The sequence below is a fragment of the Anoplopoma fimbria genome, chromosome 8, assembly GCF_027596085.1.
Source record: "Anoplopoma fimbria isolate UVic2021 breed Golden Eagle Sablefish chromosome 8, Afim_UVic_2022, whole genome shotgun sequence".
NCBI classification, from domain to species: Eukaryota; Metazoa; Chordata; class Actinopteri; order Perciformes; family Anoplopomatidae; genus Anoplopoma; species Anoplopoma fimbria.
Genome location: NC_072456.1, coordinates 4,823,244 through 4,884,191, shown reverse-complemented (window position 1 = coordinate 4,884,191; position 60,948 = coordinate 4,823,244). Strand labels below are relative to the sequence as shown.

Here is a 60,948-nt window from a genome sequence, read left to right as displayed (position 1 = left end):
TCAGAGATGCTGAGTCAGGCTTTAAAACAGCAGCTTAAAAACAACATTACACACACACATGCACACACAAACACACAAGCTCATCACTCAGAGACTTTAGCCGCCTCAAAGTTGACCGCCAGCTTTCTGTGCTTCTTCTTGGAGGAGGAGCCAGGGGTGTGGCCTGTCGCTGGGACGTTTTGCCGAGGTGGCGTGTGCGGGGCTGCCGTCGAGGTAACGGCGTCCGCCAGACCGGGACTCGCCGAGGAGTGGTTGCTGTTGGCGGCGTACTGGTGCGGCTGGTCGAATTTACCGCCCTGGTGTTCGCCCTGAGGATGGCTGAAGGGCTGGCTCTGGGCTTTCTGGGATTGGTTTCTGGACACCGTGTGGGCGGCGCTGTAGAACTCCCGAGTATCCTGGTTCTTTTTGTTGGCCGAGACTCTCTTCTTTGTCACCTGATTAAGGTCAGAGGACAGGCGGAAAGGGTGGGTTACCATGACTGAAGCATCATGGGCTTTTCACACCGAGATGCAGCGCTTCAATGACTTAGCTTCCTCAAAGCCCAACGGCTAACAGCTAGCTAGCTCTACCTAATACACCGATTGGCTGCCTGGACCAAACATGACATTGACAAGAGGTCAATCTGCACCTAGCGCTGAAAAAAGTTGAGAATAAAAATGTTTTATGCACATCTAAAAAAACTTGACACACCGTGACAGGAGCGCACTACCTCGGTGTGATCAGCCCCTTACTTCAGAAGGAATAACGCACAAGTAATAGAAATACAGGAAGATATTCATACGTGTAAATCTACCAACCTGTAACGGAATAAACTGGTTGTGTGAGCCGATGGGCAGTGCTGATGCATGCTGGGGGCGGGCGGCGCCGGGAAGGTTCCAGGTGGTCCATAGAACTGCTGGTTCTGGAGGTGTTGAGGGGGCAGCGGCATCCCCCACATCTGGGCAGGGCCGTAACCCTGGGGGGGCAGCAGCATACCACCTGGAGGAACAAAATAAAAATAAAAATAATAAACAGACTTGTGAGAGAACAGCACACAAAAAAGATTGAATTTTTTCATCTCTTCATTTCGAGAAACTCTCAAATGACAAAAAAAAGGAAATACAAAGGAGTACAGAAAAACCAACAAAGTGAGAAATGACTTTAATTAAAATGTTCCACAAAATTGTACACACCAAATTTTCAACATTCTGCTAAAAATATGTTTTTTGTAAAAAGCTGTGATGTATGATTATGACTTTAAGGAGATTCTTAAAACAATGGCCAAGAAATTGTATATATGAGGAATCACTTTTCTTCTGAAATGTAAGGAGAGGCGGACTGACCTTGCTGGCTGAAGACGGGGGTCATGGGTCCTAAGGGTGGGGGTCGTATCTGACCCATTCCTGGGAATAGAGGAGGTGGGAGTGGGAAGCCAGATCCCACTGAGTTCTACAGAGGAGCAGGAGGACACAGACAGAGAAGCATTAATTAAAGATCCATTCATCCATCCATCCATCCATCTCCTTCCGCTTATCCGGGGCCGGGTCGCGGGGGCAGCAAGCTAAGGAGGGTCCTCCAGACGTCCTTCTCCCCAGCAACACTTTCCAGCTCCTCCTGGGGAACCCTGAGGCGTTCCCAGGCCAGACGAGATATATAATCTCTCCAGCGTGTTCTGGGTCTACCCCGGGGCCTCTTACCGGTTGGACGTGCCTGGAAAACCTCTAAAGGGAGGCGTCCAGGAGGCATCCTGATCAGATGCCCGAGCCACCTCAGCTGGCCCCTTTCGACGCGAAGGAGCAGCGGCTCTACTCCGAGCTCCCTCTGGATGTCTGAGCTCCTCACCCTATCTCTAAGGCTGAGCCCAGCCACCCTACGAAGGAAGCTCATTTCGGCCGCTTGTATTCGCGATCTCATTCTTTCGGTCACTACCCAAAGCTCATGACCATAGGTGAGGGTTGGAACGTAGATGGACTGGTAAATCGAGAGCTTTGCCTTTCGGCTCAGCTCCTTCTTCACCAAAACGGTCTGGTACAACGCCCGCATCACTGCTGACGCTGCACCGAACCGCCTGTCCATCTCCCGCTCCATTTTACCCTCACTCGTGAAGCGGTTGGGATGAGAGTCAGTACCTCCAAGTCTGAGGCCATGGTTCTCTTCCGAAAAACGGTGGATTGCACCCTCTGGGTTGGGAGTGAGTCACTGCCCCAAGCGAGGGAGTTCAAGTATCTCGGGATCTAATTAAAGATCCGAACAATAATACTTTATTATGAACATTCACAATTCCTACAGTTTAAACACCCAAAAAATGAGTTTAACAGCTGCTCTGTGGAAACCTTGTCTAAAGCAATAGCTAAATGGTATTAAGAGTGATTTGTTTCATTCTTTCTTTCTTTTCTTTGAGTTTCCACAGACAGGATGAGAGGTAGGTGAGAAAAAAAGGCTTGTGTTTAGATAAAAAAAAAAATATATAAAAGTTTTTTTCCAGGATAATCAGATAATAGCTTACACATTCCACTAACCATTCCCAGCACACATTCTCACACTCTCTCACACACATTAACACTTATGTGTGTGTGCGTGCGTTTGTGTGTCGTACCAGTCTTTGGAGGGCAAAGAAGGCAGCTTTCTCCTTGGCATCATTTTCTGACTGGCACTGTGGACCGTGAACCATCAACCCATTGGACAGCTTCACCTGGCACACTACAGCCCGACCCTGTAGAGGCAGAGGAACGTTAGTGCAACCATCTGATGTACATCTGCACCCTTCAGGTAAATAAAGCAATGCAAAACATTTAAAAACTAGAAGATTTTTCAGGAGAGTGCAGTTCTCTGCCAGGTGTGCCTGCAACGGCCGCTGCTGTAATGTTTGATTGAATGAATACAACCCACAATTGGCTAAACCACACTTCAGATACACTCATTTTAAATCTATGTAGATGTCTGCACTGGCTCCTTGCAGGCGTGCTTCTCAGCGTCGCCCCACGGACATATTTATTTAGGCTTCAAGTCGAAAATACTTGTTAAATATGAGGTTGATGCCTAATGAATTAAAGTACAGAATAACTGTTTCTGGCCTCAGAGCAGCAACAGTGCAGCGGAGATGCACTATGCTGTGTGTAGTTCTGTTAGCTAATAGCCACATTCTCCTTCCCAAACAATAAAAATGAGCAAACTGTTTCTCCCGCTGTGTCTCACCTGCAGCCCCAACTGATCGAGGGAAGGTTTAGAGTATTTAGTAAAGAGTCAGCAGTCAATCAATAACAATATCAAACTGACAATTAAGAGAGTGTTGAGAAAGTGTGAGTCAATGCAACCATGGAAAGATCCTTGAGAAGTAAGCCATAAAGAAGTACCCAAAATATTATGTAGTTTGTTGCAGTGGTATGCGAGATTAGCCGTGGACAGACACATAGATGCACTCACGACCAACCTCATTATCTCCTGGCTGAGATAATAATAAATTCTACATGTGTGTTGCAAAAGACAAACATGCATTGCACTGTGTTACCTGTCTACTGCCTATGTAGCTGAAATCAGGTGGAGCCATTCCTAACCCCACGCAGACACACGCCAGCTCCGACACCTTACTGGTCAGCACGGCGTTGGAGAGGTTGGCAGAGCCGGCCAATGAGGGAGAAGCTATTACAGCTGTGTCACCATGGGGGGCGTTCATATTTGCTGCTGGAAGGAGAGAAAAGGGGATGAAAGGGAGTTAAAAAAGCATGGCTAAAGTTGCAAACCGACACCCTCTTCCTTGGTTTGTAAATCTGGTTGTAGTACATTTACCTGTGGTGTGGTACATGGTGTGGTAATTGGTTACTAACCTAGTTTCTTGGACGACCGTCGCCTGTTGTGCTGCTGGCCGCCGGTGTCACCTGCCTCCTGGGTAGAGGGACTTCCTGTTCCAGCGCCGTCAATCTTTAGCATCTCCTTCAGCATCAGGGTTCCCTTCTGCAAAAACAGACAACAAACAAACCCAGTTCAATTATCATGACCTGTCCTAGTGAACAGGGATGTCCCAATACCAGAAATTTAGTAAGGAATACCAATACCAGTGAAATGCCATGAGTTATGAGCTCCAAGCTAGTGTTAAGGTCATCATTTTCCATCTCTAATATCGATTTTATATTGCTGTGAAAACATCTTCAAACAACTGTATTCATTTACATTTCGCACCAAAACCTACATTTTACGAGATCACCTTTGAACACATCGCAATAACGTGATGCTATAAAACTGACTGTGCTGTCAAATACCAATACTACTATACTATTCAGTATGCTACAAGATTTAGTATGTCACAATACAGAGTATGTCGAATGCAGTATTCCAAAAATACCAGGATGTTCTACTTAATCCAGTCACATCTTGCAGTATGCTAGCTAGCATGTTTTTCTGGCTATTTCTGGCCCACAATCTTCTGCAGAGCGGATACATGAGGGTCAAAGTTCAAGTAGCCATGTTCAGAGGAAGTAGAGCGTCCCAATTGAATGCATACTGCATTAAACAGTATATACACTTTATAAGGGCAGCTGCAGTATGTACTAAAAATAAGAAGTATGCAATTTGGAATGCAGCTTCAATGCAACCTTTACATTAACCTTAACATTAGCTGTAAGAAAAAGATCTTCAAAGTTGCCTGGTTTATTTCCCCCCACTCTGCATGCCTTTGTTTGTAAATTGTAAATTAGGCTTGGCTGAAGATTATTTTATGGAGGAAGAAAAGCCATTATCATTTCTGATATTTTATGACCAAAAGGAAGAGTGGGAAGTCTTTTTTTGCAATTAGATATTTTCCTCAAGCAGTTCAGCTTGAGTTATTATTTTTTTATTTTCATGACAGGTAATCATAAAAGTTTGCAAAGGTTTTAGCTCATCCCAAATATCTTCTTTGTGCATCCTAATTGTGTGTAACAAGAAGACCACTGTCATCATATGCAACTTTTGTCTGTAATACTCACCATGGCAAAGGACTGAGGAGACAACGGGCCGTCTGACTGGCTGGTGGGTGCTTGTGGAGGAGCAGGAGGGGGAGGGGTCTGCTGGTTACCCTTGGAGATCTTAAGACTGGCTATCAGATCCTCAAACTCAGTCGAAGCCTAAGCGAGAGTAATATGTGGAGGCAGACCCGTGGAAGTGGGGAGCCATTAGATTACACCATAGATATAAAACAGTAGATGCGACATTACGTCATAAGTCAGTAATACGTTTAAATGTGAGCAATTCAGATCAAGCTAGCAATTTCATAATTAGGACTTTAAAGTCTGAATCATTACGTTGCAATTAGAATGAAAGAGAATTGTGACGAGTCCATCGGGAGTTCTGCTGCTACTACCTTTCCGAGCAAAACTAACTTTAGCAGATAAAACAACTCCTAGGTTACAGTTAGCTAGGCTCTTTAACCTCCCCTCTCATCAAACAAAAAAAACCCAGACAGTTGATCGCAAAACAAACAAACAAACAAACAGGAAAACAGTAAGTGGCTCATTTATGACATCCATATAATAATAAATCACAGTAGGTGTGTTTGTGTCACATAGCAATTGCCTGCCTATGTCTCATAATATTGAATATTTATAAATACAATATATTGCTTAATGAAGTAAATCAGCCAGAATACCATGACATGCATATTAAGTTCATGCTTAATTTAAACCATTGTCTGCAATATAAATGCACAATTATGAGATTATCATCATGATTGAAAGCAGAAGTTGTTGTCTTTGAGCTAAAAAAAAAACCAGACTCAGTTGTAATACCCTCATAACCTTAAATAAAAAGCAGTATTGGTAGAGTATTGTAGTCTCGTTGCATCACAGACTACATTCACTTCTGTGAGGACACCATTGTGCCAACAAAGAAGGTCCGCTGCTACCACAACAACAAGCCGTGGATCAGCAAAGAGTTGAAGGGCCTTCTCAACAGGAAGAAGAGGGCCTTCATGGCTAAGGACAGAGGGGAACTTCGGGCTGTGCAGAAGGAGCTGAAGAGAAAGCTGAGAGAGGCTAAGAACAGCTACAGGGAGAAGATCAAGGCCACAGAACAACACTAAAGAGGTGTGGAATGTACAGGGTGACCTCACTCGCATCGGAGCTCAACCTATTCTTCAATAGGTTCGACACTCTGAGAAAGCTGAGAGAGGCTAAGAACAGCTACAGGCAGCCCCACCTTCACCACCATCCAGGTACAGCATCAGCTCTCCAGGCTTCAGATGAGTAAAGCCAGTGGACCTGATGACATCAGCCCTAGGTTGCTGAAGGTGTGTGCTGGACAGCTGGCAGCTCCTCTCAGGCACCTCTTCAATCTCTCCCTGAGGTTGAAGAAGGTGCCCACAATCTGGAAGACGTCCTGCATTGTCCCGGTGCCGAAGAAGAGTCGTCCCAGCGGTCTTAATGACTACAGACCTGTGGCCCTGACATCACATGTCATGAAGACCCTGGAGAGACTGGTTCTGCGGCACCTGAGGACCCAGCTTACAGCTTTCCTGGACCCACTACAGTTCGCCTATCTGCCACACATCGGGGTGGAGGACTCCATCATCTACCTGACACACAAGGCCCTCTCTCACCTGGAGAAGCTGGGAAGCACTGTGAGAGTCATGTTCTTTGACTTCTCCAGTGCTTTCAACACCATCCAGCCCTCCCTACTGAGAAGCTGCTGGAGATGAACCTGCACCCCGACACCACTTCCTGGATCACAGACTACCTCACAGGCCGGCCACAGTACGTCAGGGTGGATGGCTGTGTCTCTGAGTCTGTGATCAGCAACACCGGCGCACCCCAAGGAACTGTACTGGCACCGTTCCTCTTCACTCTCTACACCTCGGACTTCCGCTTCAACTCTGGTTCCTGCCACCTCCAAAAGTTTTCCGATGACTCCTCCATTGTTGGATGTATCACCAGGGACAACGAGGAGGAGTACAGAGGACTGATTGAGAGCTTCATCACATGGTGCAGCAACAACCACCTGAAGCTCAACATCAGCAAGACCAAGGAGCTTGTGGTGGACTACAGAGGAACAGAAGCCCCCTGTCCCTGTTTTCATTCAGGGAGGGGAAGTGGAGAGGGTTGAGTCCTACAAGTACCTTGGGTGCAGATAAACAATAAACTGGACTGGACACACAACACTGATGCCCTCTACAGGAAAGGACAGAGCAGGCTGTTCTTCCTGAGGAGGCTGAGGTCCTTCAATGTGTGCAATAAACTGCTCAAGGCATTCTACCAGTCTGTGGTAGCCAGCGCCCTCTTCTTTGCTGTGGTGTGCTGGGGTGGTGGCATCAGGACTGGAGATGCCAACAAACTTAATAAGCTGGTGAGGAAAGCCAGCTCTGTGGTGGGTCTGGAGCTGGACAGTCTGGAGTCAGTGGGTGAGAGGAGGATGAAGGCCAAACTCGGAGCCATCCTGGACAATCCCTCTCACCCTCTCCATGAGGAACTGTGGCAGCTGGGCAGCTCATTCAGCCATCGGCTGATTCTGCAAAGAGCAGGACGGAGCGCTGACGCTCATTTGTGCCCACTGCCATCAGACTGTACAACAACAGCAGACACCACAGTCTGTCATCATGCTGACCAGAATGTGTATTTATTGTCTGTGTAGTTGTATAGTATGTGTATTTATTGTCTGTGTCTGTGTAGTTGTATAGTATGTGTATGTGTAGTTGTATGTGTCTGTGTCTGTGTTGTATAGTATGTGTATTTATTGTCTGTGTAGTTGTATAGAATGTGTATTTATTGTCTGTGTAGTTGTATAGTATGTGTATTTATTGTCTGTGTAGTTGTATAGTATGTGTATTTATTGTCTGTGTAGTTGTATAGAATGTGTATTTATTGTCTGTGTAGTTGTATAGAATGTGTATTTATTGTCTGTGTACAAGTATGTGTATTTATTGTCTGTGTAGTTGTATAGATGTGTATTTATTGTCTGTGTAGTTGTATAGTATGTGTATTTATTGTCTGTGTAGTTGTATAGTATGTGTATTTATTGTCTGTGTAGTTGTATAGTATGTGTATTTATTGTCTGTGTAGTTGTATAGTATGTGTATTTATTGTCTGTGTAGTTGTAGTGTATTTATTGTCTGTATAGTATGTGGGTCTGTGTAGTTGTATAGTATGTGTATTTATTGTCTGTGTAGTTGTATAGTATGTGTATTTATTGTCTGTGTAGTTGTATAGTATGTGTATTTATTGTCTGTGTAGTTGTATAGTGTGTATTTATTGTCTGTGTAGTTGTATAGAATGTGTATTTATTGTCTGTGTAGTTGTATAGAATGTGTATTTATTGTCTGTGTAGTTGTATAGTATGTGTATTTATTGTCTGTGTAGTTATAGTATGTGTATACTGTCTGTGTAGTTGTATGTGTATTTATTGTCTGTGTAGTTGTATAGTATGTGTATTTATTGTCTGTGTAGTTGAGCTGCTGCAACACTTGAATTTCCCCCATGGGGATCAATAAAGGAATATAATTATAATAATAATAAAAATAAAGTATTATAAAGACAAAATAAGCCACTTTCACCATAGGTTACAATTTTAAAACTGGACCCAGGTAAGATGGCCGCCATATGGAACATGTCACAGCCACTGTTTTATATTTATTGTTTACATATACATAGAGACCATTGTGTTAACAAGCTACTCGCTGACCTTGTAAACCTTACTCCCTTCACTGTCCTGTAAATGTCAATTATGTACAGAAAACGATCAAAAGAAATATGGGCTTGGAAAGATTGATTATAGGTGTGTGTGTGTGTACCTTATTGGCTGTGTTCTGTGGGGGAAAAGGGAGTTGGCGTCTTCATTTTTCTTCAACAGTCTGATGCCGGAAACTGGGGCCTGCAAAGTACACACACCAACATTATTCTAGCTACATATTCACACACACACATAAATATAACATAAAGCACACTCTTAAACATTACACTTCACTTTAATCTGCTTCCAATCCAATCATACCAATACAGCTCACTTTATAAACAAGCCCACGTAGATACACATAAACCATCTGTGGATCTTTTGAGAGCCCAGAGCATGTGTATATATGCACAACTGAAACGTACAGGTATATATATATATATATATATATATATATATTATTCTACACATCAAGGGTAATAAACAGCTTTTAATCTGGGACCTGACATGTTGCCGTGTTGTGCTTTGAGCATTAATGTGTGTTCTGAGCACATGTGTACTTACGGCTTTGTTGGACTGCTGGTTCATCCCCTGTTGGGAAAGTCCATCCTAGAGTTGGAAACACACAAGGTGGTTTTATTCATTTTTTTTCTCTAAGACACACAGTAACATCTTTATGTGTGTTTTAAAAAGTGAGTGGAAGAAGGTCCATACACTTAAAATCCCACAGAGACGGAAATGCTTTGTATAATTTGTATTGCCAAGTATCAGCAAAACTTTACTTTGGCCATGTGTTACTAGCTGCGTATGTCTCATCTGCACCTCAGGTGATGCCATATGTAACTTCTCCTTCCTCTGTGTTGTGCTGGTGTGTGCACTTATGTGTCAGGCTACATAGCTAATACAGACTGAAAACATGCTGCTACCAAAACTGATCATTTTAAGGTAAATAATGGTTGGCCTTGTTGGTGTGCAGCATTGAGTTGGATTTGATTAATATTTTGACACGATAAAAGTCCTGCTCACAAGTTGCAAACCTTGAACCACAACAAATATGCAAACTCACTTGAGAGCTTTAGGTTAAAAAAAACCCAAAACGTATATAAAAAAGGTATAACAAGTTATAGAGAGGGCCAGCACAATGGTTCTATATTGGTCTTTTCTCATTATCATTATTTTAAATATGCCTCCATACAAACACTATCACACACACAGACATACATTCTGCCAGTGAGCAGGAGGCTTGAGAGGAGGGCCAGAGTTCTGCAGAGACTGCCACACATTACTGTACTCCTGGGGAAGTGGAGAGATGGACACAGAATTAGAAAATGCTTATTAGTAAGATCATATGGTTAAAAGGGGATATACACACAGAAGACCCTACGCTTACCTTGGCCTGTTGTTTCTGGATAGGACCCTTAGAAGGAGAGTTCCTGTTGCCCTGGGAGGCTGCTTTCACCCCACTGTGTTTATCGTTTTGCTACAAGAATGGAGATGTGAATGAGAGACAGAAATTGTTATATTATAAAAAAAATAATAATCTCAACCAGGAATAAATAACTGTGTTTGGTGGCAGAGCTCCACCCTTACCTGTGTGGGTATGAAGGGTGACCGTGGCGAGTGGTTGAGGCCGGACATCTGACGTTGTGAGTTGAAGTTGGCGGCTGTGGCCGGCTGAGGTTTGACGATGGCGGTGAGTTTGTGGGAGCTGTGATCCATTCGCACTCCGTGGGAAAGGTTAATGAGAGCGCAGGGGGGGACGCGGTAACCACGGGGGACGTACACCTGAGGGGGAGGAGTTATACGTCTGGGTCAGAAATCATTCTAGTGTAGAGTGGGAGGCTTTCACTTATACTAATATATTAACTATATATACAGCGGGTAAAATAGGTATTGAACACGTCACCATTTTTCTCAGTAAATATTTTTCTAAAGGTGCTATTGACATGACATTTTTACCAGATGTCGGTAACAACCCAAATAATCCATACATACAAAGAAAACCAAACAAATAAGTTCAGAAATTAAGTTATGTGTAATAAAATGGAATGACACAGGGAAAAAGTATTGAACAAATGAAGAAAGGGAGGTGCAAAAAGCATGGAAAGCCAAGACACCAGCTGAAATCTATCAGTAATTAGAAAGCAATCCTGCCCCTTGTCAGTGCAAATTAATATCAGCTGGTTCAGTCCCAACTGATGGCCTATAAAAAGGTGTCTCATTACCAAGGTGTCACACAAGAAACATCTCATGATGGGTAAAAGCAAAGAGCTCTCTTAAGACCTTCGCAACCTTATTTTTGCAAAACATACTGATGGCATTGGTTACAGAAGGATTTCTAAACTTCTGAATGTTCCAGTGAGCACTGTTGGGGCCATAATCCGGAAGTGGAAAGAACATAATTTCACCATAAACCGGCCATGACCAGGTGCTCCTCGCAAGATTTCTGACAGAGGAGTGAAAATAATAAGTAATGCACTCAACCGCCGTGGCCTGTATGCACGCTCACCACGCAAGACTCCATTGCTGAAGAAAAAGCATGTTGAAGCTCGTTTAAAGTTTGCTGCACAATATTTAGACAAGCCTGTGAAATACTGGGAGAATATAGTCTGGTCAGATGAGACCAAAATTGAACTCTTTGGATGCCATAATACACACCATGTTTGGAGGTCAAATGGCACTGCACATCACCCCAAAAACACCATACCAACAGTGAAGTTTGGAGGTGGGAACATCATGGTGTGGGGCTGTTTTTTCAGAGTTCATAGAAGAGGCCCACGGAACCTTCAAGATTTGAAGACTGTTTGTGTGGAAGAATGGGCCAAAAATCACACCTGAGCAATGCATGCGACTAGTTTCTCCATACAGGAGGCGTCTTGAAGCTGTCATTACCAACAAAGGCTTTTGTACAAAGTATCAAATAAATTTCAGTAAGCGTGTTCAATACTTTTTCCCTGCGTCATTCCATTTTATTACACTAAGGGTTTTTCTTAAGCAAGACTCTCAATAATCACACTGCAGATGAGATTACCTGATGTTGAGACCTCCGGCAAATTCTTCATCAAAGAGCACTTCGTAGAGAACCTCTGCCTCACGCTCCGCTGAAGGCACACACAATATAAAAGTGTGGGGATTATACCTATTTTCTCCTATATGTAACAGACATTTTAACAGTATGAAGAAGTCAGGATGAGAGAAATGAAACGGTGTCCTCACCTCCTTTGATGCCGATGATGGTTCCTCTGAGTCCCAGTGGGACGCTGAAGCTCTCCCTGGTGTTGATGACTCTGTCGAACAGGCGGTACTCTGAATCCGGGTCTGGAACCACTCCCTGCTGCTGCTCCAGGGGCTACACACAAACACAGGCATTTATAAACACATGTTCAATACTTTGTAAGAATCATCAGGCACCTATTTTCCTTACAATTCATTATTATTATTATTATTATTATTATTAATAATAATAATAATAATAATAATAATAATAATAATATTATTATTATGGCCTTTGACAACTGGGACAAAATGGAAAAACAAAACCAAAATACACAATATAAATTGATGATTTTCCCATTCGCAACTTTCACATTCAGGAAGACACAAATATCCGCGTTCCGTGCATTCCACCAAAATGTTGGCTTTACTTCGTCACACAATCATCAATTGATTGATGTCATTGTTGCCAACAATGACAATACACAGTGTTATTACGATTGTGTAATACTGAGTGTAAAACTTACGATGTAACTGCATTTGCTCTAGGTGCCCCAAAGAGGCATGTTATTGTAAATGCTTCTCTAGATCTAGATGTGTTTATAATATGTGATACATGGCCTTCAATACAAGGTCATTGGTACTAATAATAACAACAACAACAATAATAATAGTAGTATTAGTGGTAATAATAATAAAAAGGAAACACTATCGCTTATCCTGTATGATCAGGTTTTACTGTATACCTAACAATGACATGTCATTTCTGACACGTATAATGACACATATGAAGCATTCATGCAAAAAGCACTCACCCTGAAGAGGAGATGAGGCTTGACTGTCACACGGACTTTCTTGGTGCTCTTCTTCACCTGAGAGAGGAATAGAACAAAACAAAGAGAGGGGTGTGAATTGGACGATTGTGAGTTCACGCCTCTGGTAGAGTAACTGGAGGAGGCGTGCTGTGGTTTGAGTCTTTTGAATGTGTGTTAACATTACCTTGGCTTTCTCCACCGCGTCCTCGATCCTCTCCACGATGGCAGAGTCCAGCACCTGTAGGTCACACGACGTCCTGCCGATGGAGCTCACTGGGTGACTTTTCAACCATGAGGTGATCTCAGCAACCTTCTCTGCACTGTTGGGTGTCCGTCAATATCAAGAGATAATTAATAAGTACACCATCGGTTCAGTGAATTCAGAAGTTAGATTTGTTCAAACTGCAAGTGCTGAAAATAGTTCGATAGAGGTACAGCGAGAAGAAATGCTCCTGAGCTTTTTGAGATGGCATATTATGAAATATTTAGGTTTTTCCTCATTTCAATCACAGTAATGCAGCACTTTACGTCTTTACATCATAATGTACCCCAAATCAGGAGAAATAATATAATACTATCTATGTACGTGTGTGTGTGTGTGTGTGTGTGTGTGTGTGTGTGTGTGTGTTTTTCTTTTACCCATTCTGGCCCTCTTCAGGCCAGATGTCATCTTCATAGAAAACATCATCGTGACTGTTTCTGGACACTAAGTTGAATACTTCAGAAAATCTAGAAAAGTAAAAAAAAAAACATCATTACAAAATGTTGATATAGTGCATCTTTTTACTAAACATTTTTCACCTGTATGCTGTTGAAGACTGTAGGAAGTAAAAGAAAAAAACTTCAGTACAACCAGCCTTTCAGTGCGATAACGCACTCATCCAACTCAAGACTACATTTTGCTGCTGCCCATCCACAGCAGTACATTACTATGCTCCTGTGCCCGTCCTCCTGTCCGTTTCTCCAAACTAAAGACGTGCCGACCGCAATCTACTGTAGGTAATACACTGACTATGAATAAGTACCTCATACAAATCCACTTCCAAATAATTACTATCCATTTAATGTTCAGTTTTTTGTTTTTTTACCTGTCCAGGTATTCCGCCAGCAGTTCCTCCACAGCAGACGAGTAGAGCCACTCCTTCTCAGTCCTCTTGGTGTATCCAGGAACCTCCTCGTTCTTCTTGTTGAACTTCAGGTTCAGGCCAACGTTAGCTTTTTGCTCCCCACAGGGGCTGGGCAACAAAGGGGAAAACATTGGTGCACAGATGGACGGCAGGGAAAATCAAGTTCTGATCAATGGCGCTAACAAAACCCTTTACTACAATCCTTTACTACAATGCAAAATGCATACAACTGCCTCACAGTTTTATGCCTCTCTATGCCAGTCATGTTGATGTTAACAGTCATGTCCGCCCAAAATGTCCTCTATTCATAATATTATCCTATTAGGCATTTGTCAAAAATGATATCTCTCAAGGTTTCTGCCCGGGAGAGAGACAGTAGCAATCTTCAATGTAGAATGGTCTAGTTTGATTTTATTCGCTTCAAATGTAAGCAGGCCATTCAAGTGTAAATTCTTCAATATTTATAAAAAAAAAATAAAAAATAGAAGATGTTAATCTCCGAATAGCAAAAATAAATAAATCCTGTGTATCTTATCTTGAATCCACTCACTTCTTCTTACAGCCTCTGCCGATGAAGATGCTCCCTGAGAAGCGGGACACGAGATAGCTGGTGACGCCGAGACGAGATGCCAGAACGTATCCGGGACTGTACTTCACACAGTACTTCTACAAAATAAAAACATGTGCAGGAGCATAGTATGTGAGGCACAAATGGGAGAGAAGTGCAAGGAAAATCTTCTCCGAATCAACACTATTTCTAAAGTGAATCACATGACGGTGTGTCTCTTACATGCTGATTCTGGATCAAGGGCTCCAGCTGTGGCTCGTGCGGCACGTTGAAGACCACACGTACCCGGCCGTCTTTAATGACATCACTCGAGTCCTGCACCTGTTGAGCAAGTAAGAAGAGAGATGGCGATTCAGGAGGAGACATTTCAATAAGCAAACGTGTCGCTCTCCACAAATGACACACAATAACCAAAAGAACACTTGCCATGATTAGAGGAGCTCATCACACTGCAATAATCTTATAGGTGAAAGAGTACCTTCAATTTACTTGTTTCTAGATTACGTCAGCATTCTACGACAGCGTATTATCGTATTCATTCAAATGTCTCTTTACATCACAATACAGCACATAAGACTATGTTATATTTAAAGCAAGCTTCGTTTGCCTTTAAGCAAGTAATAAATAAAATAATAACTTTCCATTACTTTAAAAATTGCTATGATCCTCTAACCGAAGCAGGACAGTGGTCACTTACCTCGCCCACGGCCCCGTAGTAAGGGTTCCCCACCATGAACACAGTGGTTGCTGGAGGAAAGAGCTCGTCTAAGCTCTTGAAGCAGGTCAGAGACGAGTAAAAGGCCTTGATGTTCTGAAGAGACAACAAAAAACATATCTTATATAATATATTATAAAATAATAAGTTTTAAATAAAATCCGTCATTCTACTGTGTCTCTATAATAAACACAATATATAATTAGCTTTTATAAACACAATAAGTAGGACGTTTGTATATGCTAAGCCTCACTGATTGCTTATTTACAGATTTAATAGATAGAAAACCTTGAAATAACTAACTAGAAAATAAAACAATATCTGCATTGAATATTAACAATTGGCCATTAAAACATTGAGGAAATTAAAATAACCCTCCTTGGGATAATATATAGTAAAAAATAAAAGTCCTGCTTCTTTCAAATAAGAACTCCAAAATCAGACCAATCATTTGACACGCTGACCTTGACAAAGTCGTTCTTGCTTTCATCTTCTCAAGACTGGACTACTGTAACTCCCTTCTCTCTGGCATCGACCAAAAGTCACTCTCTTGCCTCCAACTAGTTCAGAACACAGCAGCTACAGATTCTTAAGCCAGTCCTTGCTTCTTTTCATTGGCTCCTTGTATGTTTCAGATTTTACTGATCACTTTTAAAGCACTTCTAGGTCTGTCCCCAGGCTATGTAGCAGAAATGTTGACCCCATATGACCCACTTTGCAGCCTAAGACCCCCAAGCGGGGCCCTTCTGGCTGTTCTAGAGTTGTGGCTCAGAACTAAAGGTCAGCTTGCTTCAGCCATCAGAGCACCTCGGCTTTGGAACAACCTGTCGGTAGAATCAGCAATCTCTTTCAAATCACTCTTTATACGCATATTTTTTAAGACTGGCTTTTATGTGATGTCGTTTTTTTACTGCTTCTATTCTTTCTAATGTTTCTTTTATGCAGGACTAAATTACTTCTAGATGTGATAGAACTATATTTATAACACAGAATCAAAAATTGCTGCTAGAAAGTGAAAACTAGTGGAAGTTTACATTTTTGAAAATTAAAGATTCTTCGTTCAGGTAAAAAAAAGAAAAAAGGACTTTTTTTCTATTCATTTGACTTCTGCAAAACACTCAGCTACAACTTTTTACTAGAATAGACGATGCAAATTATTATCAGGGTTTCGTGGACGTCAACCGAGTCAAGTGAAAAATAAGCAATTAGTAACGCATAAAATCCTGACTGAAAAAAGTTTATTGGAGCAGATCTGTTGGATTTCATAAGGTTCTCGTGATTTTTATTTATTTTCATTCATTGCATGAACTGGGAGCTCCCGGTGGGTTGTTATGGAACCACACTGCTGCCTGGTGGCCCCGCTGGAAAACACCACAGCTTAGCATAAAAATCTAAGGCTGACTAGAACTGCAAGTGTGTCAGGTGGAGAATGAGACCACACCCTTATCCAGGTGTTTTTTCTGTTGTAAACATACTGCATTCATGGGGCTTAATTAGTCACAGGCTTCAATGACTTTTATCTGTGTATTTATTTCTTGTATGCATGTGTGTGCGTGTACCTTAACCACAGTCTGGTAGGCGAAAGGGAGGACCTGCTTGGACCACTGTTTCTCAAGTTCCACCACCCCGTTGGCTTTGGGGATGTATTTCCTTCCCGTCAGCAACTGGCCGTACAAAACCACCGATGTTTCATTCACCATGATGCCTTTCCTCTTCACGAAACTGGGAGCAAGAAAAATCACTTTAAAGAAAGGAATCATACACACGTGAAATAAGACCAAAGAGGTCATGCTTTATCTTAATTTTAGGAAAAAAGAGGTCTTATGATTTCGATAGAAAGATGATGTTGTTGTTGGGTTTAACTTAAACCTTCTAGTGTACAATGTTACAATGACTTTAAAAAAGGTATTTTAGCCACTTTGACGGCCGTGATGTGTTTTCTAATTAATATTACGTAGAAAAATGTTTTAAAAACAGCTGTTTCCATAGAGACTTACTGTTCAGTGACTCCCTGCACGTCCTTCACCCAGTCCTTCTGCTCCTTGTCAGACAGACGGATGACTCTGGTGGGGGGAGGAGTGGAGGGCCTGTCGTACACTCTTTGGACACCAGGTGGTTCCTCAAGACAGAACCTGCACGGGGCAAAATATCTCACTAAGCTCACTCATGCTTTACACAGACACAAAGACACAAGTCAATGCTAGCTTAAGCCAAACATGGCAAACAGACATGCGCTCTAAATTTGGTCATTGTAGCGTATTTATGTTTTTTGCCGGCTGATAATTTAAAGACACTTTGCGTAGAATTTGGCTCCACCTGGTGGCAGTGACTAAGAGGATCTCTTTTTCAGCGTTATCCTGGGGTTGCGTCTTTTTCCATCAACATACTCTTTTCATTTCAGTTATTGACAGAAAAAAAAAAAATGCTTTTCATAAAATCACAGGGACTCTACCAAAAGATATGGCAAATACTTCCTACATTGATAATTGATACATGTGTAGACTCTCTCCAGATTGTAAAAAATGTAATTCTTACTTGACGTCTCCATCTGACACTGCGATGATGCGAGCTTCCTCTAGATGCGGCCAGTTGACGAACACCGACTTCCCCAGTACTTGTCCAGCAACATCATCACACACCTGAAGAGACAGAGAGGAAATTATTTTTCCATAAAAAACAACACTAGCATTATGTACTACCCTGAGCCTTCCTCGTAGCACTTATTGCATTCGTATTAGTTTGTTGCACTAATTGTATTCGTATCGGTTCATAGCACTTATTGTATTTGTATTAGTTGTTGCACTTATTGTATTCGTATTAGTTGTAGCACTTATTGTATTCGTATTAGTTATTGTTTAGTTGTTGCACTTATTGTATTCGTATTAGTTGTTGCACTTATTGTATTCGTATTAGTTTGTTTCTGCACTGTACTTTTGCTCTGGTTTATGCTCTTGGATGCTTGTTTAAGAAAGGAGAGGCACTTATCGCTTCTGGTGACTAGTAGTTCTCTTGAATACCTATGTTGAATACACTTATTGTAAGTCGCTTTGGATAAAAGCGTCTGCTAAATGACTGTAATGTAATGTTAAATGCCACTCTTACAAACCAGTGATGTCCATGTATACTCCCGGAGTAAGGAGGATCCTTAATTGTCCAATTTCATTTCAAGAATGGATAGTTACATGGCCGGAATATTTCTAAGAGAGAATGCCAAACTGGTAAGTAAGTTAAAGTAACAGTGGAATGATTTATTTTTCCTCCCTGTCTGCCTGTCTATCGTGGACAAAGAGCTGACAGTGTTGTGCGAGATATCTTGAGAGATAACTTTTTGTTGGTTCAGACCATATTTTCTTACCCTTTCACCAGAAAGGATAAGAGGAATAATGTGTTTAAGGTTTTTGGAATTTGTGGGGAGAAAGTGGAGTGGAGAAGTATCTCAGATGTACTCTACATTGAAAAACAATTCAAAACGCTATGAGCAATTATGATAGGAGCGGACCGGTGGCAGCTGCTCAGCCATCGGTCGCCATCGTATCCCAGTTCCTCTGATAAGGATTGTTTTTTGAAGCATCCCATCTGCGAAAAAAGATCTGTAAATGAAACAAAAGCTCACCGGCTCTCCTTCTTGGCTGGGGAGGATATCCAGCATCATGTTCTCCCCTCTGCTGCTCTGCTGGAACACAACCACTCCACTCTTCTTCTTGAAGAACTAGAAGTGATGGAGCCCATGGAAAAAAGACAGTGACAAGGAAACAAAGACAGGAAAGGAGAGAGAAATAAAGACGACTTTCTTTTTTTTTTTTTTCTACCAAGTAGTCTACAATAAATAAAAACTATTGAGGGAACTCCATTAGACCCCGTATAATCATACAGACACGCAAACAAACCTTGTGTTTGATGTGTTGCAGTGTGGGGAAGCCACAGAAGTACAGAGATGAGCGGTCGAAGCGTCTGCTGACGTGGTCCAGCAGTACGTGCCAGGCGTCCATAGGGATGTCTATTTTCCTGTAACACACAAACGATACAGTCAACCCACAGTGTACATCAGGCTGCATGTGCACTAACTGGGTTTACTGGCTGAATTGGTTTTTTCTTGGTTGTGTTTATGTGTGAAAGCACGCGCAAATATAGCTACTTCCTGAATGCAGCGAAAATTAATGCCCCAGTGCTTTTACAGTAGCTGGGTTCCTCCCGCTAAAATCTCATTGGTCATGTTTTAGCTTTGAACCACAGAGCAGGTGTGTGTGTGTGCGTGTGCGTGTGCGTGTGTGTGTGTGTGTGTGTGTGTGTGTGTGTGTGTGTGTGTGTGCGTGTGTGTGTGTGCGTGTGCGTGTGTGTACCTGACGTGGCAGTGGACGATGTCGGGGAACAGCTGAGGCAGGTTGGAGGCGTATGCAAAGTCTTTTTCCTGGTCGTACGAGTAGACTGCACACTCTGTGTGACGATTCCTGGCCTTCTCTTCTTTTGTCATCTTGTCGTTAAAGGGCTCCATGGCTGCTAGTAGGCACCTCTGTTAAATAAACACACCACACACACATACATACATACATGAGTATACCTTTTTACCATTACTGTGTCAGGATATTTCCTCCGTGTGTGCGTGTGTACCTCATCTATGAATGGAATAAGAACCACAGCCTCCCATTCCTGCTGCTTCCCATTGAGGTCCGTTTTGAAGTCAACAGGGTAGTACTCAATGATAGGTGAGTTTTCACTGTTCATCAGGTGCTGTGACATAAAAAAAACCAATTAATTATCATAAACTTTAATATTTGCTCCATTTAACGATACTTGTATCAAGTGGAATCCACAAATTAAGTCATAAATACCCTGTAACTCTCAGGCAGCAGCTCCATGCTGGCAGCAGGCAGGACTGCCAACAGCTGCTGGAAGGGCATGAAGGGTTTCTCAAGGTCAAAGGTCAACTTTAACCCTGATATGTTCCTGATATCGGACAGGAAGGGGGCATAGTGGTAGGGGTAGTACCTGGAGAAACATGCACACGGTATTTAAATACAGAACAAACTAAAGAGAGCAGATGGAAGGAAAGCGAGCAAAGGGGGAAAACATCTAACTAATGTCCTCAACTTTAAATTAATGGGGTTACACATTCATTTCCATAATTGAGGGCTGAAATGACTCATAGCATTTTATTTTTCTGACTTAAGGACTGTAGCTTTCACTAAAGCTGGGCTTGCTGTACAGAAACTTATAAACATTTCTGTACCCACCCAGTTACCCACCCAAAACCCTATAGAGACTGTGTCTGCCCCACGGCCACTTCAATTATTTAAAGTCAACAGAAGAGGAGTTATACAAAATAACTTAATAAAAGTTAAGGCAACCAATGCAACAGTGCATCAAAACAGGACAGTTAAATGTGGACTCTTAAATATTAGATCTCTGTCATCTAAGGGTGTACTTGTAAATGATTTAATATCAGATAATCATATTGATTTATTTTGTCTTACTGAAACCTGGCTGTGTCATGAAGAGTACGTTAGCCTTAATGAATCAACTCCTCCAAGTTATATTAATACTCATATTCCTCGAGGAACAGGCCGAGGAGGTGGAGTAGCAGCTATCTTTGACTCAAGCCTATTAATAAACCCTGAACCTAAATTAAATTACAACTCATTTGAAAGCCTTGTTCTTAGTCTTTCAAACCCGAGCGGGAAAGCATTAAAGTCAATTTTATTTGTTATAGTGTATCGTGCACCAGGTGCGTATTCTGAATTCCTATCTGAATTCTCAGAGTTTTTATCTAGTTTAGTCCTTAAGACAGATAAAGTTATTATTGTAGGGGATTTTAATATTCATGTGGATGTGTATAATGATAGCCTTAGTACTGCGTTTAGTTCATTATTAGATTCTATTGGCTTCTGTCAGTGTGTACATAAACCGACTCACTGTTTTAACCATACCCTCGACCTTGTTCTGGTTTATGGTATTGAAATAGAAAATGTAATTGTCTCTCAACAGAACTCTCTTTTATCGGACCATTATCTAATAACCTTTGAATTTTTTCTACCAGAGTGTACGCCATTAGGCAAAAGTTTCTACACTAGATGTCTATCTGATAATGCTGTAGCTAAATTTAAAGAAGCGATTTCTTCAGGGTTTTATTCAGTACCATTGCTCAATATAACAGAGGACTCCTACGCTAGCTTTAGTCCATCTCAGATTGACCATCTTGTTGATAGTGCTGCATGCTTCACTGCGAATGACACTAGACTCTATAGCTCCTCTAAAAAAGAAGCTAATAAAAGAAAGGAGGTTTGCTCCATGTTATAATTCTCAAACCCGCAATTTAAAGCAAATATCGCGAAAACTTGAAAGGATATGGCATTCCACCAATGTGGATGAAGCTGTTCATTCTGGACATTAGTCTGGCGAGACAGTCTTAAAATATATAAGAAGGCACTCCGTAATGCTAGAGCAGCCTATTACTCAGCATTAATAGTTATCTGATAGTCCCTCTGTTCTCAAGAGCGTTCAATACATTATCTGAATTTACCCTAACCCCTGGAATGAGAAGAAACAAAGAGTAGAGGGGAAGGCTGCTTTCACATCACGGTCCCATAGATGATGACGCAAGCATAACCCCTATTCTGAGATTTCTGAGCGGTGATTGGGGTGGCATTGGTACTCGGGCAAGGTACGAATGACTCATAGCGAATATCATTTTTTTTATAAAAAAGTGACGTGTGAAGAATGTCGTTCTCACCAGCTCCAGGACTGAACCCCGTGGTAATAGTAGTGGAGGATCCACTGGATACCCTCCACGTAGCACTTGGCCTGCTTGGCTAGAAAATCACTGCAAATGAGAGACTATTTTAGGGTCACATGCTAGTTACAAGTTGAAGTATGGGCATGAATATTCTAAAAAGGTACATACTGTTCGACAAATATGTTTGACCTTACATGTCCATTCATTTCTCATACTCTTTTTCTGAACTGAAGTACCTGCCGTTACTTATTTTAACATTAAAAACTGAAATCTTAATCTAACAATATGACTCTACCAAGGTATACACTGAAGACCAGAGAGGGAAGTGAGAAAGTCTAAGTCAAATTTCTCTTCTGTGTTTATGACGGGAAAAAAAAACTGGTGAAAAAAGTTTTGCCACGATTATTTGTGTAATTTTTTTTTTTTTTATCTGTAAGAACAGGTGTCTTGATTTATCCATGCACTCTGATCACAAGTTACATATATTGTGTGTTAGCAAGTTATGTCAATTAGAAGTCACCTGGAGGAACATGGGGTAGTGGCCCTATTTAGAACATGGGGTAGTGGCACATTACAGCCTCTAGTGGCCAAAATGAGTATTACAACAACAAACACTACTTTCACATTCTACTAACATGAAAAAAAAGAAAGTAACTACAAAAACCTTAAAAACATGTAAGGAACTTTGAAAGGTTACCCTGGAAAAAAACTTTTTCACCTGTCCTATAAACACAGGAGTAAAACTATTGTAGATAAGACTTTTTTCTTACTTCCCTCTCAGGGCTTCTGAATATTTAATATTATTGTGCTAAATAAATGGGACTGGCTTACTCGGATACACTCTGTAGAGACCACCACAACCAAATGTATTACATATTTTGGGTCAGTGTGGTGGTTGACACTTTGTGTGCGTTACTTTTGGACATTGCAGGTACCTCCACTTGTGATGTGAGGATGAGACTTTTCCTGTAAATTCCTATGAACTTTAGTGTTTGCCTCTAAACAGCGAGTCCTAGATGTGATAATCTTTGACATCAGGGAGCCCTGCCTCCTGTAGTGACTCTGTATGTGTGTTTGTCTATACACTCACTCAGACACCACATCCACGCCCATCTTGGTCATATAGTAGGTGCGCTTGTACTGTCTGAACTCTGTTTCAAACATATCATCCTCCTCTTCCTCATCGTCGCCTACTCCTCCTTTTCCTTCTCCAATCAATCTTTCTGACGAGGTAGAATCCTACACACACAAGTAGTTACTTACAAGGATACGTGACTGAAACTGCACATGACAACAATGAATGAATGTTGGGGGTTTTCATTTCTGTTGCTGCATCCCTGTGTGAGTATATACATCGATGTAGAAACATTTTGACATAACAGCAGACCTTGTTCTTGTTGCTTTCTCTGCTGGCTGCTTCCTTTTCTGCTGCCAGTCCGGCCGCCTCGTTCAGATACTTGTTTCCAACTTTGCTCTCAAACCATTTCAGGTCCACAAAGATCTCACTGAAATGTTCCCGGTCAAACTGGAGAAAAGAGGGGGAGCAGAAAAGAAGGAACAGATATAAAACAATCATTCGTAGTGGTTGCTCCAATATATAATGTACAGTTCATTAAGAAAATGTATTCAATTTCACACTAACTTTGTGACAAACATCTCTGCAGACTGAACTTCTCAAACTAAATGCAACAATTCTCTAAGTTGTATGAGACAACTTTTTGCATTAACTTATCAATATGAAGTAAATGCTCAATGATATAATAATGACACCATCTGGATTTAGGTTCCCTATAAGCTTCTAGTTCATTATGCAATTCTGTCTGCAACCGAGTACGATCTCCCGGGAAATGAAAACTCCATTAACGGTCCAAAGCTGTGGAAAACAAAATGCAGTGGCCGTGTTGCCAACTCTTTTCCCAACAAAAAAGTAGCAAGAGCTAGCCCAAAAAGTCGCTAAGACTTCATCCTGTCATTTGCATATTTGCGACATCACCGGGCATTTGTTTGCATAAAACTTAGCGATTCTGTGCGTTGCAGTGAGGAAGAGCTGTGGGCTGCAATTACTTTAAGCACATTATGAATGAAATAAAATTGCAATATATGTTGAATATTTCTCACCCCGGTGGTCTGAATAAGTTGCTAAGTTGGTCGCTAGTTCAATTCAATTCAATTCAGTTTATTTTGTATAGCCCAGAATCACAAATTACAAATTTGCCTCAGAGGGCTTTACAATCTGTGCACATGCGACATCCTCTGTCCTTCCCTCACATCGGCACAGGAAAAACTCCCCTAAAAAAACCTTTAACAGGGAGAAAAAAGGAAGAAACCTATGGGAGAACGACAGAGGAGGGATCCTTCTCCCAGGATGGACAGAATGCAATAGATGTCATGTGTACAGAATGAGCAGCATAACAGAGATACAACACATTCAATGTATATGACATAAATGATTCATATAATAAGACTACTTATAATAACAGCAGCAATTATTACAGTAGAATTATAGCCATATATAGTTGTTGGCTATGAGGAAAAGACAATCCAGATTGGATCCCAAATCGGGTTGTCTATGCAACATCGGCCAACATTCTGGGTTGTTAGTATTTTACAGCTTTCTAATATAATAATGTTTATCATGTGTCTTTTTATATTGTTGACCTCACTTAGTAAAGACATTATTCAGGATCATGCAGAGCCAAATTAAATGAATATTAATTCTTCTGTGAAGCTAAAGTTAAAAATAATTAATTTCAAACTGTAAAATGACCTACTTGTCTACTAATCATAACAAGAAGTGAATCAGTGTACAGTGTCGCCTCACCTCAGCCAGCTTCTCAATGTATTTCTCAAAGTTTCTCAGGTTTAGGTGGCCGTTCTCATTCAGATAACCTAAGGCAGAAAAACAGGATTCAGTTTGGGTTTCTTTATGTGTACAATACACATTATATATATTACCACGTACGTGTACAAACGATTTAACCAGCATTAACACTTGAAACTACTCACTTCTAAATTATAAACACAAAGATCATGATAAACGTCTTTCACATGCTTGTGGATATTTACACTCAACATATTAACTTTCATTTAAAATAAGTAGGATGGTATGATGTGCGTCTCTCACCCCCCATTGTGGGCAGAGCCCTGATGTAGGTCTTGTACAGCAACGGCAGGGCATCGTGGCTGATATGAAGGTGGGGGAGGTGAGGGATGAAATCGTTCCCCACTAGGAAGCCCATTAGGATCCAGTCGTCTATTATTCGCTCCAAATCATAATCAGAACCGATCTGATTCTGTAAAAAACACCCATAAACATTATCAGAATACGGAGTTGATATAATACCGTAATGTGGAATATATTAAAGACACACAAACTTCTATTAAAACCTTTCAGATATGGAAAAAAAAAATCATGATAATACTTATAGTGTAAATGTGTGTGTGTGCGTCTCTCTCACCCTGAGCTCAGAGAACTCATAGTCAATGTACTCCCTCATCAGAGACAAGTGAAGCAAGTGAAAAGTAGTCTCCTCTGGAGCCGTTATCCTAAAAGAGAAGAGGGTCCAGAGAAAGAAATGAAATTGATAGCACAACAAAATAGTCACGTGAATAAAACTGGAAAAACCACATGAATTAAAACAATTCAAAAAATTAGACGGAAGAGAACCTTTTCTGGTTTTTCTTTCCTCCGAAGCGGACCTCTTCTCTGAGCAGGGAGAAATTTGGCTCGTGGCTGGTCAAACCCAACATGATCTAGGACACAGAGAGGGAGACGGCGTCAGCATCCATATGAGGGTTTGAGCAATGATGCACACCTTCATCTAAAAGGCAAACAAAACCCTACCAGGTCAGCATCCAGGCCATATAGGCAGTGTCGGGTGTTTGGGTCATGACCCGGCTTGGTGTTCTCGGAACGAATGAACTCCATGATCTTGTGTTCTCCCTCCCCTGGAGTCTGTAAGGAAGAGAGATGCAAACTTAGTACGAGAGATATCGGAAGCTGTAACAGAATCACCTTAACTGATCGGCTGTAAACGCACCTCATGACCAGACAGGTAGACTTTGACGTTCTGCCACAGTTTGTCCGTGGAGAGCTTGTTGTGGACAAAATACTTGAGCTGATCCTGGAGTCGAGCCATGAAGTCAGTGCCTGGAAGAAGGATGTGTGATTTAAAAGAAAACCTCCGGTTGACAGCTGAATCACATATATCTGGATTTTTTGATGTGGCGCAATTCATTTTGGATTTTATTTTACTTTTATTTAGAGAGAGTGAGAGAAAATACAAGTTATTAAATAGTCAATGTTTTATATTTGGACATACAATTTAATTCAAAATGTTCATGAAAGAAAAGTTACAAACATGGTTGTTTGTGCGGAATGAAAGTTCCTTGAAAGGAAATAAATCGGAATCTGCAAAAACAGAATGGGCAGGACAAAGTTTTTAAAAATGGAATCGGCAAAGAAAATTACAAGCTGTGCATCTCCTCTTACTTACACACAGTCAGTACCATGGTTAAGAAAGGATGTTGTAGAAAATATATATTTCATTCATGCTTTTCAGTGCAAGAAAGTCCTCTTAACAAATAGAGGTTATTTTGAATGAAGGGTTTGTTTTTTACCAAAGGGGAACAAAATGCCGTACACTGGTTAACCAGACTTACAACTGAAAGGGCAGAAAGAGACAAAGATCCCTCTGAGCAATGGTGGAATAAGTATAGAAGAGATCAGCAGTCATAGGTAAAAGAAACCAGGAGCTTAGCATTAAAATCTGTGCAGATCTTAATTGGAATGTGTTCCTGTTTCAGTGTCAAGAGCAAAGCAACGCAGTCTATAACAAGCTGCAAAATGAAAAGGTGTGTTGCTTAAGCAAAGCTGTTCTTAAAACATCACAATAGAAGTAGAAGGTTAGTGTAGGGTAAGTACTATTGGAATTGGATCAATAGAATACCAGCTGAACATACTATGGACTGACTAATCAAAGTTCATACCTTTTCAACCACTAAGTAGAGGGTGGAGTTTGTACTAACCACACAGAACATGTTAAGTATAAGAGCACCCGGAGACTAATGAAACTGCAAAGCAAGTTAAACAGAAATTTGAAGTTTACTGCGGTCAGATGGACGGTGAGAATAGTCGAGAAGAAACCCTTTCACAATTGTCAAACACTAGTGATTACAAATGTATTTAGAAATTCAACACGATCACTTTAGAAGATTTTGTAAGCGTTTTCCTGTTCATGTAGACGGTTGGAAAAACCAATTTCCCTATGTGTGATATTCATGTTGTGTAAAGCTCCAGAGCGGTTCCTACCAGGAGTGATACAGTTGGAGTCGAAGCGAGCCTCCGTGGGAAGCACCTCTCCTTTATCCAGAGCTTTCTTTATCTTGTCCTCTGCTTCTTTGGCAGACCTAGAAACACAGACACCCACCCACAAACACGCAGATATAAAACAGAGCAGGTCAAACTCACAGTCTCACAGCCTGTAGTTTGGATTCTTTAGTCTTTACCAAAGCAAATGTTGCAATTTCAGTTCCGTTTGGGGCTCATTCTGCCTTATTAGGCTCTACCAAAAACATCTCAGAATTATAGCAGATATTATACAAAATACATTTGCAAATGGAATTCTTACAGGGAGATTGAGCTATTATTTACACTTGAAAGTCAACATCGTGTCACAGACATGCTCATAAAAAATCCAATTCTTAATTTGATCATTGCAAGAAAAGAGAGGCTACTACAATAACCTAAATTTAACAATCATGTTCAACTGTCTTTGAGTTGAGTGGAGGAGGAGGAGGATTTCCAGGTGCTGGTTGCAGGTTTAGATATCGAAATATGTGGTAAAAAATCATCCCAAAATAATGTAATAGTAATAGTGAGTAATCCTATGCTGAGCCTGTGTTCTCCACTTCAAAACAAAAGCCATATATAACAACACTAAATTCAGGTCTGGAACAAGGTCATGGAGCAAGGTCAGATGACCCGAGTTGACCCAATCTGGGTATCGCCCTACACACAAACAGGCGAGAACTAAATCCACCTCTACCTGAATCTCCGTCCTCTCTGCTGGTTCATCTTCGCCCTCGGTGCCACGCCGTCCACCGCCATGAAGAAGACCTTGCGAGGCTTGATGATCCTGAAGAGCACCTCCAGGTAATGGAAGATGTCCGCACAGATCTTCTCCTCAGAAATGCGAAAGTGGACATCCTCGTCGTTTGGGTGGGAACACTGGTGGATAATCCCGTTCATGTCCAGATAGAGGTTGTCAAATTCGGGAATCTGAAGGGAGAAAAAGTAAAAAATAAATAAAATGTATTCCTCTACCCTGACCAATTTGTGAAATATTTTTTACTTGACTGCCTCGAATAAATCACTCAGCAACAAACAAATCGGTGGGTGCGTCTGCAAGAGGGTATCCTTTACATGACATATTTTGGGAGCCATGAGTTCAAGGGTCAAATCATCTGTGTTAAGACACCAAAAGCATTCTAGTGGTCTCCTCCAGCCTGATGCAGATTAAGACCCTAAAAAAACAGACATCTAGCTTAAGTAACAGAGGGGCAAAATGTCATTTGTGTTTTAGAAACTGTTACTGTGTAATGGCCATAAGTATCAGAGAAATATTTCCTATATCCATTGTTATCCAATACAAAGCTGTGAGCTTAAAATGTCATTTTTGCCGTCTGAATACACTTATCAAAGCTGGCTTACGCAATGAGAGTGACAACGAGCAACGTCCAGCTGATGTAACTGCTGCTCGAGCACCGAAATGCTATCTGCCCTGCTACACAGGGAACTAGGTCACTAAAGTAAATTCCAGTGCCGCTAAAGTAGCTTAAATAACGTAATGTATGGTTAACTAATTCCCCCTTGGTATCAACTAACGTAGCTGAAAGCCGAGCGCAGAATTACTGCGTTTCAAACAACTTCATTTACATTTGAAAGTAAGGTGGCTGTAAACTAGCAGGCAACTAACGTTAGCTGCAGCCCTTTATTCTTGTATCATATACATCTCCTGTTGGCGTAAAGTTGGTTAGCTAAGCTGCCTGTGCGGAGTTTATTGTTGTTCAGAATGTTCTAGCCCAACAAAGAGCTGGACTGAACGGTGGTATCATGTTCACTTTCATTTACTTTGAACTGTGCACCTTTACACGTAGACGACAGCAGAATAGAAAGCGAGTTTGTGGTGAATGACGCTAAGTGTAACTATGAATTGTGTAATTAAATAATGGAGTTAAAAGTGGTTGACTAGAGCTCTGTCCCGTCGCCAAGCAAAAACATTGGGAAGCTCATTTACTTGGAATAAAAATTCCACGGCCCGCGAACCCTATACTTAGCTCGCTGGTAGCCAAGAGCTAGCTAAGCTAACGCTGCTGCTATCAGCAACAGAGGCTCTTGAAGCTAACAATATTCACCACTGGTTTCCTACCTGATGTTCCTTGACAACTTCACTGAGACAAGGATAGCGTTCCGAAATCCATCGGTAAAATTTCGGTACTCCCATCTTCACAACGAAAGTCTCAACCTCTGGATGGAATCAGTACACAGTCAAATCTGCGGGTAACAAGGTTTCACTGGGTAACATGAGAACTTGCTTGGAGTCGAATCCGGTTTTGTTTCCAACGGCCGCTAACTAGCTATTTGTCCGTGGTCCGTCTACTAAAACATTCCGCCGACACTGTGAAAACAGTCGTTCCTTTTTCTTTTTTCCCCCATTTCTCCGTCATTACAGTTGTTTCTATGGAAACCCTTTTCCGCCGAAAAACAAATAAGGATAAATAAATAAACTAATAAAACAAATTAAAAAAATTTTTTTAACAGAAAGTTATATTTCTCAGAAGTCAAATTCGTGGCATTGCTTTTACTCATACCTGTCTTGAACAAAGTACACACTTAAACATCTCTTAATAATCGTTAACTTACCGGTTACAATCTCATTGTCAAATATCCAAATACTATGGCATAATTAAGACTTCATGAGTTAAAACAGTGCTGCCTCAGTTAAAGTAGCATGTGGCTTCATCAATACACAAACGCCTACCAAGATGCCATCTAGGCCTGTGTATCAGTAATGATAAAGTGTTCATTTTCATGACATTTAAATATGCCACCAGTGTCATTTTCCTACAGCTGCCACTAGATATTATGTGGAGTCATATTTTACAGATAGCCAACCACTATTAACCCATGCACCCTACCTTACTGTTTTAAGAGGCTGTAGTGGGCTCACGCACGGCCTTTCACTGTTCACCCTTCTTAAATCACCTTAAAGTAGCAAGCTGCTACATTATAACCACACAGACCTCTACACACATCAGACTGGTCGGTTATAACTGGATATTCTGCTTTTTATTATGAAAGAGACGTCTGGTTACCAGGGCTCACACAGCCTCTTTCCAACTATCTTATTACAAAAAGTAGCTTCTCATGTTTAGCCTTGAGGTGTGATATACTAGAATTAATGATATAATAGTGTCGGTCCAAATTGTCCGATATAATCATGCAAACGGTTTCACCAAATCAATGTCTTTATGGTAAATAAAGAACCACCGATATAAAGCTTTCCTTGACTTTTGCCCTGCTGTTCCGGAGCTATCTATTTTAGACCAGTGATGTGACTGGCAGAGAGTATTTAGGCGTTGAGTTGATCAATTAAAAAAGAAAAGGTAAAGTTTCCACCCAAAATGATTAATAGCTATTTACCAGAAGTGGTTATGGCCCCACCTGTTAGCTACTTTTTCACCGGCTGGCTTCTCCATAGGGAAGGCCCTGATTACTGAACACAGGCTACCATGGACATAACACCTATACCCCCCAATATATATCAAATTCCAGCATGACTTTTTCCATGGTGTTCCTCAAGGTCTTGGTGCGTTAATGTGGTATTTTGTAGGGTTTCTAGATCATTATTATCAATTCTCGGGCGCTAAAAAAAAGGTTACATTTAGCACCCAATCTATGTGACAAATGGTATCAACCCAAAAATTGCTAGAACAACTTATGAGATGTATTAGAGAATGGATATGGCCATCATATACTTTCACAATTTATTTGAATTGATTCATTTTTATTTATGATTTATGACTAAAATAACATGACACAGAATGCTGCAGGTGATATACACAACTTCTATGTGGCATCTATTGTTGACATATTGTTGTCCTGCTATCTCTCCCTTACATGTGTGTGTGTATATATACAGCTCTGAAAAAAATTAAGAGACCACTTTAAAATGATCAGTTTCTCTGGTTTTACTGTTTAATGGTATGTGTTTGAGTAAAATGAAAATGTTGGTCTTTTTCTATAAACTACTGACAACATTTCTCCCAAATTTCAAATAAAAATATTTGAGCATTTATTTGCAGAAAATGACAACTGGTCAAAATAACAAAAAAGATGCAATGTTTTCAGATCTGGAATAATGCAAAGAAAACAAGTTCATATTCATTTTTAAACAACACAATGCTAATGTTTTAACTTAGGAAGAGTTCAGAAATCAATATTTGGTGGAATATCCATGATTTATAATCACAGCTTTCATGCGTCTTGGCATGCTCTCCACCAGTCTTTCACATTGCTGTTGGGTGACTTTATGCCACTCCTGGCGCAAAAATTCAAGCAGCTCGGCTTTGTTTGATGGCTTGTGACCATCCATCTTCCTCTTGATCACATTTCAGAGGTTTTCAATGGGATTCAGGCCTGGAGATTGGGCTGGCCATGACAGGGTCCTGATCTGGTGGTCCTTCATCCACACCTTCACTGACCTGGCTGTGTGGCATGGAGCATTCTCCTGCTGGTAAAACCACTCCTCAGAGTTGGGGAGCATTGTCAGAGCAGAAGGAAGCAAGTTTTCTTCCAGGACAACTTTGTACTTGGCTTGATTCATGCGTCCTTTACAAAGACAAATCTGCCCGATTACAGCCTTGCTGAAGCACCCCCAGATCATCACCGATCCTCCACCAAATTTCACAGTAGGTGCGAGACACTGTGGCTTGTAGGCCTCTCCAGGTCTCCGCTAACCATTAGACGACCAGGTGTTGGGCAAAGCTGAAAATTGGACTCATCGGAGAAGATGACCTTACTCCAGTCCTCTATGGTCCAATCCTTATGGTATTTTGCAAACCTCAGCCTGGCTCTTCTTTGCTTCTCGTTGATGAAGGGCTTTTTTCTAGCTTTGCACGACTTCAGCCTTGCCCCTAGGAGCCTGTTTCTAACCGTCCTCGCCGTGCACTTCACCCCAGCTGCCATTTGCCATTCTTTTTGGAGGTCACTTGATGTCATCCTACGGTTGTTGAGTGACATTCAAATGAGTTGGCGGTCATCCCGGTGAGTGGAGAGTCGTTTTCGTCCTCTGCCGGTCTGTAGCTTTGTTGTCCCTAATGTCTGCTGCTTGACCTTGTTCTTATGAACCGCCGTCTTTGAAATTTTAAGGATGGAAGCAACCTGACTCTCACTGTATCTCTCTGCCAGTAAAACCAGAATTGAACCCTTCTTTTCCTCACACAAAACTTTTCTTTTTCTTTTCTTTGGCATGGTCAATAGTCACTTTTTTTATTCCAATTACTTTTGAGGTACATTAAATAAATAATATATGCTCTAAATGACAATATTTTTATTTGAAATTTGGGAGAAATGTTGTCAGTAGTTTATAGAATAACACAAAAAGGGGGACCATGTATATAAATTGTTGTAATTGCTACAGTGTTTACCTGATTTGGATGTAAATACCATCAAATTAGAGCTGAACGTCTGCACTCAAAGCACATCTTGATTGTGTCATTTCAAATCCATTGTGGTTGTGTACAGAGCCAAAATGATGAAAATTGTGTCAATGTCCAAATATTTATGGACCTGACTGTATATACAGTGGGTACAGAAAGTATTCAGACCCCTTTAAATTTTTCACTCTTTGTTTCATTGCAGCCATTTGCTAAAATCGAAAAAGTTCATTTTTTTTTCGCATTAATGTACACTCAGCAACCCATCTTGACAGAAAAAAACAGAAATGTAGAAATTTTTGCAAATTTATTAAAAGAAAAACTGAAATATCACATGGTCATAAGTATTCAGACCCTTTGCTGTGACACTCATATTTAACTCACATGCTGTCCATTTCTTCTGATCCTCCTTGAGATGGTTCTACTCCTTCATTGGAGTCCAGCTGTGTTTAATTAAACTGATTGGACTTGATTAGGAAAGGCACACACCTGTCTATATAAGACCTTACAGCTCACAGTGCATGTCAGAACAAATGAGAATCATGAGGTCGAAGGAACTGCCCAAGGAGCTCAGAGACAGAATTGTGGCAAGGCACAGATCTGGCCAAGGTTACAAAAGAATTTCTGCAGCACTCAAGGTTCCTAAGAGCACAGTGGCCTCCATAATCCTTAAATGGAAGAAGTATGGGATGACCAGAACTCTTCCTAGACCTGGCCGTCCAGCCAAACTGAGCAATCGTGGGAGAAGAGCCTTGGTGAGAGAGGTAAAGAAGAACCCAAAGATCACTGTGGCTGAGCTCCAGAGATGCAGTAGGGAGATGGGAGAAAGTTCCACAAAGTCAACTATCACTGCAGCCCTCCACCAGTCGGGGCTTTATGGCAGAGTGGCCCGACGGAAGCCTCTCCTCAGTGCAAGACATATGAAAGCCCGCATAGAGTTTGCCAAAAAACACATGGAGGTCTCCCAAACTATGAGAAATAAGATTCTCTGGTCTGATGAGACCAAGATTGAACTTTTGGCGTTAATTCTAAGCGGTATGTGTGGAGAAAACCAGGCACTGCTCATCACCTGCCCAATACAATCCCAACAGTGAAACATGGTGGTGGCAGCATCATGCTATGGGGGTGTTTTTCAGCTGCAGGGACAGGACGACTGGTTGCAATTGAAGGAAAGATGAATGCGGCCAAGTACAGAGATATCCTGGAAGAAAACCTCCTCCAGAGTGCTCAGGACCTCAGACTGGGCCGAAGGTTCACCTTCCAACAAGACAATGACCCGAAGCACACAGCTAAAATAACAAAGGAGTGGCTTCGGAACAAGTCTGTGACCATTCTTGACTGGCCCAGCCAGAGCCCTGACCTAAACCCAATTGAGCATCTCTGGAGAGACCTGAAAATGGCTGTCCACCAACGTTCACCATCCAACCTGACAGAACTGGAGAGGATCTGCAAGGAAGAATGGCAGAGGATCCCCAAATCCAGGTGTGAGAAACTTGTTGCATCATTCCCAAGAAGACTCATGGCTGTACTAGCTCAAAAGGGTGCTTCTACTCAATACTGAGCAAAGGGTCTGAATACTTATGACCATGTGATATTTCAGTTTTTCTTTTTTAATAAATTTGCAAAAATTTCTACATTTCTGTTTTTTTCTGTCAAGATGGGTTGCTGAGTGTACATTAATGAACTTTTTCGATTTTAGCAAATGGCTGCAATGAAACAAAGGGTGAAAAATTTAAAGGGGTCTGAATACTTTCTGTACCCACTGTATATTCAGCTGATATTCACTGAGTCAGTTCTAACAGTGGTGCTCAACCTAGACTAACCCTCAATTTCTATTATGAAGTTTGAAGAATAGCTTTGGTAAAGCAACCGGTGCCTCTTAATTCCAGATTGTTAGAGGCTGCATTATTGTGAAACACTTAACAATGAAACAGGAAGATGTTCCTTTTTAAATCTGCACAAATGTTGATGCTAAGCTCCCAGTTTCTTTTAAAAACGACCGATGAATACTTCTGTTTTTATTCAACTGTTGATCAGAGGGATTCCTTTGTCTCTTTCTGGCCTCTAAATTGTCAGTCTGGTTGAGCCAATGTACAGCATTTGTTCTCCATGTACAAAACAAAGTAACATCTATTTGTAAAGAGGACTTTCTACAACCTAAAACCATGAAAGACCATTCAAAAATATAGTGGTCCTCTCAGCCATCTGACTGGAGCCAGTCAAGCTGTTATGGCAGGTGATTCCAAACTTTTGAACGGTGGTGTTACACTATTAAACCATGTTATCTATATTTTTGCGATAGAATATTCACACAACTCAATTAAATACTGACATGCTCTGAATGATTATCACATCATTATGACCACCTCAAATTATTAGAAGTTAGCTGGAAAATGTACATTTAAAGAAATAAGATGTTGCATACAGTATAAGGAAAATATGAAAAACAATCTTTAGGTCTTTATTGATGAACAACTTGATGATTCATTAAGTAACAAACAAAATGCTTATTGTGAAATTATTGTTAATGTATCAACAGGAAAATACAGGTCTGCAAACAATTATTAAATGTGAGAACTCCCTGGACATGACAATCCTTGATTGTGGGACATTTAGAAAATGATGGCAGTATCACAATCATATTTTTGTTATTATCTGGTCAATGTCTCTCTGGGGGACTTCATTCATGTCATTATAATTTACCATAAAGTTGAGGCTCACTGTTAAGACCCCTAATCTTTTATCTTGATTGTTATTTGTGATATTACAAACAACAGCGTGACAATTGCTTAATGAAAGAGCCACAACGAAAAGCATGTCGGAATAATAGGTTTCAAAAATAAAGTAAGTTTGCAGAGTAAACAACAGTTAGTGGCTCTCTTAGCTATTACATGTGCTCCAGGAGACTGAAGATTTAACGGATTACCATTTCACACAAGGTGCAAACACCCACGTATGAGACCCATCACCAGTGATACACACGCAACTCAGTCATTATATGGGCGGTCAAGAGAATGTTTGAAATGCCAAAAATATTAAAAATAAATTCATTAAAAAAAAGAACAAACGGGACCAAATTGTTTCGAAATAATTTATTCAGTTATACAAATACAAAACACCTCTCTCACTCAGTTATCATAAAATAGGTAGGTCTTGGCGGTGTTGACCAAAATCCTCTTCGTGACAATGTTGTCAACAGGGATCACCCCTCCACAGAGGCCTGCGTCAAGATGTTTTAACCTCCAGTTATGTGAAGACTAATTCAGTTGCTACTTTAAAAGAGAACTATATCTTGATTCGGTGAGGTTCTCGTCTTTCAACAAACAGCTTGCGTAAATGGAAAAATAATCCAGTTTGATGCAGCATTGCAGATCAATGCCTTAAGCTACATGAGAATAGATGTCCATGATCCACTGGTCGTCCTCCGTTCAATACCTCACATTCTACACTTAAGCCAGAGAAGGAACCGACGATAGGCTCGACAGAATGAAATTCAAGTCATATTTATTAAAACTGGTTTCTCCCAATCTGAAAAACACAAAAAAACTACATGTAAAGAGGGAGAACAGTCGGTTGACAAAAGATTTATGTAGGTGTGTGTGTGTGTGTGTGTTGGGAGGGGGTGGGCGGTTTAAAAGTCATGATTTTCCCTTGTGATTGTGTCTTGTGCATTGGCCTTTAAAAGTAAGAAAATGCATCACACTGGTAGCGTTTGGCTGGATGTACCCTTGAGAGCAACAGCTTAATTAAAAGAAAAAAAAAGGTACAAGTTTTGATTTGACCTAAAATCATAACGAGGCGTTTCTATTGCAGCCGATATAATTTTACAGTAAAGAAACAACAACAAAAAAGCTTGCTAAAGTCTCTTGTTCCATTGTGTGCCCAAGCTAGGTCCCCGTTTCTTTTGCTGTTAATTGACAACACATCTTCTCCTGCTATACTGATGTACTGGTCCAAAGTCTTTTCTGCTGCGGCTCATTAAAAGTGAGACGGTGGTTCAGTTCATTTGAGCTCTCCCGCTGTCGTCGGGTATCCTGGTTTCAGCGGGGCGGCCTGGACTCCTCTCTGCATCAGACTGATCCTCTACCAGATAAAGAGAGGCTGATGGACGTTATATCACACACTGAAGACATGGCGGGGCCTTCAGACCAGTTCAAGAACCTATGGGGAGAGAAAACAATGATCCGTTATGTCACTGGAAACAAAGGGTTAAAACAATAAGATATAAAAGTGCCACATGGAGGTAACTGATAGGGTGAAGACACACAGCTATATACTACATAGATCTAACTATGGCGTTTAATTACTCAAAAAACCTGTGCATAGAAAGAAAACAGGCGCATGCACGTAATACGAGAGCACAGAACAGCATCTGCGTGAGGAAAACCCTCTGCTCCGTGTGCACAAAAGCAGTCCTACAAGCACGCGGCTGTGAGAAGCACATGCTTGACCAGTCGTGTCTAGATGGTTACCCTCGATTTGCAAAAAATTGTAGGTTTATGATCAAGGTTAGGCATTAGCCTTGAATGGTTAAGGTTAAGACGGGTTGAGGGGCAGTGGGGCTATAGAGTGACCATCATAGATTGTATATAAGAAGGGGACCTAGTCCCCATGACATCTTCCATTGGTTTTTGGACTGCTGTTTTTGGAAGCCTCGAGTTTGACATTTTAGCTGTTGTCATCGTTGTTTTTGCCAACGATGACAAAACTAGACAGTGGAGGAAGTACATCCAACACCTGTCGATCACAAGGTAACCCCCCCTAACGCATTTTACTCTAAATGGGACAATTATTATAAAACATCATGCTGTATTGAAGAAAACTTGAAACTAGTGATTGGGACCATAAACTCATGTTTTTGTTATTGGTCATTTTCTCATTGATTTTCTATACAATCAGACTTATTTTGGAAAAAATAGGAGTCGCCCCCTGATGGTCATTAGAGAGAATGCAGGTTTAAGGCACTTGTTCATCGGCTTCATTTTTTCAGTACTGCCTTGTGGCCATCTCAACAGGACCAAGTCGACCCTCCCTACGCACTTGCAACAGCTCAACACTCGCTACCTTGTCAAGGTGATGTTTGAGAATTTGGAGGCGGAGATGTAATAGACAGTGGTTGACGTTAGATCTGCAGAGATTGGTCGACTGACAGAAAATGAATTGGCAACTAACCTTTTCAAGAAGAAATGTCAAGCATTCTCTAATCAAAGTAGTTGCTAGTTTTTTGTCAGCTGACTGATTGACAATAGTCTGGAACCTGACGCAGTAGGCCTGTAGTTATAAGTATGTTTATGTGCAACTTTCAAAACACAAACCTTAATTGTTCCTTGACTGTTTGCAGCAATCAGGACATTTGACTCCTGAAAAACAAAGCATTATTTAAAAAAAAAGTGTAAGGTAAGCATGGATATTTAATCACTTTAAGAACAATATTAATTAACAACAATGTCAACAAAATGCCACGTGAAAGTTTATAATCCATTTTTTTCATAGCTCAAATATGTTTCTTCTTGATAAGAGCTGGTGTTCATTGACAGGATCTGTTCAGGAAGAGCAGCCAGCCACGATAAACCAGTTGGTGTGATCTTCCTTATAGTATAGCATTGTTTTAAATGAACAGTGTAGTAATGAGGTGAACTCACTCCATCGGGCAGGGCTCTCCAGCAGACAGCGCTGACAAACTCGTTGGTGTCGTCTTCCTTCTTGTCTTTGTCCAGGACACTCTTAACTGTGTCGAACTTGAATGTCAACAGCGTCTTTGACAGCCCTTTGTAGTATAGGTACAGGGAGTTGTTTTCACTGCCTGTACAAACACACAAACGCATAAAAAAAGGTGATGTTTGACTCACAGTGGTGGTTTCCTTGCAGTGGTGCCGCCAAATGGCTGAGCAAATATCAAGGAAATGCTGATTTACAGATTAATTTGCAACATGGTCAGTCTGCTTACCACAGGCAACATAGTCTCCGTTGGAAGCCAGGCCCACAAAGTTCTTCTCATTGATGTGACCCTTGAAGGAGCGCAGGCAATGAGGTTTGTTGACGTTCCACAACTTCAGCTGACTGTCCGTGGAACTGTAGATGAAAGGGTGTAAATACATTTGCAGCTAAACAATTAGCTAAGCAATTAGGTTTCACTTATTAGCCTATTTGTAATAGCCTACCCTGTATGGCATCGCTAGCATCACCTGCAGTGAGGACGGCTGCCTGCCAACTATGTTCAAAAGTGTGCTATTCTGCAGATTGATGTTCTGCTTGTTGGTCAAATATAGTGATAAACTGCTGGTGTTTCCTCCATTACTTGTGGGGGTTTTATTGCATTTATGACAAAGAGAGTTTTCATCATCTACTGTAGTAAAATGCAGCCACACTTTGGGTCTTTTTGTCCTCTCCAAGTGTGATGATGTGTGTCTCACGCTGTACTGAGCTGGAGTCAGTGTGGTGTCAGAGTAAAGAACAACTCCACCCGTCGCGCAAAGACACAGAGACCGACAGAGTTCTAAAGAACCGATAGCAGATCAGTTAACTCTGGACAGCATCAATATTCTGGGTCAAGACAAATATATAGATTGTGTAAGAGGAAAACATTTTTTTACATGAAACTTTAGATTTCTTGTAATAACTTAAGTATATACTAAATTCTATTTCAGCACAGTACTGCTAAAAATAAGGGTAAACTGACTTACGCAGAAACAATTTCGTCTCCGTTGACAAACTTGGCGTAGGACACAGCCTTCCTGTGGCCTTTGAATACCATGATGGGCTGCTTAGTGTTGCGTAGATCATAGTAGTGGACACAGTGGTCTGCGAGCAAAAACAACAAAAAGGTATGCATTAATTCAGTGTCAATCATATCGAGTCACCACCAAGGTTGGCAGCCATGGTGGTATGATGGTGCAATAACATTGCTGAATGAACGGTACACTGGGCCTGCTGGCTTTTATTCCAATAGCTAAGCTTTACTACAGACAGTAAAGGGGTTTCATTTTCCTCAGGCTCAGTGGACTTGGACCTCATTGGGGTAAATAAGCCAGGGAAATTTTACCGCTGAATAACACAGAGTTTCTATGCAGCTCTGTTCGGCCAATGTTAGCGACTTGAAGGATTGTTTCTGTTTACAAGAGAATATTTCAAATTCTCATTTCTCCCTCGAGAGAGTAACCAATGGAGTTTTCAGAAGTTTGTCTGGACCACCGGAGTCTGCGAAAATGCAAAATAAATGTTGTAGTCTCCCAGGACAAACTGTCTGGTAAGAGGTGTGTGTAACAATACTAATGCATCACCATGAGAGGGAAAAACAAGTTTCTCTGCCTGTGATTTTGAAGAGAGACATATTCCCAAAGCCCCCCCATACGGACTTTCAACATCTGAAATAAATGAACTGTTTCGAGGGCCTGAGTTCATGGAGGACCATTTCTGCCAATGTGATGAAAAAAATCTAAAGAAATCCTGCAAGTCTTATTAGAAACCTTGTCAAAATACTGACTTAGTGTCTCAAAAATTTTAAAACGTACGCAAGATAATGACATAGTATATCAAAATGATAAGAAACATTCATAAGTCATTATTTTGAAAAAGCTTCTCATAACTTTGAGATACCAAGTCATTATTTAAAGATTAGTCATGTTTTTGAGGGAGTTTCTCATTATCTTGAGATACTAACTCATTATTTTGAAAAAGTTTATTATCTTGAAAGAGTTTATCAAAATAATATTATAGTATCGCCAAGGTTGTCAATCTTTTTAATTTTTTATTGACTATCCAAAAGTTTTGGTCTGTCTGCTCTTTGTGGATAGTCTTTGGAAGACTTGCATATTTTGTTGGATGGTGACTTTTAAGATGGGAACCGAGATTTGCGGCTTTCACATCATTAGTCCCGACTTGTCTGTCCCACAGCTAAAAAATGACATTGTTCAGGTTCTCTGGCTCTCCTTTCTCGTTTTGTTTTAAACCATGGAATCGCCAAATGGATACATTTGCATTATTCTTGCTAACGAGAGCCGACATCTTCCCTGCTGGAGTTAGGGCTAAACTTAATAGTTTGAAGCATTGAAGATTCCTTCATAATGTTGACATTCAAATGATTATTATATATAAAACTTTCAGCAACATTTGCGTATAGTATGCAATAGTCCAAAGGCTTTCACCGAATCTTCCCCCTCTCTCACAAACAGACAAAGCAATCCATTATTGTTGGCGGGGAAATCTAGCAGCAATCTAACAGTACCATAAATTAGGTTTATGTAACTGCAATGACACTAAAATCAAAACCAGACCACATAAAAGGTTACGAAAAACCTCAATCAAAGCTTTGAATTTACCAAATAAAGAATTTGACAGCCTTAGTAAGCCTTCGTTGGAGAACCAATATCAGTTTGAATAATAAAATAGTCATATTGCCCATGTCAAGTTTTAATCTCAGATTTTTCTCTCCATCAACAGTAATTTATCAAGACAAAGATAAGAGAAATCTGACAATCAGACCTAAAACCAATCCTGATCTCACCTGCACAGCCAAAGGCCAGATGATACCTGGAGGTTGGGCTGAATTTCACACAGCAGACATTGGCCTTGGCCTCGATGCTGGCCACCGAGTTGTCAAGATTTGTTGACCATAGCTTCACTGAAACACAATAAACAGACGTGAAAATGTCTCCGTGAGCTGAAAAGATGATTTATGACTGAACCCTTTCAGACAAAGCATTACTGGTCCTCAGTTACCTTTCGCATCATCAGAACCGGAGGCTAACAGCTTGGGGTCCATTAGGTTGAAGTCAACACTCCAACACCTTTTTTCATGTTCCTGAAAAGGAAGCAGAAGGAACCTTTAAAAAAGGTGCAGTGTTTACTCTATATTCATTCTACAAGGTTCATTTATTGTCATTGTACAACTGGGTTGCGCAACTTAATGCAATTTTTTGGTCCTATTTTGCTACATAAGAAAATACAAACGCACAAAAACAACACTGTATGATGTCGTAGAGGGCGGAGGATGGATTTGGGAGTCTCCCAGCATGAGGAAAGTAGCTGTTCTGAAGTTTGGTGGTACGGCAGCTCATACTTTTGTCTTTTAATATCCTTTGGGCTCTTTGAGCGCAGGTACCTCACCAATATCACTGATGCTGGGTAGATGGGTACCAATGATGTACTAGGCTGCTTAAATCATCGCTGTAGAGCCCCCCTTTCCTAGGACATGCACATCCCATGCCAGTTTGCCATGTTTCCAGTCAGGATGCTTTCTATTGCTCCTCTGTAGAAGTTAGCAAGAACATGGCACATGAAGTTTGCCCTCTTAAGTTTCCTAAGAAATACCTCCGTTTATGAGCTTTTTTCACAAGGATAGAGATGTGTGATGGCCATGTCAGGTTGTTTTATGATGCTAATTACCATGAACTTAAAAATGTTCACTTGCTCCGCGTCAGCTTTATTGATTTCATTGGTGTGTCTTTGTCTCCTTTAAAAAAATAAAAAATAAATCAACTATCAGCTATTTGGTTTTACTGACATTGAGCAATAGGTTGTTCTCTGAGTGCCACTCTGCAAGATTGTTGATTACCTCACTATACGTATTGTCATTGTTGTTTGTAGTCCGGATGATGACAGTATTGTCGTCTGCAAACTTCACAACAGAGATCTCCTCGTGTTTGTGGTAGAAGTCATGGGTGTACAGCGTGAACAGGAGGGGGGCTGAGCACACAGCCCTGGGGGGCTCCAGTGTTCAACACTAGATTTGAGTAGGTGCGGCTTCCAATTCGAACTGCCTGGGGTCTGTTTCTGAGGAATTCTAGAAAGCAGTTGCAGAGTGAGGTACTCAAACCCAGATTGCCAAGTTTACTAATCAGTTTCATGGGGTAGATTGTGTTGAAGGCTGAGCTGAAAAGAACATTCTGATTGATGTGTTGTTATTTTCAGAGGAGTGATGGCTGAGTGGAGAGCAATGGAGACGGCATCCTCTGTGGATCTGCTGGCTCTGGAAGCAAACTGGTGAGGGTCCAGTTTTTGATGTGCTGGAGAACCTGATGTTATCAGGCCCAGCAGCTTCACTCATATTCAGTCTCATCAGGGTTTTCCTCACCTCCTCTGTGGACACTGACAGTGGCCGGTTCTCTGGACGAGAAAGACTTGACAGCTGGCTCTTTGTTGAGGAGATCGAAGAGAGCATAAAAAGTGTTCTGCTCATCTGGCAACGTGGTTTCACACATCATAGGGGTCCTCCTGTTTTTGTAGAGTGTGACATTCTGGATCAGCTGCCACATGTCTTTAGTGTTGTTGGTGTTGAGGTCTCTCACCAGTCTCTCTCTCTACGCCTTCGCTTTGCCTCCTTGAAGCCAGCTTTCAGTCTTGCTCTGGCTATACTGTATGCTGCCTTGTCACCTGACCAAAAAGGCAGCTACGCAGCTCTTTTGGATACTCCCCTCACCTCTATGTTCAACCAGACTTTTCTGGTTGGGGAATGATTTCATTGTCTTTGTTTTTTGATTAGGTTGACTGTACCGGTTGCAAGCAGGCTTGGTAATGAACAACAGATTCAGTGTTTTTTGCTGAGCTAGACCAGAGAATATTTGGATAAAACAGATCAGTGATGCTGTTTTCCGCTCATTTTTCTCTGTAAAGTTAGCTGGAAGTGATGTAACGTCTGCCTGGCACATTTATTGTGGAATGGGTATTGCGCCAGAGTCTGTTTGAAAAAAAATAGTCTTTTAAATGCTACATTGCAGTCAGCAACCAGTCATATGTTAATTTAGGAGGCAATTTGGACTTGTTGGCTTTGATTAATTTTGGCATGCAGTTAACGCACCAGTCAAAAATGTAGTTTTTATGAAAGCTCAACTTATTCCCATTAAGGAAATAATGGGAATAAGAAGCAAGTCAGCTTTAAAAGTGACATTTTTTCTTTTAAAATAAGTAGTGTGAGGTTGACCCAATTTATGCCGACGTAAAGAGCGGTTCATGTGGGTTTTGAGACGTAACCGATAAATATTTAAAGAAGTATTACACTTGTGTTCAGCCCACTGATGCGTTGGTATTCGCCACAGCAAAAAAAAGGGTCTTTGTGTCCTCCACCAAGAATCATTGGAAGAAGGGTGCTTATTTCTATATCTATCCATTATTCTATGGGCCATAAATATTTAAACCCAGCAAAACTTGTCTTAGAAGGCTAATTGAATATGACATGTTTTACACAAATACCATCATATACGGTATACCAGTAAAATGTCAGGAAGGTATGAACACCCAAGCCTTCTGAGTATCATACCTGGTAGACTTTGGACCTCTGGCCGGTGAACCCATCCCACAGGATGACAGTACCCTCGTAGTCACTGCTGGCCAGAAGGTTCTTGTGGTAGCTGCTCCAGCTGATACAGCTAAAAACAAAAACATTGGGGATCACTTAAAGAGTAAAGTTCACAATTTTTTAGGTTTTAAATAAGTGCTTCATTTGCCATTTCTTTGGACTCAGGCCTTTGTTTCTAGAATGATTTTGATGAAGTATGTTTTGACAAATCTGACTTTGATCTACACCACACTACAACTCATGACATTCCTTTTCCTTCTTCGTGATATTATGGGAAATAACATCTATGAATGATGATGCTTTCTGTCACACCATGTGCCAATAATAGTCTTTTTGATTTTATAAATGAAGTAACCGCCAAAGGGGTCAGCAGATTTTGCCCGCATGATGGTCTTTGTCGAATGTGTGTAAAAACAGTTTCTCACCTGGGTCACTAGGAGATCAGAACCTTCTTAACACTGCATTGTAGGATCTGAAAGATGGTGGCACATTGATTCCCCCTACCTGATTTTGGAATTGCAGGTCATTTCATTTACAGGGTAGTGGATGTCCACGGCATCCTGGATCACGGTGCCGTACTCAAACACCTTGATCTTCTTGGTCACACCGGCGATGGCGAAGTAGTCACAGTCACGGTCAAACTCAATACTGGAACACAGGTGAGAATGCAGTCATTGATAGTGAGAGGGCTGATGAAAGTTATACAGTTAGAAAAGTTGCCACAATGCATATAAAGTACATCCTTAAAGAAAATGTTAAGATCACACACTGAGCCTTCAAAAGAGCAAAACCACTTTGTGGTGTATAAGAGAAAGTGTTCCTTGTTGTACCTGGAGACAATACTAGAGCCGTTGTAGAGGTCACTGGCGTACGAGAGGGTGGCAAGCGGCCGCACAGAGTTGTAACGGGTAAACTTGGACAGACACTCCATGAAGTCATCCAGCTGGTTCAGGTTCCTGCCTTCGTCTGGACACAATAGATACACACTATTAAAAAACTGTTTACAGGGAGCAATGGGGACATGAGCTGTAATCTCTATGAAAATCCTCGATCAGGTCTTTTTTGTTGCTGATACTGATAGCCGATTGTTGATGAGACATATTGGCCAATACAGAGAGGTTTTTTGGGGTCATTTTCTTTTGTTATAGAAGCTGGTAAAAGAGGCTCCAGACAACGGGTCCCAACATTTTGTTTTAAACCGTGAAGAATTCTACATCTTACCCCTTTGTCTTTGTTATTGTTATCTATAGTGTTTTTTCTCATAAATAACCACTATTTTAATGATTAGGGGAAAAATTAAGAAATTAAAGATTGTATTTTTGTTTTAAAAAGTTGTTCTGCTTTTTTTTCTTTCTGCATTTGTAGTTTTAATGTGTTATTAGCTGAAAGCATATGATGGAAGCATTTTAATTTCCATTTACCCAATAGTCACTTTCACTGAATATAGCTTGAATGAATCATACTGTAACTAAATGCAACCTCCGTTAACGTTAGCCGTTAGCTCTATTATTTAGCCACTGTGCTACCCAGCATCATGTTTTGATTTAGTAGAGTGTCAGACGCTTCAGATTACACTACGCTGGTTGTTTCTCTCAGCTGCATGCGTGTCATGAGTGTTTGACTTCCGGTGTATAAAATAGGGAAACGAGGGGGAAGCTCAACCATACTGAATGCTCAAGCAGCTGTGTTTCACATTTTAAAAGCATTAATTTATTATCACAGTAATATCATAACAAAAAATAAGTAGTATTTTGTGCTGTGCGTTTTTGCTTTGTGCCTTGCAGCATATGTGTCATTCCTCTTTTGCTAAGAGCCAAAACATTTCATCAGAAACAACCCACACTGTGACAGCTAGCAGTGGAGCTTGCGGCAAATGTTTCTAAAAAAAAATTGTAACTCCAGCAATAACACTGGGTTGAGGCCAAGTTGCTGTTGTGCAGTACCTGTAATGCGGGACATTTTGTTGGAGAAGTAGCACTGCTCCAGATCCTCAAAATGAGCCGTCAGCCTCTTCCTCCTCGACGCCAGGGTGCTGTTGTACCAAGTCTGTCTTTTGCCCTGGTAAAAAAAAGTGTGAAGTCAAATCAGTACTAAACTAAGACTGACATTTATTCTGTTAAAAGTAATTTATAGTTCTATTGAGAATATGCATGTTTTTTTCCTTATGTTAATATCCCTTCTGACCAAACCAGTTTATGTCAAAAACTTGTGAGAGCTTGTGTAAAAAAAAAAAAGTTCTTCTACTTTTTCTAATATTCCTTTCGGTAGCAAAACCATGGCCTGCATCCATAATATAAAACTTTGCTAATAAGAGATATGCAAACAAAACAGATCACCGATCAATTCAAATCCAAAAAGATAATGAAAATAATAGACGTAAATATTACAGAAATGGATAGTGTTGCTTGGGTTTACCTGGGTTGTTCCACCAAATCCTGGAGGCTGGCTGTAGTCTGGTGGCTCCATAATACTGCTGCAGCTACACAACAAGCAAACAAAAAACATACAGACAATAAGTCAGGACAGTCAAGACAGGGGCCATAACAACCTGACTATATGCATGTGCTTTGCTATGAACAGAGGAGTTCCTTCTGATTATACCAAGGTTTGGTCCAATTATGATCTGGTCCTACTCAACACAGATCTAACCCTATTTTACTCGGTCTCCGATCTGGTCCTATTCTACTCAGACTCTGATCTGATCCTATTCGAACCAGATCTGATCCTATTTTACCCAGATCTGGTTTGGTCCTATTCTACCCTGATCCTGTCCTATTATGACTAGATCCAATACTATTCTACCCAGATCTGGTCCTTTTCTACCCAGATCTGGTCCTGTTCTACCCAGATCTGGTCGTATTATAAATATATAGCAGTTATCTAAGAGCAACAGGCAAAACATGTTTATCAGTAGGGCCTGTCTGTGTTTCTATCAAATAAACTGAATGTGATTGATTGCACTGTGATGACATGGACTCGTAAATGTAACTTGTTAACAACACAGAGGTCAGCTGTACCTGGGTGCTGGTGATGGAGCCTCGACGTTAGGCACCGTACACTCGGCCTCCATCATGGGACAGTACAGCCCGCTCATCTCCTGGAACACCACACAGAAATAACATGTTTTTATATTCCACGCTGTTACGCTCTCGTTGTTGCCACTTCACAATATCATAGGAATTCATCATCGTGTGTGCTGCTCCTCTACCTTTCCATTTACAACGTGCTGCGAATGAGAGTTCTGTTGCTTTACCTCAACACGCTTAATGTCCTCTTCAAGAAAGCTGAGCTCTTTCTGCAGCTGCTCCAGTTGCTGTTGACGGAGCCAAAAACAGAGATAAACATACTTTGCCACACAGCAGTAAAATTGTAATATGATTATTAAAAACATTGGTACCTCTCTCTTGTTTCTCCTGGCTTCTTTTAGGAACTCCATGAGGATCTGCCTCTGAGCTGCTTGGGATTCCTAGTGGAGACACACCTGATAAGTTTACTTTTACACAAGTAATTTTACTTTTACTTAGGTGCTATTTATTTCAAGTTATAATACTTATACGGAATAACATTTTCTGGTGCTCTTTACAAACCTACGAAGAAACTGAAGCACAGTTGTGCAGAAAGGAATGATCAAAACATGGCACAGATTCTAAGGAGCTAGTATGTTATTAATTTCAAATACAGGAATAAATATCCCAAACCAGAGGGTTTATGCGTGTTGGAAGACGATCTCTGACAACTGTGGCCAGAAGTTTCTCGTGCTTTGAATGTCTGGCATAACAAAACGAACCGAGTGGGAGTCAAGTCATATTTTGGACCGATGCTGCTATTTGGCGATTTCTGCATGCAGTCGAAACTAATAAAAACACCAGAAAACTTCAACCGCAGATATTTCCATCAGGATTTGCTTAAAAAGGCACAATTCTTGATGAAACCCCGACAACAAAATTCTGAACACCGGATATGAAATCCCATACAAAGTGATTGACAAGTTGCTAAACACAGTGAATATAACCAAACATATAAAATGTGGGCAGTTTTGGGAAGTTTTCTGAGGTTTGTAAATGTTCGTTTTGCATAATTAACTGTTGTAAATACAGGAGTAATGCAGGATTTCCAGTCATTTAGAGCACACGTGCGATTTACAAGGTCAAACAAACATCTGGACAAACACTTTCTCTTAGAAAGTCTAAATTTGATGCAGCCAATTGGGTTAGCCAAAAATAATGTTCCATAATAAATCTCAACATGTTTCACCTTTGACATTAGTAACATCCATCCATCCATCCATCCATCTCCTTCCGCTTATCCGGGGCCGGGTCAGCAAGCTAAGGAGGGTCCTCCAGACGTCCTTCTCCCCAGCAACACTTTCCAGCTCCTCCTGGGGAACCCTGAGGCGTTCCCAGGCCAGACGAGATATACAATCCCTCCAGCGTGTTCTGGGTCTACCCCGGGGCCTCTTACCAGTTGGACGTGCCTGGAAAACCTCTAAAGGGAGGCGTCCAGGAGGCATCCTGATCAGATGCCCGAGCCACCCCAGCTGGCCCCTTTCGACGCGAAGGAGCAGCGGCTCTACTCCGAGCTCCCTCCGGATGTCTGAGCTCCTCACCCTATCTCTAAGGCTGAGCCCAGCCACCCTACGAAGGAAGCTCATTTCGGCCGCTTGTATTCGGGATCTCATTCTTTCGGTCACTACCCAAAGCTCATGACCATAGGTGAGGGTTGGAACGTAGATGGACTGGTAAATCGAGAGCTTTGCCTTTCGGCTCAGCTCCTTCTTCACCAAAACGGTCCGGTACAACGCCCGCATCACTGCTGACGCTGCACCGAACCGCCTGTCCATCTCCCGCTCCATTTTACCCTCACTCGTGAATAAGATCCCGAGATACTTGAACTCCCTCGCTTGGGGCAGTGACTCACTCCCAACCCAGAGGGTGCAATCCACCGTTTTCCGGAAGAGAACCATGGCCTCAGACTTGGAGGTACTGACTCTCATCCCGACCGCTTCACACTCGGCTGTGAACCGCCCCAGTGCGTGCTGAAGGTCACGTTCTGAAGAAGCCAACAGAACCACATCATCTGCAAAAAGCAGGGATGTGATTCTGAGGTCCCCAAACCGGAAACTCTCCCCCCCCCGGCTGCGCCTTGAAATCCTGTCCATGAAAATCACAAACAGGATTGGTGACAATGGGCAGCCCTGGCGGAGGCCAACACGCACTGGGAACAAGCTCGACTTTGTGCCGAGTATCCGGACACAGCTCTCACTTTGGTCATACAAGGACCGAATGGCTCGTAGTAACGAACCAGGTACCCCATATTCCCGCAGTACGCCCCACAGGACTCCCCGAGGGACACGGTCGAAGGCCTTCTCCAAGTCCACAAACACATGTAGACTGGATGAGCAAACTCCCATGCACCCTCCAACAGACCTGCAAGGGTAAAGAGTTGGTCCGCTGTTCCACGTCCAGGACGGAATCCACATTGCTCCTCCTGAATCCGAGGTTCGACAATCGGACGGAGCCTCCTTTTCCAGCACCCTGGAGTAAACTTTTCCCGGGGAGGCTGAGCAGTGTGATACCCCTATAATTGGAGCACACTCTCCGGTCCCCCTTTTGAAAATGGGAACCACCACCCCGGTCTGCCACTCCACAGGCACTGTACCCGACTTCCACGCGACAGTGAAGAGACGTGTCAACCAAGACAGCCCAACAATGTCCAGAGCCTTTAGCATCTCATCCACTCCTGGCGCTTTGCCGCTGAAGAGCTTTTTAACTACCTCAACGACCTCCGCCAGGCATATGGACGAGTCTTCCCCTGAGTCTTCAAACTCTGCCTCTTCCACAGAGGACGTGTTGGTCGGGTTCAGGAGTTCCTCAAAGTGTTCTTTCCACCGCTCGACAATATCCCCAGTCCGGGTCTGCAGTTCTCACCCCTGCTGAGCACAGCCTGAGAAAAGCCCTGTTTCCCCTTTCTGAGTCGTCTCACGGTTTGCCAGAACTTCCTTGAGGCCATTCGAAAGTCCTTCTCCATGGCCTCGCCGAACTCCTCCCACACCCGGGTTTTGCCTCAGCAACCGCTGCAGCTGCAGCCCTTCTGGCCAACCGGTACCTGCCTGCTGATTCAGGAGACCCCTCGGCCAACCAAGCCCGAAAGGCCTCCTTCTTCAGCCTGACGGCCTCCTTCACCGCTGGTGTCCACCAGCGGGTTCTTGGATTGCCGCCACGACAGGCACCGATCGCCTTCCGACCACAACTCCTAGTAGCAGCTTCCACAATGGGGGATTTGAACATGGCCCACTCGGATTCCATGTCCCCAGCCTCCCCCGGGATGCACGAGAAATTATTCCGGAGGTGGGAGTTGAAGACCTTGCGGACAGGATCCTCAGCCAGACGTTCCCAGTTCACCCTCACTACACGTTTGGGTTTACCGGGTCTGTCCGGCAGCCTCCCCCGCCACCTGATCCAACTCACCACCAGGTGGTGATCAGTTGACAGCTCTGCTCCTCTCTTCACCAGAGTGTCCAAGACATACGGCCGCAGGTCTGATGACACAACTACAAAGTCGATCATAGACCTTTGGCCTAGGGTGTTCTGGTACCAAGTACACTTATGAACCTCCCTATGCTCAAACATGGTGTTTGTTATGGACAGTCCATGACTAGCACAGAAGTCCAACAACAAAGCACCACTCCGGTTCAGATCGGGCAGGCCGTTCCTCCCAATCACACCCCTCCAGGTTTCTCCATCGTTACCCACGTGAGCGTTGAAGTCTCCCAGAAGAACTATGGAGTCCCCAGTCGGCGCCCTTTCCAGAACACCACCCAAGGACTCCAAGAAGGCCGCGTACTCCGAACTGCCGTTTGGTGCATAGGCACAAACAACAGTCAGAGACTTTCCTCCTGCGATTCCCAGTCGCAGAGAGGGGACCCTCTCGTTCTCCGGGGAGAACTCCAGAACAGCGGCGCTCAGCCGGGGGCTTGTGAGTATCCCCACACCCGCCCGGCGCCTCTCACCCTGGGCAACTCCGGAAAAGGAAAAAGTCCAGCCCCTCTCCAGGAGTTTGGTTCCAGAACCGGTGCTATGCGTGGAGGTGAGCCCAACTATATCTAGTTGGTAGCGTTGCACCTCCCGCACCAGCTCCGGTTCCTTCCCCGCCAGAGAGGTGACATTCCACGTCCCTAGAGCTAGTCTGTGATGCCGGGGGTCAGCACGCCCAGGTTTCCGCCCCAGCCTGCCGCCCAGCTCACATTGCACCCGACCCCAATGCCTATCCCTGCGGGTGGTGGGCCCACAGGGTGGCGGCACAATGTAGCTTTTTCGGGCTGGGCCCGGCCGGGCCCCATGTGCCAAGGCCCGGCCACCAGACGCTCGCCGGCGAGCTCCCCTACCAGGTCTGGCTCCAGGAGGGTGCCCCGGTAACATGTAGCATTCATATTTGTTGAACTTCATCCACACCGCTCCCCTTTTTCACCAGTGGATCATTACCAACATTATGGACAGCATGTCCGACCAATTCCATTTGTTTGTGAATACTTTGCATCCTTTTGTCTAAACCATAAATACGTTGACTGAAAAGTTGACTGAAAAAGAATAAAGTTTTTGCAAATGTTTTATAGATAATATTAATATTTGGCCATTGCAGTGAGTCTGTAAAGTTATTAGCTGCAGAGAAACTTGAGTTGTGTCTCCCGAATCCGGTTTGAAAATGGTTAACTGCCGACCGTTGGTTCAAACAGTGTAGTAATTACCCTAGAGATTATTATACATTTCATTTGTAATTCATACATTTTTGTGTCTCAGATTAAGGCTACAATAATAAAAATCATTTGAGGATCAGAGAAAATGTGTCAAAGTTATTTACAACTATTAATATGTGTGTAAATCAGAGAACTGTGCATATTTGCCATCCAGCAAAAAAAAAAAAAAAAAAAAAAAGTGCTTACCAAATTTAGAACCAAACCTTTGCCCTTGTCTGACAGCGCAACATTTAAATTACAACCAATATCAATCTAAACTGAGCAGCTGAGCGTCCCCTCAAGTGTCCAACTCCGCGGTCAACAGAGACAGAACCACACACAGTGGGACTTTTTAGTATTTTTTGACCTTTAATAGACAAAACATCGATTAAATCTGGACAATAATCCACAGATTAATCAACAGTAAAAATATTTGTTGGTAGCAGCCCTAGTATTACGACTACAACTAAACTTGTAAATACTGTGGGTGGTGATCCTATTTCACTGGGCTGAAAAAATGTCAAAGACAGACAAAGTTTCACTGCAAAAGCACAGAGCCACTGCATGTTTGTGGAGGAGAAATAAATAAAGATAAGCCAGTGTTGAACTGAGAGAAAGCTAAAGGTGGGAGCCAAGCGATCATAACAATGTTAACGTTGCACCTGAAATTTCTCCTCACGTGTGAGGCTGCACAATTCCAAAAACAATGTTAGGATTTTAAACCGTAATGCCTGCTGTCACTTTAAAAGAGAGTGCTGATGTGTCAGAATGAAGTCAACAGGATAGGTTGGGGCTGCTACTTCTCTTTTCCTGTAACTTCACACGGATTGTCAAAACAAGGAAGAAAAAGGGGATGTTCCAGGCTATTCTGAGAGCAATGTGCTCCAGGTTTTACTGCATTTACTCAGCAAGAGTAAGAGTAGTCCAGGGAACACCACATACTCTCTCTGCCACAAGGACCACGTAGTGCGTTAATGATTTTGTATGACACAGCCGAAAGCATCTCCTTACAGACATGAAATACAGGACAACTAGTGGAGAATGTCAGACCTCATGCTGTCCTCTCTCAAATACAACCACATAGACAGAACGAGCTCTCCTCCACTAACGTTGATGATTTGAATCACGACTTGAAAAGGACCAGGGTGTTGGAAACTGAGTACTTCTGTTTGTTTATCGGGAACTACTAGTGTGAAGACTCTCAAACATTTTTATTATAAATGTATCTTTTATATTATTAATCAGGTTCTCTTTTCTTGTCCAAAACGTATCCTGTGCAGAGTTGCGGGGGCCGTGCAAACAGATTAAAACCACTTCCAGTGTTCATCAAATTAACATTAAAGACGTTTTATTAGCACATAGAATGCAATCTAACACTGTTCTTTTGACGTGAGTTTCCATCCACCTGTTTTTATGTGGATTTTAAATTAGGTTTATAGAAAAACCTGAGTGAAAGTGCTAATCATTTTAATTTAGTGGAAACGGATATAGCAAATAAATGACGACGCACAGGGAGCATGTGATTTTTTTCTTGCAGATAAGCAAGTTGCTGGTCTACATTGCTGGTTTGTTTGTGTTATTGTGTGACTTTTTTAAAGCGATAGTTTGGATTCACCAAAGTCCCACAATAAATCAAACAAACTAACTGATCCAGACAGCGGTAGACCAGCAACTCCATTGTGTTCTGTGAGGTAAAATTACTTTTTCGTCTGTCAATGGAGTCTTTGAAGAGAGCATAGATATCAGCTTCAGTCTCCAGTCATAAGCGGCTGTCTATATTTTCAATATAGCACAAACTGATATTGCTGCTTTTAGGGTTGGCCTCTCTTTTCGATGGCAAAATTATGTTTTGCTGCTGCCCATGTCCACAGCAGTACACGCTGCACCCGCTCAGCTACCATGTATACTGACTATGAATTAGTACCCCACTTCAAAACATCCCAATTATCCTTTAATCTGCCATAATCATGTGGTCAAGCTTAACTCTCATGCATGCTTAACCGCCATCACTCTGTATGAATCTTGCATTTAGTAAATTACTTTGTATCTTTCTTCGTTTAACATGGAATATACCTTTTACCTGATAGAGTATTGTGCAGCCCCACTTGAATCTAAGCTGCCATTTGCAGAAGCAAAATACTATAAACGGTTAGCACCAAAGAAAATGAAATGCATCTCTGATCACCCGTGGACCCTTACTTACCGCCTCCAGCTGCTTCTTCTTCTGGACCAGGAGCTCCAGCATCAGATTGACATTAGCCAGGTCCAAGTTCTCCTGGTCGGGACTCAACACGTCCTGGAACACCTGCCACCTCGACCCATTCTGCGTGGTCAGAGAATCCGATCAGTTACAAACAACAGATTTTTCAAAAAATATATAAATAAATGTGTGTACTTACAGGATGATCCAATTTTAGTCTCTTCTCCTCCGACCTTTGTTTCTGTTTAAGGATCAGTTCATTTACTGGGACGGGGGGAATGGAAAATTTGGAAACGCTCCGTAAGTATGTGACAGAAACACATATTTAACAGTAAAGCAGTGATACTTTGGGTGAGGTAAAAACAATAGTCAGGAATAATCCATAAGGAGTATTTGATCAAATATTTCTCACAGACACATTCTAGTCCCAGGGAAAAAAATATATCCAATGACTAAATTCTTAGAACATTAAGTGGTTTTAACAGTACAGCGCATGTGCAAACTGTTTCTTGATGTGTGTGTTGTTATCAGTGAAAGCAGGAATGGCCTTAGCAAAAACCTTAAGCGAGCCTCGACCCTCCGACTCAAAACACCTACCGAGAAAGTTCGGGTAGAGCTGATCCACATTATCGACGATGTAGTTGCACTTTGGACACCTGTTGCTGTCCTCCAGACTCTGGCGGATACACTTGAAACTACAGGAGGGCAGAGACAAGTGAATACTGTGGAAGTAACTGAAACAGTGCAATACAATGAGTACTAAAGAACACATTTACTGCATGATGTGTATTTAAGTTAAGCCATTCCTCACTTAGCTAAAAGTTGGACTTTTGTTGCACTATTTTTGGTAGTCCCACCCACCCTAAATGTGCACATACAGTCTGCTGAAATATTATGACAATGTAATTGCAAGGGCAAAACAGTGGCTTTTCTCAATGATGCAAAGATGTTTGAAACAATAAAAAAAAGTTTTTATAAAAAAGGTAGAAGGTTTGATTAGGGGTCAAGTTAACTGGTGGAAAGGTGGATGAAGGGAAAGTTGACTTCCTCCATCCTAACCTGTAAGCATCACTTATACAGGACTTTTGCATGGTTATTCTTCTTGGCAGTCTGTGACAAATAGCATGACTTGATGTTATTTGTGATAAGCTCACTTTTTTACCTACATGTTGTTCTGCAGGACGTTTAAACGGGTGTGACACTGATCTCAAACGAACTTAAAATCCTTTGCTGTGAAACAACTTGTCCCACTGCTTCTGCTGCGAACGAACACTTACCAAAAACTGTGCCCGCACTTTGTCATGTGTGCCTCTTCTATCATTTCGAAGCAAATAGGACTGGAAAAGTACACACACAAACAAACAAACAAAGGTGTTAAGTACGTGTCAACATTTCGTTTTCAAACTTTTGAAAACACTTGACAGTAAGTTTTCGATACCATGCGACTACGGTCTACAGAGAAAAAACAAACAAAAAAACTTTTAAACCACTGAGGAGATAAACTAACCAGACGAAATCGTTGCTTTTATCTTCGTATGAATTCAACAGGCCGTTGTAGAGGGGTGCTTGGTGGAGGGATTTCTTTCTGCTGCCCGAGGTCGCGACGGGTCTGCTCAGAGACGCAAAGCCGCCCCGGGACGACGGCACGGCGGCCAACGTTGGCACCGACAAGCCGGCATCGCTGGCTCCTACCATGGTCCGGGAGGGCACAACATTTCCAGAATTGTTGCCATTACTTGTGACTGAGTTGCTCCCACCGCCACCGTTCGTGTTCCCGTTGCCTCCTGCGCCGCTGATGCCGCCGCTAACGTTGCTTGTGCTGGGCACTGAACCCGCCCCGCCGGCGCTTTGCTGCGGCCGGTTGTTTGACATCATGCGAGGCCGACTTGAAACACCCCAAAAAACCCGCTGCGTTGCTGTTCAGAGCATCCGGACTGTGCTGCTATTTGGCTATTTTAGCAGGTTGGCTAGCCAGCTAACTAGCTAGCTGGCTTGCTTATGGGCTACCATCCTGGGTGAAAGCAAGAGTGACCGAACATCCAGCGTATTTAAACGTGTCCGTCGGGGTCTGCCTCACTTTTGTCACTGACGGCGCGTTAGAAAATCCCTTTAGTACGAAGGACAAAAGACGTGGACATTGAAACGGCCAATAAACACAACCACAACTGCGTTGTCCAGAAGATTAGCAGCCGGGGCTAGCTACCGTTAGCTACGGAGAGGAATCTCTTGAGTTTCCTCGATTACCCAGGTACCCAGCGCGCTCCCGGCTTTCATCTACCTCCCCCTAGCGAGAAGGAGTGCAACTGCGCTGACGGAAATACGCATGATATACTTTAGAATAACGCAGTGGTGGCTTTTATTTTGATATTCTCCAGGCGCAACAACAGTTTGCATTTTTCCTTGGCCAAACTCATTATTTAAATCAAATCAGCAAAGTCTCGATGGCAATTTGTCCGGGTGTAGTTTTTGGTGCTATGGACTGGATTCCACTTTTCAGTATATATATAATGAAGACATTTTGCGTTGACAATAATATTGATAATAATAATAATGAATAATTTTAATAATTATAATAATAATAATAATAATAAGTATATGTTTAGACTCAAACCAAATTGAGATCCATGTTCAGTTTCTTTTGATTTGGCCACTTGCAGGGGAAATAATTCCCTCTCACTACACTGAAATTCTACACTTCTGAGGAATCTGATCAAAAATATTTCATTGAATAAAAACAAATTCAGGGCTTTACTATCCATTCTGCTGTATGTTGTAATCAATGGGAGCAAGATTTATAGCTCGAGCTCTATTAGAAATCCATTAAAAATAAAAAAGATTTCTCAAAAGAAAAAGCCACCTACTGAGGCCACCTACTGAGGCCCTGCTGACACCCACTACTACTACCACTATCATTATTAGTCACATTACTATTATTATTGCCTGTACTATTACGCTTATTGACTTGCTTGTACCCTGGAGTCTTTGTGCTTTCTCGCTTCGCAGGCTTCTATAAATCGTGGCTGTACCTGGACCGTGGTCGTGCATCCTGCTACGGCCCTGCTGACACCGACTGCTACCACCATTATTATTACTAGTCACATTACTATTACTATTACCTGTACCATTAAGCATTTTAGCTTTACTTCCACCCTGAAGCCCTTTTGCTTTCTCGTTCTGCAGGTTTCCATGAATCGTTGTGGTACCTGGACCGTAGTCGTGCCTCCTGCTGTGAGCCGACTGACACCCACTGCTACTTCGATTATTATTATTAGTCACATTACTATCCCTATTTTCATGGCTATAATTCTACTGTAATAATTGCTGCTGTTATTATAAGTAGTCTTATTATATGAATCATTTATGTCATATACATTGAATGTGTTGTATCTCTGTTATGCTGCTCATTCTGTACACATGACATCTATTGCATTCTGTCCATCCTGGGAGAAGGATCCCTCCTCTGTCGTTCTCCCATAGGTTTCTTCCTTTTTTTCTCCCTGTTAAAGGGTTTTTTTAGGGGAGTTTTTCCTGTGCCGATGTGAGGGAAGGACAGAGGATGTCGCATGTGCACAGATTGTAAAGCCCTCTGAGGCAAATTTGTAATTTGTGATTCTGGGCTATACAAAATAAACTGAATTGAATTGAATTATAATCATACCTCAGGAGATCAAATCATTTTTAAAGATTGAGCCCTACAGACGCTCAAGCTCCTTTTTGTAATGTTTACAAAATATTATAAGGGTTCACGTCAGTTTTTTTTTTTTGTTTTTTTTTACAGATGACATGTCCCTTACACCAAAAACACGCAGGTAGGTCACAAACCCCCCCCAAAGTGCAGTTGGCATCAGAGCCAAGAAAAACACGCGTCACGTCACTCAAGCATCCACTTGCAGCTCCGCAAATAAAACCCGAGCAGCGTTAACGTATTCACGCTCACAGGTTTACCCGCAGCCCGATACTTGCTTTTCCGTGTTCCCCCTCCACGAGTACAAACAAGGGATCCCACGCGCAAATATGGATTTTCCCATGTTTTTGTTTGCGGAAGAAACTTTACATGTGTCATTGCGGAGCTCAGCTAGGATGTGCAGCGAGGATTTTTTTATTTTTTTTTTTTTTTTTTTTTTTTTTTTTTTTTTTTTTTTTTTTTTTTTAAGAGGGGAAAATCACTGGATACATCGAGGAGTCCGACCTGAAAAGGACCACCGTGGACGGTAAGAGGTCTTTATCTGCATGGGCTGCACGGGTCAATCATGCAATAATAAAGAAAAAGGTGTGCAAAGTTATTGCTAATATTCATGAAATGTTTAGTCTGATTAGATTAAATACATTCAAATATATCAAAAATATTAATTATATAGATACTTATTAAAGCTTCTTAGGTGTTTTTCCACATTTTCACATATCTTTCCATATCTTTTAATAAGACCTCTGGGTTTTAGAGAGATGATGGATAAGTAAGATGTTAAATAAATGAAAGGAATTGGAGAAAAGTAGATAAAAAAAAAAGTGTGCAACTTGCATGTTACCTCAGACACAAATATCAGTTTTATTTTATATTATTTGAACAATTTAAAACACTCTGAACGTGCAACATCTGACTCTGACTGAGACCCTCTGAGCCAAACACCTGCAGTACTACATATACACACACAGCGTTGCACTCGTCCCCCTAAAACCCCTTCTCCCTCCCCGGCTTCTGTTTGATACCACCGGTGGTGAAAAGCTTGCCGTCTTTCTTTCTCCCCCTTTTCTTCTTTCCTCCCCTCCTCGCTTGTCCCGCACATCAGCCTGGATTTTCTCCCATTGGGGTCCCCCACTCTTTTGCATGGGGTCACCAGGTTGTGTGTGTGTGTGTGTGTGTGTGTGTGTGTGTGTGTGTGTGTGTGTGTGTGTTTGGTGGATGTGTGTGGCGGCGTGTTTGAGTTGGAGTGTCAGCAGTGTTGGTGCGTCCGAGGTTACAGTGAGCAGCAGAGACGTATACGAGAGAAAAGGTGAGTGACACGGAGGAAATAATGAGAGTGCGTGGAGAAATGAGTGAGTGGAAAAAAGTGTGAAAGAGAGAGAGAGACAGAGAGAGAGAGGGGAAGACAGAGAGCGGGGCCTCAGGGTCGCTGGGGTCAAGACCGACAAACTCAGATGAAGGATAATCTGTGGAGGTCCCTTACAGCGGGGGTGAGGCCCTCGGTGGAGCACGCTCATTCAGACTCTCCCTCTCTCTCTCACACACACACACACACACACACACACACACACACACACACACACACACACACACACACACACACACACACACTATCGCTCTCTTCCTCTTCTCCTTCATCTTCCGCTTCCCTCCCTTTTTTTAAGTTGCTTTCTCTAAAAACCCGCCCCTCCTATTTCTCTTGTTTCTTTCTTTTTTTTTTCAACACAGTTGCAGCTGGATTTCAAAGGGCACGTCGCCAGCAGAAAAAGCTGAATGTTTAGCAGGCAGATCCCTCAGTCAGGCGGGCTGGGATTGTGGAATTCCTGCCTCCCACTCTTTAGGAACCGTTTTTTTTTTTTTTTTGCCCCTTCGGGGGCCCCTGCCATAACTGCCAGCGGCCTCCCCCTCCTCCTCCTCCTCCTCCTCCTCCTCCTCCTCCTCCTCCTCCTCTCAATCTCCATCTCCTGCCTCAGAGCCAGGTCCCTGTTTGCAAATTGAGCCTAACGAAAAAAATAGCGGGGTGTGAGGGGAGAAGAAGGGGCCAGTGTTTACAGAAGGTGTGGAACAGCAACAGCTTCCAAAGGTAGCCGCCGCAGAGAGCGCATCCTGATTGAATACATGAATGAATTTCTCTGCATGTCATAAGCCTGCACAAAACTGCAATGGTCAGTCTCACAAAAAAAAACACAAGAGTCTGACATTGCGTTGAAGCTGTAAACTTTAATAGCACGTTCAAGATCAGTATAGATTTAGTTTGTTTGTGTCTGGAAAAATCTCTGATGAATACACCTGTTTTATGAGTTAGGATGGGGACGGCCCAAGTTGCCAAAAAGCTTTTTTATTAAATTATTTTTTTTCCATTTGCAAAGTATTGTTCATGGGTCAAAAGTATTAATCCAGATACTACGAGCTAGAAAAACACACAGTTTGGCCCTAAAGGCACAAACAGCCAGGACGTTAAGGTGGTATGCAACTCTTAAAATGCATGTTTCTTTACCGCAAGAAATAGTGGATAATGCTTGAATTGGTGCTAAACTCAGTGTGGGGTATTACTGTAGGTAGATTTGCTTACATATTCTTAGAGTCACCTCATCACTTCTAAGACTGGAAAAAAAGTAAGTATATTTCTCCCTTATTTAATAGAAATTTGTGCTATGTGACCACTAGTGACCATAATTCTTAAATAGATAAAAAAAACTGTATAATATTCAGACCTTATATAAGTTGGTTTGACGAAAAGAAACCAACACCAAGGTCCAGTTATTTATTTTAAATTTTTTGGGGAAGGGGGCTTTCAACCACTTCTTGCTGCCATTGTCAGCAGGTGAAAAATGTAGGTTGAAAGCTTTGGAGAACATGAGTATCTGGATCTTGAGTATTGGTTTTGCCAAACTGCATAACATAATGAATGATACTATATATATGTATATTCATATGTTCATGTATATGTGCATGTACTTGGATGCACATGCAGCTGCATATATTTTTGTATTTGTTTACAGCTAAATAAATGAAACGATAGAATTAACCATCTTATTTGTGTTTTGTTTTTTTTCCACTTCCAGTTGCCCCTCTCACCCGATGCTTCCTCTCCCTGTTGTTTTTTTCTCCAGGCCTGGCTTGGTCCACATAAGAGAAGAGAGTTCAGCACAGAGCAAGTAGCATATTTGGATGATCGAAAAAAACACACCAAAAAAATGTGCGAGGCAGATGTGGCGCCTGTCCGTGTTGTACCACTGAGGAGAGCCAGAGCGTGAGGGAGCGAGATGGGTAGATGGAGGGACGAGGGAGGGGGTGAGAGGGGAGGGAGGGTCACTGTAACCTCACCTCCTTCACTTTAGAAAGACTGTGTGTGTGTGTGTGTGTGTGTGTGTGTGTGTGTGTGTGTGTGTGTGTGAGAGGAAGAAAGAGAATGAGGAGTAGCAAGGGAGAGATCAAACACAATTATGTCACTGTAGGGGGGGGGGGGGGCACCCCTCCATCCCCCATCTCAGCCACCTCCACCTTCATTCATCCGTTGCCAGGTTGACACTTAGGGCCTCCC

The 60,948-nt window shown here is 41.9% G+C and overlaps 2 protein-coding genes across 3 annotated transcripts; both read right to left on the bottom strand.

Annotated features, from left to right (window-relative positions):
• Nucleotides 1–346: 346 nt before the first annotated feature.
• Nucleotides 347–29,363, bottom strand: xrn1 (5'-3' exoribonuclease 1). Its single transcript, XM_054602626.1, is given in 43 exon segments — nt 347–434; nt 798–978; nt 1,323–1,428; nt 2,576–2,692; nt 3,488–3,660; nt 3,804–3,930; nt 4,941–5,078; nt 8,732–8,752; nt 8,755–8,811; nt 9,175–9,219; nt 9,832–9,903; nt 10,001–10,090; nt 10,201–10,385; nt 10,388–10,395; nt 11,642–11,711; nt 11,827–11,959; nt 12,639–12,695; nt 12,823–12,958; nt 13,278–13,367; nt 13,727–13,873; nt 14,316–14,431; nt 14,556–14,654; nt 15,031–15,144; nt 16,608–16,770; nt 17,046–17,180; nt 17,584–17,687; nt 18,662–18,757; nt 18,936–19,053; nt 19,389–19,558; nt 19,657–19,776; nt 19,878–20,034; nt 21,776–21,865; nt 22,869–23,017; nt 23,166–23,303; nt 24,600–24,667; nt 24,903–25,071; nt 25,237–25,324; nt 25,446–25,531; nt 25,623–25,733; nt 25,819–25,928; nt 27,090–27,187; nt 27,826–28,058; nt 29,209–29,363. Coding segments are annotated over 43 exon segments (4,764 nt in total). The 5' UTR covers nt 29,284–29,363; the 3' UTR covers nt 347–430.
• A 6,130-nt stretch (nt 29,364–35,493) lies between these two features.
• On the bottom strand, nt 35,494–56,109 carry cop1 (COP1 E3 ubiquitin ligase). Of its 2 annotated transcripts, none has more exons than XM_054603248.1 (20): nt 55,230–56,109; nt 55,000–55,059; nt 54,320–54,417; nt 53,922–53,986; nt 53,726–53,827; nt 47,188–47,256; nt 47,044–47,103; nt 46,808–46,887; nt 46,206–46,269; nt 45,734–45,848; nt 44,621–44,756; nt 44,295–44,438; nt 43,752–43,860; nt 41,216–41,297; nt 41,001–41,117; nt 39,181–39,298; nt 38,445–38,569; nt 38,140–38,300; nt 37,813–37,857; nt 35,494–36,658 (listed from the first exon to the last, which is right to left on the bottom strand). In XM_054603248.1, exons 1-20 carry the CDS (start codon nt 55,595–55,597, stop codon nt 36,641–36,643), a joined length of 2,136 nt encoding a protein of 711 aa, XP_054459223.1. In that variant the 5' UTR covers nt 55,598–56,109; the 3' UTR covers nt 35,494–36,640. The 2 variants fall into 2 exon arrangements, with proteins under 2 accessions (XP_054459223.1, XP_054459222.1); XM_054603247.1 differs by having other exon boundaries at nt 35,495–36,658; nt 53,726–53,845; nt 55,230–56,108.
• Between the last annotated feature and the right edge of the window lie 4,839 nt (nt 56,110–60,948).

Bases quoted from the DNA above. Each gene is read 5' to 3' on its own strand.
- cop1 (XM_054603247.1), bottom strand. From the start codon at position 55,597: ATGATGTCAAACAACCGGCCGCAGCAAAGCGCCGGCGGGGCGGGTTCA. The intron at 53,846-53,921 runs GTAAGTACACAC...CTGACCACGCAG, and splicing joins GACTAAAATTGGATCATCCT to AATGGGTCGAGGTGGCAGGT. The intron at 38,570-39,180 runs GTAAGTCAGTTT...TTTCATCTACAG, and splicing joins GGAGACGAAATTGTTTCTGC to TTCCACGGACAGTCAGCTGA.